Raw genomic sequence first — 72,089 nt, 5'->3', positions numbered from 1 at the left:
GTGGTCTCACCATGAAATCTCCTTCAGCAGAAAGGACCAATGGGCCACCATACCTAAACCAGGACATTTTCCCCTGGTCCTCGATCCTTGTATCAACAAGGTTCAGTTCGACAGAGTACTGATCAACGGTGGCAGCTCCATCGATATACTGTTCAAGAACAGTCTGCCCTCCCTGAAAATAGCCCAGGCGGACCTCAAGCCGTACGAGGCACAGTTCTAGGGCGTTCTCCCCGGACAGAGCTCTACACCTCTCGGGCAGATCATGTTACCTATGCAATTTGGGACTCCAGACCACTTCCGCACCGACTACGTCAACTTTGTGGTCGCTGACTTCGACGGCACCTACCATGCTATTCTTGGTCGACCGTCGCTCACCAAGTTCATGGCCATACCTCATTACAGGTATCTGGTGCTCAAGATGCCTACTGAGAAAGGAGTTCTAACCCTCAGGGGCAACGTATACGCAGTTTATACCTGCGAGGACGACAGCTTCAAAATAGCAGAGGCCCATGACCTCTCTATTCGCATGGCCGAGACCATGCTCAACGCTAAGAAGACCTCAGCCGAGCACCTGGAGATCTCAAAGCTCAAGGCTCCACGCAAGAACATCAGGTCCAAGGAGCACAAGGTGATCCAGCTGGTCGACGGCGATCCCAGCAAAACGGCCCTTATCAGGGCTAACATGGATCCTAAATAGGAAGACGCGCTCGTTAGGTTCTTGAGGAGCAACATGGATGTGTTCGCATGGAAACCTGCCGACATGCCTGGTGTACCTCGAAACTTGATCGAGCACTCCTTGAATGTCAACAGCAAGTCCAAACCTATCAAGCAGAAGCTACGATGGTTCGCTCGTGACAAAAAGGAGGCGATTAGGGTAGAAGTTAGATGGCTTTTGGCAGCCGGATTTATCAAAGAAGTGTATCATCTAGAGTGGTTAGCCAACCTGGTTCTTGTACACAAAAAGAATAATGAATGGAGAATGTGCGTTGATTACACTGATCTCAACAAACACTGCCCTAAGGACCCCTTCGGCTTACCTCGCATAGACGAGGTCGTAGATTCAACCGCCAGTTACGAGCTGCTTTCCTTTCTCGATTGCTACTCTGGTTATCACCAGATCGCTCTCAGAAAGGACGATTAGATCAAGACATCTTTCATCACGCCTTTCGGCACCTACTGCAACATGACTATGTCGTTCGGGCTCAAGAACGCCGGGGCTACCTACCAACGTGCTATACAGGCCTGCCTCACAGACGAGATAAAAAATGACCTTGTTGAGGCCTATGTGGATGATGTAGTTGTCAAAACCAAGGAAGCACATACCCTTGTTGATAACCTAGAACACACCTTCGCAGCCCTCAATACATTCCAATGGAAGTTAAACCCAAAGAAGTGCATCTTTGGTGTTCCTTCTGGTATACTGCTTGGCAACGTCGTGAGTTACAACGACATATGCCCTAATCTGGAGAAAGTCAAAGCTGTCTTAGACATGAAGCCCCCCAAAAAGGTGAAGGATGTCCAGAAGCTTACCGAATGCATGGCTGCTCTCAGCCATTTCATATCAAGATTAGGAGAAAAAGGACTACCGTTTTTCAAACTGCTCAAAGCATCCGAGAAGTTTGAGTGGTCAGAGGAAGTAGACGCTACCTTCACGTAGCTAAAACAATACCTTACATCACCTCTAGTCCTCACTGCTCCTAGAGAAGATGAAACTCTCTTACTTTACATTGCGGCAACCAATCGAGTGGTCTCCACTACCATGGTGGTCGAGCATGATGAGCCGGGCCATGCCTATAAGGTACAGCGGCCAATTTATTTCATCAGTGAGGTACTCAACAAATCCAAGACTAGGTACCCATAGATTCAGAAACTACTCTATGCCATACTGATAACATCCTGAAAGTTGAGACATTACTTCGATGGATATCGTGTGGTGGTCATGACCGAGTATCCTTTGGGGGACATCATTCGCAATAAGGATGCAAACGGGCGCATCATCAAATGGGCAATGGAGCTATGCCCTTTCTCCTTGGAATTTGCAAGCCGTACTACAATCAAGTCTCAGGCACTTATCGATTTTATCCTCGAGTGGACAGACTTAAGCACGCCTGCCTCTTAGGGGCCCAATGAGTATTGGAAGATGTACTTCGATGGCTCTCTCAACATCGACGGCGCAGGAGCAGGAGTTCTTTTTGTGTCACCATCCAAGGAGCAGCTCCGGTATGTCCTTAGGATTTATTTCCCAGCATCTAATAACACCGCCGAATATGAAGCATGCCTACATGGTTTGCGCATTGCAGTCGAGCTCGGTGTTAAACGTCTCTATGTCTACCGAGACTCGGCTCTGGTCATCAACCAACTCAACAAGGACTGGGACACGACCAGCAAAAAGATGGACGCATACTGCAAATCGATAAGAAAGCTGGAAGGTAGGTTCTATGGCATTGAGTACGCACACGTGGTCTAGGACAAAAATCAAGCAGCAGATGCACTATCAAAGTTAGGATCATCCCGAGCCAAAATCCCACATGGCATATTTGTCCAAGACCTGCTCACGCCTTCCATCAAAGAGGAAGATTCCACGGTCGACAAAGCTCCAGACCAGCAATTGGTGGCTATGGTTCCAGCGTCGAGCACCACCGAGCCACCTCCGACCACTCATGAGCCTGACTGGAGAATACCTTTCATCAAGTACTTAACAGATGGCAGCGGTTATACTGATCGGACAGAAAATGAGCGCCTGATGCATCGCAGTAAGTAGTATCTGCTCAATGATGGCAAGTTATGGCACAAAAACGCAAAGGAGGAAATCTTAATGAAGTGTATAACCCAGGAGGAAGGCAAACATCTCCTGGACCAAATCCACTCTGGCTCCTACGGCAACCACGTGGCCTCAAGAACACTGATCGGTAAGGCTTTTCGAGCAGGGTTCTATTGGCCATCAGCAGTAGCCGACGCAGAGAAGCTAGTCCACCACTGTGAGGGTTGTCAGTTCTTCACCAAGAGAATCCACGTACCAGCACATGAGATCTAGATGATACTAGCCTCTTGGCCCTTTGCATGCTGGGGACTGGATATGATCGGGCCCTTCAAACCGGCTCCTAGGAAATTTACATGCGTCTTTGTGCTGATCGACAAATTTTCTAAGTGGATAGAATATATGCCTTTGGTACAGGCATCCTCAGAAAAGGCTGTCACGTTTCTCGACCAGGTCATCCACCATTTCGGCATACCCAACAGCATCATCACTGATCTGGGTACTCAGTTCACCGGGAACACTTTTTGGGACTTCTGCGATGAAAGGAGCATAGTAGTAAAATACGTCTCGGTGGCGCACCCTAGAGCTAATGGACAAGTCGAGCGGGCAAATGGCATGATCTTGGACGCATTGAAGAAGAGGATGTACAGAGAAAATGATAAAGCTCTCAGAAGATGGCTCAAAGAGTTACCAGTCGTGGTCTGAGGCCTCAGAACTCAGCCCAGTCGTAACACCAGCGTCTCACCAAACTTTATGGTTTACGGCGCTAAGGCAGTCCTCCCACCAGATATAGCTTTCAGATCAGCATGGGTAGAGAACTTCGATGAAGGCAAGGTTAATGAAGTACAGGAGCTAAAGGTGAATAGCGTAGAAGAGAAGTGGCTCGATTCTTGTGTATGTACGGCCAAATACCTTGCTGTTTTGCACAGGTACTACAACAAGAATGTTAAAGAGCAGTTCTTTGTGGTTAGGGACCTAGTCCTAAAGTGGAAGACGAACCAGGCTGGTGTCCATAAACTCACAACCCCATGGGAGGGGCCCTTCATGATCAAGGAAGTCACACGACCAATGTCTTACAGGTTAGCTCACCTGGACGGTACGAACGTACCAAACTCGTGGCACATTGACAAGCTTAGACGTTTCTATGCTTAACTACTAAGATATGTATTCCTCTTGTACTTTTGATTTACTTCAATAAAGCTATTATGATTTCTTCGACCACTCTAATGTGTCACTTCAAATTTTATGGTTGTTCTAACTTAGCCAGTAAAAGCCAACCACCACTCCTTCTATGGTTTTCGGAGCAGGCCCTATCTCTAGTTCCTCCCAACACGTGCATGAGATCCGCTCTCTACGTTACGGGTGATCGGCAGGTCCCCCTTGGTTTGACTTGTCCGCGTCTATGTGTGCACAGGTCATGCACCTCACACTCCGACCACATGGCACACTAGGGCTGCACAAACTTTTTAGGATGAAGTGTCGAGCAAAATGGTACAACTAAACAGAACGTTAACATGTTCACACCTAGTTACACCAACATGAGTTTCAAGCTTAAATACATTTTATACAAAGCGAACAAGCTTATGATGATATGCAGTTATGTTATTACAAGCTTGCCTGAAGAGGTCCAAGTTTACAATAACACAGCTATGTCCTCCTTCTACAGCTCTAAGCCTATTACATTGGCTGGTCGGGGCGCGCAGCACCTACTGCTCGCTGCTTTTGATATCCTACTCGAGTCTCGAGGACTCTTATGCTAGTCGAGCTGAAGGGAATGGCCCCACCGATGCCTGGCTAGTCGAGACCGCAGGCTTCGTCGGTTGGCTTGCAACTGATGGCGTTTCCAGCTGACTTGTCGATGGCGTACCCTGTACAGGTGCTGTCCCACCTCCACATAGGTTAATGTCGCTAATTATCTTTGATGATAGGTCCAGCTAGGCCATCTGAAGCTCCTCCACCTTGTCTGGGTCTACCTCCTACGGGTATCCAGCCTCTAGGCACTTGAGATCGATCAGGGGGTAGTGGGCACGCACCATGCTTAGCACATGGGCACCCGTGTACTCACCCACCTCCTTCATGAACTCTTGGAACCATCCCCATGCTTGTCTGCATCTCTCGACCAGTCCGAGCTAGGGCGTCCTTGGCTCTGCCTCTGTGAGTGCTGGGTCGATAAGGTCGAGGATGGGCAAAATGCCAGTTGCCACTTCTTAGCACCAGTTCTTCCATGTGCCTCGATCCTCGGTGGCCTCGAGGCATCGTGTTTTCCAGCCGTCATGCTCTTTCATCACGGCTTCTAGATGCCTTTTGGCATTGACTTTTAAAACTGCACACCGTACAAGACATCAAATGTAATGGTATAACAAGATAAGGCGGTCAACAGAATGAGAAAGGTGGTCTGGAATACTTACCTTTCAGTTCCCCCTTCATTTTGGTGGTGTGGTCCTGGAGTTGAGCCTGGTTGCGCGCTAGTTTCTCGTTGTCCTCCTTTAGGCGACCACACTCTGTGGTCGCGCGGCTATTCTCCTCTTGGAGGCGGGTTACTTCAGCTTCTAAGCCTTCATTACAGCTGTCACTACCAGCAATGCAACAACACGTGTCATACACTTGCTGTGATAAAATAACAACTTACTTGTTTTTCCCGCTCTTTGTTATTGAGTTGGCCGACCAGGTTCTGGTTCTGTGCCTCTCGCTCTATCCTCTCCTGGTTGGTGGCTTCAAGTTGCCAGCGCAAGCATTCCACCTCGGCTGCCAGTTCTCTATTATTCGCCGTGATTCCCTCAATCTGGTCGAAGCACCTCTTTCGGTACTTTGCGGTCTTCATCAAGTCCTGCATATAAACAAGCTAAGTCAGATAGTTTGACTATATAAATGGGTCAAGTGGTCAAGCCAAACATACCTGGACTTCTGTCACCAGATGCTTTGTCGCTCGTTCAACTTTTAGGGTCTCTTCGACCTCTGGGATTTCTTCATGCATAACCCACTCATCGTTCCGCCAGCGCGATACATATACATGTTGTCGTTTGTCTTGGGGACAGCCCAAGATCTCTTCAACTTCGTCCTCTTTGGCCTCTTGTTCAGGGGGCGGCGCTGGTCTGGAGTCTATAGTCTCCACGACCACTATGGCTTTCCCACGAGCTATAGCATCGGCAAGTGTGCTCTGTGCCAACTCCGGTTGCTGCTCCTTGGCTTGGTCTAGTTCCCTTGGCGCCAAGGTATCCGCCTCCGTAGGGTTAGTGCTCGGAGAACTTGTACTTTGCTCGGCTGTCTTCTTGACTAGCTGCTCGAGGACTGTCGTTTGGCCACTCGTCTGCTGAGGTTCTGGCGGAATTTCTTCTACAAGTTCCTCCACAGTCGGCTGCTAAGCAGTTCTTTCTGCCAGTACTGGCGAAGCCGTGCCACACCCGGCTAGCTAGTCAGGATTTTCGGTGGACGATGACCTAGTATACCAGAGAAATGTTCAGAAGGCAATAGTATTCAATACAAATTATAAGCTTACATCAAAGTTATAGATACTTACAGCTTGGAAGCATGGAATGATATGGTGAAGGAGCGTCTCTTCAACCGTGCCTGCTCCACGTGCTCGGTGGGTTCCATCGGGTCTTTTTTCACGACCGGTACTAGTGCCGGGGTTTGATGCTCGACACTTCCCTCGCTTGTCCTCTGTGTTGTAGTGGTCGGTGATGCGATCACTGCTGGCACAGAGGAGCCACCCTGCTCTGTCGACCCCATTTGTCTCCTCCTCTTTCAAGGGACGAGTCGGAAGATGTCTGCATCCTCTGTTTCATCGTCTGAAAGGGGGAAGATGGCCTGGCGACGTTTGTTGGCAGCTGACCGCTTGCCAGCAGCCCTAGCCGTTGCATCCTCCCCAACCCCGAGTACCACCCAGTCAACGTCTTCAGTCCTGGCTCTGGTCTAGGTGGTTGGGCCGGCAATTTGTGACCAATCCACACCAGGGGGCGGAGACAAGAACACTGTTGCCCGGTCACGACCATTACTCTAGGAAACGTAAAGAAGACAATAGTCAATTTTTTGTTACAACATAATTCTACATGTACAAGGAAGCATCATTTACCTTTGGGGGAGGTCGGGCTAGCTTGAAGGCATGCTCGATGTCGTTTAACCTGACATAATTGGGATCGGCTAGGTTGAATAGCTCCCCAATCCTGGCCTTGATTTCTATCTTGTCGAGCGCCTCTTTTCTGGTCCTCGTTGGATCTGCGCTCCCTTAGTACTCAAAGCCAGGATGTACCCTCTTCTGGTAGGGCTGGATCCTTTGGCTGATGAAGTTCCCGACCACGCTTGGACCATCTAGCTTTCCCCATGGGATCATCCTGAGCAGTTCTACGATCTGCTCCAAGTGCTCGGGCTTCTCTAACCAGCTATTCTTCTTCTCCGGAATCAACCCCACGTCGCATAGGGTGATCGTGTTCGGCTCTTCGCGGATGTAGAACCACTTCTTGTACCATTCATCCAGTGAAGTGTTCTAGGGGCAGTGCAAGTACTAGGCCTTCATACCGTCATGCAGATTGAGGTATATGCCTCCAGCTATCTTCGAGCTATCGCTCCCTTTCTTCCGTAGACAGAACAGATGGTGAAAGAGGTCGAAATGGGGCTGGAAGCCGCCATAAGCTTCACAAAGATGGATGAAGGTGGAGACAAGAAGAATCGAGTTGGGATGCAGATTGCAAATCCCAATCTCGTAATACAAGCAGAGCCCCTAAAGGAAAGGGTGCACTGGAACCCCAAAACCCCGCTTGAAGAAATCCTCGAAAACCACAATCTCACCTAGTTGTGGATCGGGGAAGCTTTCTCCTTCCGGCACATGCCATCCCACGAGTGCCTTGTTGTGGAGCACTCCCATGGCGACGAGGTCTTCGATGGTCTGCTCATTGCTCTTTGATTTCCACCACTCCTTCGCCATGACTCCGCCTTTCTTTTGGGCGTCTCTCTTAGCCATTAATCTACCCTTGCTAAGGGGGTGGATGCGGTGGAGGGGGGATTGGTGATGATTTTCGGAGGAATAGGGTTTGGCAAGAGGAAGAAGAAGGTTGCAGCGGCGAATGACAATGGGGATCGGTAAAAAGTAACTTGCCAGTTCTATATTATAAATAACCAAGAGCTCCATCATTTCATCCGCCCAAGATTTTTGGGAGACGTGTGCACGCGCCGTAGATGGTTGTTTTCACAACCTCGAGATCTATGCCAATAAACGCGCCCCTTCGTTTCCAGTGTACGCGCCTCTTCATTGATAATGTGAGAGGGCCCACACTGATGCACCTCCATATAGGTGTTAAGCGACTGTTTGCTAGAAAGAGTAAGAAGGCAGAGTGATGTGTTATATCCGTCTGCTTTTTTGACCAGACGTGGCGGATTGGACTTGACAGAGTAAGGAGACAAATAAATACACCAAATGCTTTTTTGACAATACGTGGTGGATTGGACTTGACAGAGACTGCCCAGACCACTACCGTGCTCAGGGACTGCCCAGACCACTGCCATGCTCGGGGAGTGCCCAGACCACTACCGTGCTCGGGGACTGCTCCGGCTACTAATATGCTCGGGGACTGTCCCGACCACTGCTCGGAGATCGTTTTCCTCAGCTACATGTGATTTGTACTCATATACAGTTGAGAGACATTTATTTAGACCTTGCTACAAGGCTCATACTTCGCCTTCCAGCAAGCTCAAGGACTATATCGGTACGATGCACCTGCCGGTGCATCTCGTATCGCCTGCACGATGATTGGATTCTTAACCTCAATGGAAATTCTTTTTTAGACCCTGGCACCACGTGCCTGCGTCACCTACTACAAGGCTCGGGGACTAAGTGGGCACACTTTACCTTGCGGTGAATGTGTTTATTTAATCGACCCTTATGCTTTGACTGATCGTAAGGATTACTATCATGCTTAGGGACTATCCCGACCACTGCTCGGAGATCGTTCTTCTTGGCTACATGTGATTTGTACTCACATACAGTTGAGAGACATTTATTTAGACCTTGCTACAAGGCTCATACTTCGCCTTCTAGCAAGCTCGAGGACTACATCGGTACGATGCACCTGCCGGTGCATCTCGTATTGCTTGTACGACAATTGGGTTCTCAACTTAACTGGGAATTCTTTTTAGACCCTGGCACCACGTGCCTACATCACCTACTGCCAGGCTCAGGGACTAAGTGGGTACACTTCACCTTGCGGTGAATGTGCTTATTTTTCGACCCCTATGCCTCTGATGATCAAGGACGCTACGCTTCAAGATTCACTTCCATTTCTTTTCAGAAATACAAGTGGGCACACTTCCTAGAACGGAAATCTTTTTCTTTTTTCTTAAGAGCACCAAACATTCTTCGGACAACCTACTTCTCCGGCGACAACGGTGGTCACAAATGTCAAGGACTCAAGCCTTACTTGTCGGAGAAGGTTAAAATGGCGTGTCGCAGCATAATACATAGTGCTCGGGGACTAGCTGTGGGGGTATTAACCCCTATACCCTTACGGCTAAGCTTGGGCTGGCCCGGATCGGTGGGTCCGGTCCACCAAAATACGACATGCGGCCCGGCTAACCAGATCGGAGTCCCGTGCAAGGAGTCAAGGCGGATTTGGTGATCAAGCAAGATCCTGGTCGGTTAGAATAGGAATCCTTATCCGGCCATATATGGCAATTATAACTAGCTAGGATTAGTTTCTAGATCTATAACCCTGCCCCTCGGACTATATAAGGCAGGCAGGGGACCCCTCTAAAAACATCTCGCATTGACATACAGCAATACAAATCAGACAGAGGACGTAGGTATTACGCCTTCTTGGTGGTCGAATCTGGATAAAACCTCATGTCTGTCTTGCATCACCGTCTTGTTTGTGGCTTGCGCATCTGTCTGCTGACAATCTACTACCTTGGGTATACCCCTAGGTAGACTGCCGACCATATTTCATCGACACTTATCACCTGCTTGAAAGTAGCACAGGTGCTTATATAGAATGGTTAGTTAATGAACCAATGCGGCTATTAATACAAATCGAACATAAGGACCCATGCTTAGTAATGCTTCCTACAAATGCAATAAACCCACCAGCCAGATAGCCTTGTATATCCTTGGAGTCTTTTCTTTTCTCCTGTCGGGTAAGTCTTGCTGAGTACAATTGAGTACTCAGGGTTTTATTTCCCCCTATTGCAGGTAACAGGTGGACGCTTGAGCTGACCTTTGTGTGGGGAGTCCTCCTAGTGGGCTCAGAGAGGATTTCCTTTGTGCTGCGATCGTAGTTGTTATTTATGACTCTCACCAAATACTTTTATAAATCAAAGTTTCATAATCTGTTGCTGTAGGCTATATATTAATACTTCATCATGTCATTAATAGATGTTTATTTCCGTTGTAACTCTGTTCACATGTTTCTATTCCGCTGTTCAATTAAATTATTTATAACTCTGATAATATGATTTCATTCCACTGTTATATTAATAAATGTTATACTCTGACGTTCATGTAAAGTGATATAAGAAATGGTTAAGAATGATGTAAGCTTTATTCTCTCATTTGTGATCCTGATGGCAAAAATGTGGATTTTCAGGTTCTCCCCTGGGGTGTGCCCAACGAAACCGAGTAATTTAGTGTTCTCCCTTGAGTGCTTAGTGTCTAATGAAAGACAAGCACTCCTGTGAGACATTAAATTAGGCGGTTCTACCACAGGGACCCCTCAGCTGTGTCCCCCTCCATCCAGCCCATATCGAGAGCCATAATTTGGGCCACCGGAGGTGCGGGTCGCGCCGCTGCCTTAGGCACCACCATAGTGGTGTCCGGCCGTGGCCCGCCTATCATGGCCACCACCACTTCTACCTGCCATGGCAGGGCCTTGTCCGGCTACATTGCATCCGCAGGGGTCGGCACCATGAGCGCAATCGGAAGCTCCGACCAACCTGTCATCGGTAGCGGCACCACCTACGTCGCTAGTTCTTCAGCAACCTCCGAGGGCATCCTTCGAGCCCCCGCGCCCACTTGTCCCACTGAGTGCGATGCCTGACTGGCTGATGAGGCAGTAACACCGGCACCGCTCCCACCTGAAACGGGTGCGACATCGGCCGACGACCATCGCCTCACCTGAATGGCGATGCTCTTCTTGGGCGCCAGCGCAAAAAAAAATTGCCCCATCTTAGGACGCTGCAAGAAATAAAAGGCGTAAGTCACGCTGAAAATAGAGAAGAACAGAGAAAAATAGAGGAGTCAATGACTTACATCGATGCTGTTGGGTGAAGGAAGCATTTAGGGGATGAACCCCTAGGTCCTTGCTCCACCTCATTGGGGTGGGGCTATTTTGAGCCTGCTCCCTGCTCTCGGGCAGAGGGGCTTGCTTCCCTTGCATCCTAGGGTGCGGCGATAGAGCCACCCCCCTCCATCGGCACCTCGGGCACAGCGGCAATCCGCCCACCTCGGTTGGCTCTTGGGGCGCGGTAGTGAAGCCACCCCTCTCCATCGGCACCTCAGGAGTGGCGGAAGATCCACCCGTCCCTGCTGGCTCTTCAGGTGCGGCGATAGGGCCACCCCCCCCTACTAGAACCTCAAGCGCGGTGGCGGATCCGCCTGCCCCTGCTGGTTCTGAGGATGGGTCGATGATCTGGCCCACCTCCTCTGAACTCATGGACTCGCCTCCCCCTACATGGAACAAGAAGGATCCCTGCAAGGACGAGTGGATACCTATCAGCGTATCCTCGCTCTCCAGGTCATCCCACTTAGTGTCGGCAACTACCTCGTCGCCTTCCTCATCATCGTCATCGTCATTGTCTATGTCCTCCCCTCGCTCCTGTGCCCATAGCTTCTGCTGCTTCTTCCTTCTCTCGTCCTCCTTTGCCTTCCGCTACCGCTTGGTCGTGGTGTGGTTGGCCGCCATCACGGATGGGTCCTTTGGCAGTGGAACCGGGTGATCCATAAGGACGAGTCTCTTTGGCTGGTCCCCCTATCTCAATATCAGCATCAAGAGGTTGGGAGTTTAATTAAAAAGGAGGCACGAGGAAAGAAAACTTATGAAGATGATGTATCCCAGTTTCGGCCGCATTGGGGGGTGTTCCAGCACCTAGATACACAAACTCAAGGATAGCGCCTGCGTCATCCAGTGGAGGCTCTATCGCCTCCTTGATGCGCTACACCACTTCGGAGGGAGAGAGCGCTCCCTCGGCGAGCGCCGTCTCGTCGAGTGACGCCTCGGGTGCCATCGTGTGCAGGGGAAGCGCGCACCTCATCAGCGGTGCCACCCTCCGTTTGTGGTAGGCACCGATGATCCCCAACCCCTTCAAGTCCCTTCCTTCAGGATTCGGATGACAGTGAGATGTCCTGGATTCTCTTCTTGTCTTTCTCTAGGACTCTCCACTTCCTCCACTGAGTCTAGGACCTCTTCGATGAGGTGCCCGATAAACTCTAGCAAGGGAGCGACTGGCGTCGTTCTTGACATAGAACTAATGCGAATACCACCCCTTGTTGGAGGTCGACAGATGCATCGATGGGTACTTGCTGACCCAGTTGTTGTGGAGCTGAATGCCGATGTATCCCATCGGCACGTTCAGCTCCTGCTTCTTCTCCTGCTTCTTTAGGAGGGTGACGGCGAAGAAGTACCACCACAATTGAAGTGGGGACTAATCCCTAGGAATCCCTCACACATGGTGATGAATGCCGTAATGTGCTAGATTCCATTGGGGTTAAGGTGTTGCTGCTATACCTTATATTAGTGCATCAATCCCCAAAAAAACTTGTGGGCAGGGGTGGCAAATCCCCACTCATGGAAGTGAACAAAGGGCACGACGTAGTCGTTAGGCGGCGACGGCGTGTCCTCATCGCTAGGCAGCCGCCACTCATCGGCAGCAGTCCATGCGCAAAGAAGACCGCAACGAATGAGGCCTCCCAGGTGCTGGAGGGTGATGTCAGGGCAGCACCACATCTCCATTGAAGGATTGGGGTGGGTGGATGCGAATTCGACGACGGATGGGACGCGGATGCGGGAAGCTTAGGCGATTGGCGACAGAGGTTGTAGATGCAAACACAAGGAGGCAAAGTTTGAAACCCTAGGGGCGAACCCTTTGGTTTTATAGGGGTGATGGATGTGAGGAAAGCAACCGTCCGCCTAGATCTCCACGCCTACCATGATCTATTACCACATCACGTCGTGGGATATGCGCCCGCAATCCCTATCCTTTCCCTCCAAAGATGCGTTGGACGTGTCGCCTCTCCGAACGGACCAGGACTCTTTACCAGTAATAGGGATACGGTCATACGGGTCAAAAAGCGTTTCTTTGGCCCGCCTGGGCCTAGGAGTTCAAGGGCTAGCCCATCAACGGTTTCGACGACCGTCCCAAGGCACCCTTACGACAAAGGATGGGCCCACGAGCGACTAAAACTCAGGCGCATGAGCTTCACGGGAGTCTCGGTCCGCAATTGAGTCTTAGCCGAGCTGACCCTGGCCGGATCCCCATGAATGGGATACCAGGATCCCAATTGAGCTATTCGGCTGATAGACCATCAAGTCTCATGGCCACACCCGCAAAGGGTCCAACCTCAGCGAATGAGAACTCACCATCTTCAGGGCACGCCATGGGCAACAATAGAGGGCCAGGGCTCTCAAAATCCTCTCTTTCAAAAAAACCTCTGAATGAATATTCTACTCCTCCGTAGGCTTGCGGGCTACACCCACCGGTTGCGCTCACGCGCACCCGTTGGGAGGTCAAAAAATCCCCCAAACGATTCTACTCGAATCGCTCTGGGGCTCAGGGGCTACTGTCGGGGACCAAGACTAGGGTGCCCAAAGAGGATGAGTTAATACCTATCAATATTGATTCAACCTAGCATCAGGAGCATGACTACACCTCTTGCTGGGCATCGCCTCATCTAGCCACCAAGGCCATAGGCTCCGCCTCGTCTGGCCCCCGAGGGTCAGCTCGACCTTGGCTGGCTCCACCTCGCTCGACCCCCAAGGGCTGGCTCTGCCTCACCCGACGTCTGAGGGTCGGCTCTGCCTCGCCCGACGTCTGTGGTCTAGCTCCGCCTTGCCCGACATCTGAGGATTGGCTCTGCCTCGCTCGATGTCTAGCTCCACCTCGCCCGACGTTTAAGAGTTGTTTCTGCCTCACCTGATGTCTGGGGGCTAGGCTCCACCTCGCCCGACGTTTGCACATTGCTCCTTCATAACTACACGCGTAGATAAGGCAGGGCACTCAAGTCAACAGCAATACCGAGGACCATATCCTGCATGCCTGTAGGAAAGTACCGTCAGGATATGACAAGACGGACGCTTTAAGCCCTTCCAGGCATGTCAGAGCCCGAACAGTGTTGTAGGCGTCGACATTTGTCTTACAGTATTGTGGCCGCTGCCATTTGCCCTTGGGCACAGATCCTAACGGAAGCATACGACAACCACTACGGTCCAGGAGGAAACTCGCATCATCTACAATAACGGACTAATGGTCACTGCGCCGTCTGCTCCCCGTAGGGTTGCGGATCAGCACCCTGGTCCGTCGTGCCGCCAGCCGGGGTGGGATGGGACGTGACCACTTGCTGACAAAGCCAGAACATGGCATCATTAGCGGACAGACGCCCAGCGCGGCCCTATTAGGATCAGTGGACGTGCACCTAGCATAGAGCTATCTCTGGCACCATCTGTCGTGTCAGCGGGACTCGCTCAGAGGAAAAGGAAGACCTGGCATCTTTGAAGAAGCTCCTTGGCCTCTGGTTTTTCTTCTTTCTCTCATCTGTAATCCTTGCTTCCTCTTGGTCTATAAAAGAAAAGGCAGGGCACCCCACTAAAGGGAGGGATCGATTCAAGGCACCACGAATCACATCACACACAGTTGAGCAGCAACCAAGCTCTCAGCATCCATTCGACCTTTTCATCAGAGACTTGGGACATATCCCTCTCTAGTCCGTTTGTAATCCCTACTATAAACTTTTCAGTGCTAATAACACGAGCAACAGCCACGAACTGGACGTAGGGACATTCTGCCCGAACCAGTATAAATCTTGTGTCTTTTTTAGCACACCATCCGGGTCAAACGCGCAATAAACAAATTTACTCGTTGGTGTTTACTCGAAACACCGACAGGTGACATCCAAAGTTTATGCTCAAATCAAAGTTTTAATTAAAATTAAATTTACAAGCATCCGAAAATGTCCATACGATGATCATGCCTTATAAATACCAAAGCCATCGACGCGTATATTGAATGCTTTTAAATTTAGTTTGAAATTATAACTTAATTCTAAGCCTGCGATGCTTTATTAAGAAATTTTGAATTTCAATTGAGTAGATATATGTCGAGAAATCATATGACAAAATACTACATTGGAGCTATGAATTTAGTTTTTTTTCCAGATTTTTGGAGGCCATTTAGAGGCTATGTAGATTAACTAATAAAGATTCAAATATAGCATTAGAAAAGAATGCTAATGTCAAAACTACATAATCTATGACGAAAAATTCAAACAAAATATGTCAAGCTTGACTTTTTGCATCAAATTAAAATTCACATGAGATTCACGGTTTTGAATTGACAAGATAAAAAAACTAATGAAGCATCAAAAGTAACAACACAATATATGGCCCTGTTCGTTTGGCTGAAAAACCAGGCTGAAAAATACCGTTGACTAATTTGTTTTGAGAGAAAAACAGTGTACCATTGCTAATAAGTCAGGGCTGATATCCAGCAGTAGGAACAATAGTGCTATCGGCCTTCCGGTAGCGGATATACCTTTACCTATCAGGCCATCGTATGCCGATCGGGGTCATAATCAAGTTCAGTGGCTACAGTGTCGGCCATTCAGGTATTGATAGAGGATTCTATTTTTATACAATAACCACGTAACCAACTGAGATCTACAATGATTCACTATAATAAGTAAATAACGTTACTTTTAAAGAAAATTTTAATTTTGGAGGAAGCTGGGATTCCGCTGAGTAAGCGTCTCACATGAGTTCCGTGTTTGTGTCCGCCTGCTGCTGCTGCTGCAGAACTAAAGAAACGCAGCCCATTTCGGTTATGAGTTTATTTACTTAATTATTTTATATATGCAAACTAGGGGGAGAGGAAGAGGATCCGACGAGCTGACCAATAACTTTCATTAAAAAAAGGGACATGGCAAAAGCAAGGCCGTCGATCGAGTTACAACTTTGCATGGTATCGTCGTTATCCATCGGTGGATCGCTCGCTTATCATTTGGATTTACATAACAAACGGTGTGACGCAAGTGCTGGTTACGGGTCCGTCTTGAACTTGAAGAGAGCGTTTTGGACCCTGAAAACAATTAAGTCCATTATTACGCGCGTTCGGCGTTGAGCGACTCTGGCTGCTTACTGAAAAATCGGACAACTGATGCTGCATTCCTTTCACACACACACACACACACACACACACACACACACACACACACACACACACACACACAAAAAAAAAAAAAACTGATGCTGCATTGCAAGAACTAATTAATGGAGTTGTTAATCCTTTACTGTGTCGCTTACACATGTTCCATGCATCTCATTCATATTGTCATTTCCATTCAGCCCAGCGTCAGGGTACTAACACGCTTGTTCGATCATCTGCAGATGATCACTGACCTCGGCCAGCGGAGAACGCAGGCGAGCAGGCAGAGCAGAGCTGCATTTCACAGTTACAGTTACAGTTACAGTTACACCGTTGCAGACTTGCAGGACTTTCCTTCTTGTAGGCTGTAGCTAGTCAAGATCGAATCAGCTTTGGGCTGCGGCTCGCTCACATCACAGGGCGGCCATTGTTAACAGACATACTCACTCGCAAACGGGCTGAGGCTGCTGGGCGTAGTCCTTGAGGGAGACGAGGGGCGTCTTCCCACCGAGGAACTCCGGGAGCTGGCTCTCGTCGATCTCCTGCCGCAGCGTCTCCCGTAGGCTCTTGTCCTCCACGAACACGAACTGCAAATGCATGCAACGGGGCAGCAATTAGGCAAATGAGCTACTACATACAGATACAGCTTCTTCCTCTTCTTCTTTCAGAGAGAAGCAGCAGCTAGCTCTCCTCTAGCAGCATCGATGGATGCATGGATTGATGGCGGCATGGCAGCTCATCATCACCTTGTCCCTGGTGTTGGCATCAATGAAGGGGTAGATCATGGTCTTCCACACCTTGAGGAAGATGTAGGGCACGTTGATCATCAGCGCCTTGCCCAGCCGCTCCGGGTAGTAGTTCTGCGCGATCGAGAAGGGTGTCATCGATTCGACATATTCAGGCAGTTGAGCGATCGTCGTCGTTGTCTGATGGTGTGCAAGCAAGCATGCATGCAATTGCAGCCTATTGTTGTGTTGCGTGCGTACGCGTGTGGCTGTTGAGGGGAAAGCAGAAGCAATTAACGTACGGACCTGCATGATCTCAATGGCAGCGATGTAGGCCCGGACGTCGCAGTTTGCGTAGCCCCAGCCCTTGAGATCCATGATGGCCAGGAACTTCTCCTGGCCTCTGGGGATCCTGCATGACCGCATTTCATCAGTTAAATAATACTCTCTGAGTACTGCTTCTCTTTTTTTCTCTCTTCTCTTTTTATTACATGCTAATGACTAATGAGCAGTAGTAAATCCTCAGTGCGCTGGACACAGAGAGATACACACACTGCGTTTAATTTACCTGGCACAGATCTTGTTGAAGAAGTAGACCACAAAACCTGCATCACAAGAAGAAGAAGGACACGCGCACTCAGCAAGAAAACCTCCGCGCGCACGAATTGAATGTATGTGCAGTGCATGTTGCATGCATTTTGATGAAGAAGCAAGCCGGCCAAGTAGTGCAGTGCAGACTGCAGAGGAGATGCATGGTGACGTACTAGTATACTCTTGAACTCTGCCATGTCGCGGTTGGCGGAGTAGTGCTTGGCGAGGAAGCCGACGATGATGGGGCCGCCGGTCCTGTCGACGCCGCCCATGTAGACCTTGTCCTGCTCCAGCTCCCCGCGCACCTGCTCCTCCGGCACCGAGCCGCCGGGCGGCGCCTCCGCCCGCCACCTGACGAACTTGAGCAACATGGCGCCGGCCTTGTCCACGTTGTGGTCGCGCGCGCGCAGGAACCGACGCAGGGTCAGGTTGTCCACCTCCTGCATGCCCATCCATCCGTCCATGTTTTTTTTTATTTAGAAGAGTTATTTATGAATTCACTTCAATTTGCATTGGCGGGTCAGTTATATTACTGGTTTCATCAGAATGTTTGTGTGCTGTGTGTACACCACGAAACTAAGGAAACTAGTACACACACATTCTTTCTCGTACTGCCAGTAATAAACTAATAATACACGAACGAAGCTCAGCTAGCTTAGCTTCTACTAATAGGACTGTAAACACTAAACAGAGAAAGACTGGTGTATTGTTAGTGGCAGCACGAATTGCATGGTAGCTAAAGCAGCTGTCATGCAACATCCAACTAAATACAAATAAATGAAGATGTGCTTTAGTTACCGGTACTGGAAGCGACAGGACACCCACCCCTCGATGAGATCTCTGGTCTTTCTTTACTCGCAAAATCGCCCATTCGCCATAATATACTAGTATCTTCGTAACGAAATTGATACAATTCTAGATCGTGTTATTAAGTATAACTATCTTAAGTTTAGGAAATACATAGTACCGATATGTATGACTTGTAGTATGATAAATTTTGTATCATATATGAATGAACGAAGTCAAACTTCACATCATCAACACTATTCTGGAATCGCATCTTCTTCCATTCTTTGTAGAACTGAAGGAGTAACGAACGCACCGTGATACTGATACGAAACGATCGATTATAAATATACGCATGGCACGTACGGTACTCCTCCTGATGCCGACTCAAAATTTCCTTTCTGTATGTATATGTATGTACACGCACTGTGCCCAAGGATGAACAAGCTGATGAATGATATATGATGGATGATTCATGAGGCTTGATGGCACTAGTGCGCGGAGGACGTACGTGCGTCCCGAGCAAGAAGATAGATGAGGGGGCGACTGACCTTGGCGCGTGGGTCCTGCGCCTGGACGAGGGTCCTGAGCTGGGCGACCTTGAGCCACTCCCCTTCCCCGGCCGCCCCGCCGCCAGCGTTCGCCATCTCCGGCCCTCCTGTTCCTGTCCTCCTCGGCTCCTGGATGGATCTAGCAGCAACAGCGATAAGGCGTGGGCTGAGCCTCCCTCAAGCCTCGACTTAAGTGAAGAGGTCGCAGCAGCTTGTGGCTGTGGACGAGGAATGGCTAGCAGGCTGCTACAGCGACCGACGGCGAGGTGGCCCAACCAGTCGTCAGCTGTGGAGTGGGGCCTGGGGGATTGGGCGGACTGGCCGGCGCGAGCGAGCCTGGCAGCAGCCTCATGCTGCTACTAGTCCACCGTACGGGCGCCCTGCCTGTCCTCACGCGCCCGTTTTTTCTTGGTTTTCTCCTTGGTCCCTTGTGTGAGCACTGAGCCGAGACGACGACGTACGCGAGCGCTGAGTCGTCGTCTTGTTTCCCATCTATCGTCTCCCTCCTGTTATAAACCTTGAATCATCTAGCAGTCGGTCTAGAGGGTAGACATCAAATACAGTAAACAACAGTAACGATGTAGACCTAGAAAGCTATCTAGAGGAAGGAGAAGGTGTCGAACCTGAGATCCCAGAGGGAGTGGATCCAGAGGCCTCCATCAGCTTCGTCGATGAAGTCTGCTCACGGGCAGCGATGATTGGAGTAGAGGTTGCATGGACGTCGATGCAGAGTAGACGGGGCGTAGCAGTGACGACGACGAGGGTCAGCGGAGCTTTCCGTCGCTGGCTGCGCGCCCTCTTAGATCGGTCTAGGGTTTATCAGTGGGGTTTGCGGCTCACGGCGAACCTCGTGCTTTGAGCCGCCGGCCCCCACCTCTTTATATAGCACAGTGCGACGGGGGCCCACCAACCATGTAGGGTTGGGCGCCTCCGATCAGAGCGCGTGATCAAGGCCCAATAAGCCGTTGGGCTTATAGGTTAGGAGATCAATCTAACATTCTCCCCCTTGATCTCACTATTACTTTTATCTTTAAACTTTAAAACTTCAATCCTTTATTCCTTACTCATTTCTTCACAGATGATGCATAGAGCATGTCTCATCGTCACGGTCAATCGCCGATAGATTTAACAGCTACAATGCACGTCTCTGATCTGAAATAGTTACTTTAACTTTTGGGCCCTTTATAGTCCAGGAATCATAGGCTTTCCCTTAAACCTATGCCGGCTACATGTTTTCTGAACACGTTGGGTGGTAAACCTTTTGTAAGCGGATCCGCGAGCATCTTTTCGGTACTTATATGCTCAAGACTTATCATTTGATCCCGGACTTTATTCTTCACAACATAATACTTTATGTCAATGTGTTTGGCAGTACCACTTGACCTATTGTTGTGAGCATACTGTACTGCTGGATTATTATCGCAGTATAACTTCAGTGGTCTACTGATGTCGTCAACCATATTCAAACCGGGTATGAACTTCTTTAGCCAGTTCATCTGCCCCGTTGCCTCATAACACGCTACAAACTCGACATACATTGTGGACGATGCAGTGACGGTTTGCTTTGAGCTTTTCCATGAAATAGCTCCCCCTGCGAGAGTAAACACATATCCAGACGTGGATTTTCTATTATCTTCCGCATAATTAGAATCTGAATATCCCACTATATGGAGTGAATCAGATCTTCTATACGTCATCATGAGGCATTTCGTTCCTTGTAAATAACGTAAGACTTTTTTTACCAATTTCTAATGTTCTATTCCAGAATTGCTCTGGACCTACCAAGTAACTCGATAACAAATACCAAGTCAGGGCGCGTACACACTTGAGCATATTGCAAGCTTCCAACAGCTGAAGCATATGGAACCACTTTCATTTGATCGATCTCATATTGGTTCCTGGGGCTAAGCCTGGGCAAAATATTCGATACCCATTACCCGTACCCGAATTACCCGAACCCGGACCCGAATTACGCGAACCCGAGGTACCCGATCCCAAATTCGGATAGCGATTTTGATTACCCGAAATTAGTTTGGGTAATTCGGGTAATATCCTTCGGTACCCAAACTACCCGAACTACCCAAAGATTTGTTTTGTCTTTGTATTCATCATGTGTTGTTAGCTGAACCATTTAACTTATCACTTTATTAGAATATAATTCTCTTTATTTGAATGAGTGACTGTAATATATTATTCTCTATAAATTGCTATTGAAATTCTATACAAATTCCTGCTAAAATTATGTATAGATCGCTACTGAAATTTAGTGTAGTTTGTTGTTTTCTATAAATTTGGGTATATCGGGTAATACCCGAACCCGAACCCGAATTATCGGCTACCCGAATTTGCGGGTAGTGTTTTTTCAGGGGTAATATCGGGTAGCAATTTTTATTACCCGAATTTTGAATTACCCGAATTACCCGACCCAAAAAAATCGGGTAACCCGAACGCCTAGGCTTACCTGGGGCATTGAAAATCCCCATATCTGTCGTCCTTGACTATAGGAGCAGGTGAGGGACTACATTTGTGCATACTGAATTTCTTTAAGACTTTTTCTATGTATACCTTTTGTGACAGTCCTAATACCTCTTTACCTCTATCTCGGTGAATCTCGATCCTTAGAACGAACGAAGCTTCACCAAGATCTTTTATATCAAACTTTGAGGACAAAAACTTCTTTGTTTCCAGTAGTAGACTGACATCACTACTAGCAAGTAAGATATCATCCACATACAGGACAAGAAAGATAAACTTCCCATTCTTAAACTTTGCGTAGACACAATTGTCCTCAACATTATCTTTAAACCCAAAATTCTTTATTGTCTGATCAAACTTTAAGTACCACTGTCTTGAAGCTTATTTTAATCCATAAATAGATTTCTTTAGGCGGCATCCCAAACATTCTTTTCCTTCCATGACAAAACATTTCGGTTGTGCCATATAAATATTTTCCTCTAAGTCTCCGTTGAGAAATGCCGTCTTTACATCCATCTGATATAATTCCAAATCGTAATGTGCCACTAATGCCATTATGATTCTGAAGGAATCCTTACATGAGACTGGAGAAAAGGTCTCATTGTAATCAATCCCTTCTCTTTGTGTAAAGCCTTTTGCCATAAGTCGGGCTTTATATCTCTCTATATTCCCTTGAGAGTCAAGTTTTGTTTTGTAGACCCATTTACAGCCTACTGTTTTGGCTCTTTTAGGAATTATCTCCAAATCCCAAACTTTATTTGCATTCATTGATCTCATCTCATCTTCCATGGCCTCAAGCCACTTTGATGAATGATCACTTTTTATGGCTTCTTTAAATGAGGTGGGATCATCCTCCATTTAAAATTCTTCAGTATTGTACACTTCATAATCAGTAGAAATAGCTAATTTTCTAACTCTTTGAGACCTTCTAGGGGCCTCCTCAATTGGCATATTTTCTGTTTGAGGCTGTTGTTGCTCCCCCTCATGTGTGGCAATAGGTTCTATAGGATCCTGAGGCACAGGCTTCTCATCATCATTCATTGTTGCCACAGGCGGGATAACAACAGGTGCTGGCACCACAGTGTCTTATACTGTTGGTGCAGCAACAGCAGGTAGTGAGAAAAATGGCTCATGAATGATTGGAGTGGGTGCATACACCCGCTTCTCTTCAAGATCAATTTCTCGAGCTACCATGCTCCCCCTAATCATTTCATCCTCTAGGAAGACAGCGTGTCTCGTTTCCACAAACTTTGTATGTCTGTTAGGATAGTAGAAACGAAAACTTTTTGACTTTTCTGGGTAGCCAATGAAATGGCAACTCACTGTTTTGGGATCTAGCTTCTCAATGTTTGGGTTAAAAACTTTAGCCTCAGCAGGGCTCTCCCACACACGCAAGTGGTTAAGTGAGGGTACTCTTCCTGTCCACAACTCATACGGTATTTTGGGTACTGACTTACTTGGTACTCTATTGAGAATATGAATGGCGGTTTTTAACGCCTCCATCCATAGACTCATGGGTAAAGTGGAGTAACTTATCATACTATGCACCATATCCATCAGGGTACGGTTACGCCTTTCAGCTACTCCATTCTGCTGAGGTTCGCCCGGTGTTGAATACTGGGTGACTATATCATTCTCCTGTAAGAACCTTGCAAAAGGTCCAGGAACTTGTCCATATGGGGTATGCCGACCGTAGTACTCTCCCCCACGGTTAGACCTGACTATCTTAATTTTTAAATCATGCTGATTTTCAACTTCTGCTTTAAATATTTTGAATTTATCCAATGCTTCTGTTCTTTCTTTAATTGGATAAATGTAGCCAAACCGAGAGTAATCGTCTGTGAATGTTATGAATAAATCATAACCATCCACACTTTTCACAGGAAAAGGATCACATATGTCTGTGTGAATAATCTGTAGAATTCCTGCGCTTCGTTTGGCATCTTTCTTAATTTTCTTTACATACTTTCCTTTTATGCAATCTCTATATTGTTCTAACTCTAAGAGCTCTAATGGAGGAAAAATATCATTCTTAACTAGTCTTTCTATTCTCCCCCTCGAAATAAGGCCTAAACGACAGTGCCATAATTTTGACAACGCATCGTGAGCTCTCTTTCGTTTTCTGTTTCCATTGTTCGATGAGGATGCATTTTCATTCACATCACATACGGAATTCACATTTTCACGAAGTGATAACAAATAAAGCTCGTCTTATCGGAAGGCAAGACCAACACATTTATTATTAAACAATATCCGACATTTGCCATTTCCAAAATGGCAATCATAACCATCATGGTCCAACTTTGATACACTAATCAAGTTTCTTTGCAAAGAAGGTACATAAAGAACATCTCTAAGAAAAAGTATGAAGCCATCTGGAAGCTCTAGAGGAAGATCTCCAACGGCCTCAACATCTGCTTGTACTCCATTTGCGACTTTAATGAAACTTTCGCTTCTTTGCAAAGTTCTCATCGAACGGAATCCCTGTAATGAATTAGCAACATGAATAGTTGCACCTGAATCAATCCACCAAGTAGATTTTAAAAACTTTACATACAAGGATTCATTTACGAACGTAATAATGTTCTCACCTTTATTCTTCATAATCATTTTTAAGAAATCGGGACAATTCTTTTTATAATGTCCCGTCTTCTTGCAGTGGAGACACTGGTCTTTAGCCACTGGGAATTGCTGGTTCTGAGACTTTTGCATGGGACCTTTTCCAGATGATTTGGAGGAAGAACTGTTATTATAGTTCTTTTTCTTATCTTTTAGGTAGTTGACAGAACCACCTTGTGAAACTTTTATTCTTTCCTCCTCCTGCACACACATGGCTATGAGCTTTTCCAAATCCTATTTTTCAGGCTGTATGTTGTAATTAACAATAAAGGTGTCAAATTCTTTGGGCAAGGAAGCAAAAATCAAATGAATAAGAAACTCATCCTTGAGTGTCAAATCAATTGGTTTGAGCTTAGATGCCAGATTGCTCATTCTCAGTATGTGCTCTCTGATGCCACTGTCACCACCAGAGTACCTTTCTGTAACCAGCTGCTTGATCAGCTGGGTTGCATATGTCTTTGAAGAGCTAGTGAACTGACTCTTTATTCTATCTAGGTACTCTGTCATCGTGTCATAGTCTAGAATTGAGCCCACAATAGCAGGTTCAATGGTGTTCTTTATCACTGCCAAACACTTCTTGTTGGCAGTGATCCATTTCCTATGCTCAAGGTCATAGGACATCTTTACGGGAGCAAAATCCCGCTCTCTATTTTGCCATGCAGCATCAGTCTCATCAGTCTCCCGCACCGGTGTTATAGGTTCTCTGGGGCACGGTGTGGTAACAACCCAGTCCACCTCGGCGAGGATAAAAGCCAGGTCTATCTTTTTCTTCCACTCATTATAGTTATCACCTTTTAGAGTGGGGATCTCTTTGATACAACTCATCAAGTTGTATTCTCCTGAAAACACAATTCAAATAGTGTGAGAACAGAAATAACAACAATAATTGCATGCCTTAGTTTAACGTTGGTCAAAATTAAAACATACAATTATTTTCTACACTAATTCTACATCGCCGTTGGGCAGAAATAGAATTAATGTATGACAAAACATTATAATATTGCCATTAATCAACGTTGATCAGAATAACAACAATATTATAATCAATTTAAAACATATCTATTTTCAAAATTAAATTCTCCCGTTGGTTCGAATTTAATAATGAAAATTACATCTTTAAATACGCAGCGGAAACTTTAACATTTAATAATTATTTTCCTATTTTCCAGAAGCAACTTTACTATTTACTGAACAAAAAATATCGTTGGATAAATTTTGTACAGAAAATTATCATAAAAATTCAATTCAAAATTGATCAAACTATTTTCTGGAAAATAAGGAAAAAAAATTGTGACTGTACTATTTTTATTTGGCCATTTCGGGCCGATCAGCACACGCGCGGCCCAGCAAAATGCGGCCCATGGCCTGTTCTCGCGCGCGTGCGCCAGCGCACCTGGCCCAGCACCCCGCGGCCCAGCCGCTCGCGCTTGCTGTCCCGGCCCAGCTTCCCTCGGCCCAGCCGCGCGCGCCAGCACACCCCCGCGCCCAGGCCGCAGCGCCCAGGCCGCAACCTAGGCCTGGGCCGGGAATTCGGCCTCGCGCCCTTTCTCGCCTGGGCTACGGCGCTGGCCCACTCGCTCGTGGCCGTCCGTCTCCATCCGACGGCTGCCCGCGCGCATCGCAGGATCAAAACCCCGGCGACCGCCGCGGCGCCCTTGACCTAGCATCATTCGGCTTCGCTCTCTCTCTCTCTTCGCCCCTCACTGCTCTCTCCTCTCCACTCAGTCCCGCCACAGCAGACACCGAGCGAGGAGCTTCGACGGCGAGAGAGATCAGCAAGCCCCGGTGCCGTCTCTGGCCCCCTCGCCGGCGTGCGCGCTCCCCAGCGGGTGAGCGCGCCGCCGTCGAGCGGCCTGGCCGCGGTGCCCTAGTGGCCGTTCCGGCGAGCAGATCACCCCTGGCCGGCCCTTTCTTTTCCCCGCGCGGTGGCGTGCACGACGGTGAGGTGAGCCGAGCCGAGCCACCCTCTTCCCCTTCTTTCCCCTTTCGGTTTCTTTGATTCGGATTTGGCCCGATTTTCTGATTAGGATTAGGGTTTGCTTTTCTGATTTGAAATCGGTTCTTTTCCCTTCTCAGTCAATCACCGAGCGAGTTAGGGTATGGGTTGGGGACGGCACTGTTTTTCCCTGAGCCATGGTCGAGCCGGGCCTCTGTCCGCGCGCCAACCATGGCGGCGGTGATAGCTTTTCCGCGCGATGACGGTGTCGGGAGGACCGGGTAGGTTCCCCTCTTCATACTTTTCCTTCCCTAAAACCCGATCTAGGGTTAGGGTTTCATCAGATCCGATTCGAGATCGTGATCTCATTCTTTCTCTACCCCTATCTAGATCTACGTGCTAGTAGGCTCTGGTACCATTGTTATAAACCTTAAATCATCTAGCAGTCGGTCTAGAGGGTAGACATCAAGTGCAGTAGACAACGGTAACGATGTAGACCTAGAAAGCTATCTAGAGGAAGGAGAAGGTGTCGAACCTGAGATCCCAGAGGGAGTGGATCCAGAGGCCTCCATCAGCTTCGTCGGTAAAGTCTGCTCACGGGCAGTGATGATTGGAGTAGATGTTGCACGGACGTCGATGCAGAGTAGACGGGGCGTAGCAGTGACGACGGCGAGGGTCAGCGGAGCTTCCCGTCGCTGGCTGCGCGCCCTCTTAGATCGGTCTAGGGTTTATCGGTGGGGTTTGCGGCTCACGGCAAACCTCGTGCTTTGAGCCACCGGCCCCCACCTCTTTATATAGCACAGTGCGACGGGGGCCCACCAACCTGTAGGGTTGGGCGCCCCCGATCAGAGCGCGTGACCAAGGCCCAATAAGCCGTTGGGTTTATAGGTTAGGAGATCAATCTAACATCTCCCTCCGCGAGCACGGAGCACGGAGCACGGCTGCACGGGCCACGGACCGGGAGTCAGCCCGTTCGTTTGGCTGGCTAGTAAACAATCGTAAATTTTCAACTAAAACAATATTTTTCTCTCCCACAATTTAGCCAACAATATTTTTTCATGAACCAGTCAACCGAACGTGCTAGCAACCGAACGTGCTAACACTCCCGTGCTTCGCATGGGCACCGCAGCACGGCTCGCGCTGAGGCCGGAACAGGCCACGTCTTCTTTCTAGCACGTACAGTACTGCTTTACCAACGAGCAACCAACTCACTCGATGCCACGACGACGGATCAAGCGACGTGGCCATGTAGGCTTGAACTCATCGATGGTACAGTTTCTGTGAAATAAGGGCATGTTTAGTTTCTTAGATTGAATTTTAGTCTCTGTCTCATCGAATGTTTGACATATGTATAGAGTATTAAATATAAACTAAAAAATAACTAATTATACAGATTACGACTAATTTGCGAGACGAATTTTTTAAGTCTAATTAGTTCATGATTTGATAATGTTGTGCTACAGTAAATATGTGCTAATGATTGATTAATTAGACTTAATAAATTCGTCTCGTAAATTAGTCTTCATCTATGTAATTAATTTTATAATTAACTCATATTTAGTCTTTCTAATTAGTATCAAACGATATGACATAGACTAAAATTTAATCAGTAGAACTAAACATCCTCTAACAATATTTTTCAATCGTAGTAAATCAACATCACCATCAGCGTCGATCCCTTTTCAACCAGCCGAACATGACCATACGACAATAATTGACTGACTGATTGATGTGCGTGAATAAATGACGCGCCGCTGTATCTGTACCTCCCCTCAGTTTGCAACGCATGCATGAATTTCGCATGGATGACGTTAGAATGCCATAGAAATAAGTTTTTATATGAAATATTAGCAATATTTGTATTTTTAAATAGATTTATTGATCTATTCAATGATACCAATTATGTACCATACTTATTAATATTTTCTTATGTATATTTAATCAAATTAAAAAATTGACTTTTTAAAGCGAGAATGACAATGTGTTGCGGAACCTGGAGTATTATAATATTAATTTATATATATATTTAAATAAATTTGACTCATTATTCACAAGTGATATTTCCATTCCTTGCTTTTCCAACGAGGAACCAACTCAATGCACGCACGGACGGATGAAGCGACAACGACGACGGACTGACTCATTGATGTGCGTGAATAAATGACGCGCAGCTGTATCTGTACCTCCCCCTCAGTTTCAGGGCATGTTTGCAAACGCAGATATTTCGAAGGAATGACGTAAGAATTTCGTCGCTAGACGGGTAAGGGCATTGGTTATAACACGGAGGACGCGAGGGCACGTAGCATCCGGTCCAATTTAAAATTTGGATCGTTCATATGTATGTTATTAAAATATTGGGAGGTTATTTAGAGTGGGTCAGACCAACGTATAAGGTTTAGAGTCTATCCACTATTTTCGGGTTAATACTTTTACGCGAAGCGAGAATGAAAACGTAAGTGGGATAGTGGTAGGTGTGGTTCACTCACCTTGCCGAGCGCAATTTGTGAGATGTAAAAAAAAAAGCGGGACGAAACAAACGAAAAAAAATTGGGTGGAGATAAAATTTATCTCTTTAATATTTGGGATAGATATAGATATATGTTTCGAAATTAATTTATTAAACTTATACATATTATACTATTCCTCCCTTCACAAGTGATATTTGGTAACTTTTTTGAGTCATTCTTCACAAGTGATATTTCTTTTTGAGAGGGACAGATGATGGTGACATGGCACCTGAGTACGGCAGGCAGCGGAGCAAGCGACCCTGCCCGCCGCGGCGGATGGCGAGGCCCATCCATCACGGTTGATGGTGAGGCGACCAGAACCAATGTAGCCCCGGCCGCCAAGCCAGAAGGCCCAGTGTATTAACAGGCCAGCACCAAATGGCACGAAATTGGACCGATGGGTTGGCTCTATCGCCTGCCATGGCCCGTATTGAGAGTTGAGAGGCCCATCTAATGTACGCGGACGTTGCCAAACTATAATTAATTCCCGTGAAAAAGATGCAGTTCTCAATTCTGTCTATCTCAGTATAAAAAAAGTCATCGGGCGCATTTTGAGTTTAAAGTTTTGGACACGCACGCACGACCCTCCAAGGCGAGGTTCCATTGGTCTCGGTTTGCAGCGAGGGACGAGGGTCCACCAGGCACGTACCTTTCCTCGTCTTCTTCCCCGTCCACCAAGTTAAAGAAACGTCAGTACCTGGCACTGGCAGGCGCTCGTCTGAAATTACAAATAGCTGGGGACGGCGACGCTGCTAGCTGGCCGCCTGAACCTCATGCGTTGAACTAGACAGACTTGATAATATACAGCATATTCATGCTTATCAGTAATGATACAGTATTTTCCTTTTACGACAAAACAGCATCAGCCGTCCTCCGTCTTCCGTCTTCCCTACGTACACCCGCGCCATTGCAGTGGCAACCACGCCACGCGCCCACTCCTGCCCTCATCCGTCTTCCCTTCACACGCCACCGACAGCCTGTTGGACCGGGCCCAAATGATAAGTCAGTCAACCGAGCCGGCCCAACCATGCGGAAGCTTGCGAAGGTTACATTACATGCACAGGTTTCCGACTGTCGCGTCCTAATTTTGTCATCAGAGACCAGACAGACAAAACCAATAAGCAAAACAAAGGTAGCTGCCACTGTAGACGAAGCCAGTCCAGCCTCCAACGCCGTGCAGAAGTGATGTGAAGTGCGGCTTTTGTCTCGTGTTCCTTGTGACAACTCGGAGCAACTAACTAACAAAGGGAGACGAGATTATTAGGAGCAACTAACAAAGAAAGAGGACGTTTCCCTTCCCTACGAGCAAGGGAATCTCATCATCATGCCACTGCCATGCTGTTGACGAGCAGCGCCGGATTGGTTGCAGTTGCAGTACGATTTTCTGGACCGGACTGCTGGGGCCCGGTTTCATCCTGCTTCCGATTTCCGAATAATAATGGAACCCTAGTATAAACGTGTACCAAACCCGTGCCCCGGATAGTCGAAGCAGCAGCTCGCTAGTCCCTTTCCGCAAATCCGCTATGCCATCAACGTTCGTTCCACAAGCAACCCAATGTTCTTTTTCTTGTTATTTTTTGTAAAAAGAAAGTTGTTTTGTTTTGTTAATTAAACGAAAAGAAGGCGAGCATTAAGCGATGTGCTGCTTTGGCTGCAACTGTCATCACCGAAGAAAAAGGAAAACCCTTCATGAGTCATGCTGAGCCATGAGCCCATGACAATGCTCCATCATGCATGTATGCCCCATGTGCAAGGGAACAGTCGCAGTCAGCATGGTTCATTCACATTTCTTTCAAGAGAAGAAAAAATAGAAACATTATTGCTTGGAAGTTGGAACAGTGGTGAAAAGGAACCGAAAATGACTGCAGAAGCCAAGCAGGATTATTAAACAATGGCGACAGGGATGCAGGGAGAAGGTGAGTTTTGACAGGAACCAAAATTCAGGGGTCCGTGGCGCAATAGCAATGCAATTCTCTCTTGACGAAATGAAGAAACCAAGGTCTGTCTGACGTTTTGTTAATCTCCAACGACTAAAAAAAACAAAGCGTGGATATTTTTTATGCGATATTTGTTTTAGTTCGTCCGTCTATCTACGCATGTGATCCCACGACATCTCCTTGATTGAATATTGCCTGTCATATGATAGAGGAATCACGGCAAAACAGGAAATAGAAAATTATTGTGCTATCCATATACACATTGCATGTTTTGCATGCACCGGCATACATGGCAACGAGCAAAAGGAAAGAGAATTAACACAAAAGAAAAGATAATTAAGACAAAAGAAATATCTTTGTATTTATGAGAACATCGTCAAATCTGCCTACATTTAATTACTTCCCCTCTTTGTATTTGCAAAAGGGACAGTTTTTTTCTCCTTTCATTTGATTTCACGCTCACGTGTTCCATCGCCCTCGCTTGTTGTTTCTTGCGTGAACCATAGTTGATGTCATCTGTCTTTCATGGCTCAGCCTCCCAATCCCAAGAGAAAGTCCCTACCTCTCCCTGACTGGAGATCCGGCCTGCCAGAGGATCTCATCGAGTCCATCGGGCAGCGTCTCGCGTTAGGCCACGACGCGGCATCCTTCCGATCCGCTTGCTCCCCATGGTGCGCTGCCGTTCCATTCGCGACCTTCGGGCTGCTCCTGCTGCTCTCGTTCGACCCCGACTCGGACCGCGTCGGCTTCTACTGCGTTCCGAAGACGAATGTCTTGTTCAAGACGTTGCCCGACGTGCGCGGCAAGGTGGTGTGCGGCTCCTCGTGTGGGTGGTTGGCGCTCATGGACGAGGCGGCGTCCGTGACGCTGCTGAATCCATTCGCCGGTGCCCGTGCCCCCCCCCCCCCCCCGCCCGCGTTGAGCTCCCACCAGTAGACGAACACGTTGCGGCGACGTCCTCGTCGAAACGCGTGTCTAGGGTCCACGACCGGTGGGTCCTCCATCCCACCAACGGCTACGGGGACGTGGATGCCGCAGGCAGAGCCATCAAGCTAGAAGACATGAGGGACGTGTTCTTCCGTGAGATCGTGCTCTCGGCGTCGTCGACCGCGAGTGCGTGGCCATGGCCATGCTTGGGTGCTCCACAAAGGTCGCATTCTGCTGGGTTGGAGTCGACAGCGGAGAGACGCTGCTCGACACCAAACTGGAGTTCTCTATGGGGTCCATAGTCCACTGTCAATATAAGTTCTTAGCGATTGACTGCACTGGAGAAATTTTCATCTGCAGCAGCAACGCCGCCGGCGCTACTCCAACCAGGACGCTATTGCCATCGCTGTCGCCACCTACAGGGCTCTGCCACTGCAGCTACCTAGAATCAAACGATAAGCTGCACATTGTGGGTGCCATGGTGAGCACGTTCCACGAGACACAGAGCTTCACCTACACCAGCGCGATCTACAAGTGCAACCTCCATGACCGTACGCCGGAGTGGTCTAGGGTGAGGGACATCGGTGATCAGACACTGTTTGTGTCTAAACATTTCAATGAAAGCTTTAGTGGAACAAGTGTATCTAAATACAAGAAGAACAAAATCTACATATCTGAGCCATTGTATGGGGATTCATACGACTTGGTCCATCGACTAGAGATCGTTGATATTGCTACCGATACATCCGAAGTGAAGCCCGTCCGAGAAAAGATGCAGGGTTCCGAGGCTCTAGGTTGGATTCGACCCAATCTCTGAAAGCTCTAGAGTTTTTAAGCCTGCGACACCGCGCACTCCGTGACTGTGTTAAATTTATAAACTTTACTTTTTGAATTAAATGTCACTTTAACGTTGGTATTTAATTTAACAGTATTGTTATCTTATCGTGTGATCCGTGTGTTTTTAGTATAAATTGTTAGTTATCCCGTAGCAACACGCGGGCACGCTACCTAGTTAAGGCATAAGACAAGTCCAAGTTTGGTGAAATCAGAACGGTAGGGAGAGGGAGGAAAAGGAAAGAAACCTAACATCTGATGCGGAGGCAAACCCTTCACCAAACCTCCATTCACGGGAGCACAATAACATTAGTTATTATTAGCCTATTAGGGGAGAACTCCAGCTCATCATTGGTGTGTGGAAAAAGATTAGGAAAGTAGGAGGAAAAGGGGAGGTCCATATATGATGGCGACGAGTCCGACGACGACAAACCTATAACCTACCTCGACGCCGTTCGTCGCCCGACAAAGCTGGTAGATGCGTCCCCGTCACGTGCCCAGACTCGTCCGATCATGACCCGAGGCCATGGCGTGGTGGACGCAGGACGATAGGGACCTGGGCGAAGACAGAGGAGACGTAGCTGGCCACGCCCCCAGCTGGTGCACGCCCTGCCTGCTCGGCCATTGGATGGCCGTATCCCTACCTGCTAACTCCTTGGTCACCGCGGAAGGATCTCCGCCCCCAACGTCGATGGGTGGCGGGAGATCCTCCCACGGTAGGAGACGTAACCTGTGACTGCCTCGGTTGAGCATCACCACAAGCAGCTCCCAAAGGCACGGAGGATCCCTACAGAGCTTTGCGACATATGCTTTAACTGTCTCTCCTACTCGCACCACGTCGCAACTTGCCGGTTGCCACAACGTTGCCTATGCTACCATGGCTACCGCCACCTCGCCAGGGACTGCAAGCGGCATAGGTCTGCGAAGTTGGCGACGACGGGTGCCAACCTACCATGGCACTCTGCTCGTGGTGACCCTCCGACCTCCCAGACACCACATGGTGGTCCACCGAGCTTGGATGGGGCCGCGCATGGGGCCATGGGGGGCGCCAACAGCACCTGCCGACGCCGTCGACGCCGACGCCATCAGAGTAAGCCGGCGAGGGACATCAGCAGGGGCGCGCTTGCCGACAACGTCGCTTCTTCTACTACTTCACTTTGCTTTCTTGAGCCAGATCCGCTGGCATTGGCGTTGTGTGCGAGCACAGGACCTCCCGCATGGGTCATCTCGTTCGACCTGATGTTGGAGGAGCTTACCGCCTCACTCGTCGTGAGTCGGCCAATGAGAGCAGCAACCAGCCTATTCGCTTGGTCATATTTGGCTTATAAGCCATGGCTTATCAAGCAATGAACATTATTTTTCTCTCATACCAAACCCGCCAATAGTACTTTTAGTCATGGCTTATAAGCCAAACCAGTCCAAACGAACAGGACAAACACCTGAGTGTCTGCCTGCTACGACAGCCTCTCAAGAGGTTGAAGCACTAGTGGTGGACACTTGTTCCCCGACGACGGCTGCTCAGTGGATGATAGACTTGTCTCTGATGTTGCCAGTGTAGGGGCCGCCACAGCTCACGCCACCACGAGCGGGAGCACCCGGCGTCGCAGATGGTTGCACCACCCCTAGCGACACGACGCCCACACCACGCGAAGCTACCCGTCGTCTCACACGGTTCACTGAGTAGGTGCAGCTCAAGCGAATGTCGCCATTAATCACCAGCCCACCAAGAGAGAAGGTGACGACCACAAGACAACCCTTGCCTAAACGAAGCAGACGGATTGCCGCTCAGCCGCTGGCGCACATTCCGACCTCCAAGCGGGGCGAGGTGCTCCTCATGCAGAGAATGGGCTTTGCACCGCCGGCAGCTCTAATCTCATCCGCGTCCAAGCGAGCATACGATGACTTATTCGCATGGAACTTACGTCGAGCGAAGTCAAAGCACTGGACGTGCTGTTTTCGGTGACCAATGCTAGGGCTGGAAGAAGACTCTTCTCGGATGATGGAGCAGAATCGCGCAGTCAGTAGCGGAGATGCCCAGCTCCATAGGTTACTGCGCTGATTTTAGTTCGGTTGTTTACTTTTTCGTAATATCGAAGTTCGAAATAGTCTGATAGAAAGATCCAGTCACAACTGTAAAACCTTCTAGAACGCTCATTAGAAACGTGTCGTGTGTATGATTAAACTCTTCTTCTTAATTACAATGCGTGTTCTAAAAAAAATATATAGCAATATCATACTACAGCAAAAGAAGAATCAGCCGCTGACAGCCTTCCTAACCCTCCTTTCTCGCTCATCCCTTTCTTCGTTCCAAGTGGTATTAGAACATGACCCCTATTTCTCCGTCCTCCTGAAGCTCTGCTGGGCTGTGACTGCGTGTGTGCGCGTTGGAGGAAGGAGGAAGGAAGCCTAGGAAAGCCCCCGCTCACCTTCTCGCTCCCCACCAAACGCCGCTTGGTAGGAGGAGAAGAATTGGCCGAAAAGCTTCCCGTTGGCCGGGATCTCTTCTTCTTTAATTACCCCCTGGGGATTGCCTGGCTCATTTGCCCAGTCCAGACAGGGAGACAGAGAGAGGGTTGGGGGAGGAGAGGAGAGTAGAGACACGGACAACGGGTGCTCGCTGGGAAGAGGAAGACGAAGAGGCTCGTGGGGAGGGGAGGGATCCAGGAGAAGATGAGGCGGTGGGTCTTGGCCATCGCCATTCTTGCCGCTGCTTCGGCGGCGGTGCTCTTCCCTGGGGCTGAAGCCCAGGCGGTCCAGCAGGGCCACCAGACAGAGAGGATCTCAGGTGAGAGATGATGGACCTCTCTTTTCCTTGCGATTGTTTCCATCTTGCTTCTGATCTTGATAGGCACATCCTTGTCAGTTTGTACTTTGTAGAACCCAAGCTGCTTAGTCTGTCTAGTTGGTGTTTGTTGTGCATTTGCTAGTAATTTGGTGAAGCAAGAATTTTTTTTGCGGCGATTACGATTAGTGTGGCAGTTGACCTGTCAGGCCTCTGAATCCTAAATTCATAGAAGTTCAATCCTTATTTCGTATGCTAATAAGTTACAGATAAACTGAATGCAGTTGCATCCTTTGCTGTTCTTTTCATACTTCCATAGCTATTTGATCCGGCTCTCGCGAAATTTAGCACCAAAAAGACACTTTTTTACATGCTGTTCCTGCTCACAGACAGGCTTTTTATTTTTGTGGCTGACTGACTGATGCACTATTTTGGTCTGTCGTGGAAAATGTAGAATGCAATATGATGCTTATTTCCTACGTTCTATCATCCACACCTACAATTTCTATACCTCTTCTGTTGGTAGTTCGTCAGGCTTGGACAAATAGAATCGTACTCAATCACTGAGCAATATCTGACTCACGATGACAGTTATGATTTATTCAGCTTAGCGTAGGTGCAAAAATTCACTTTTGAGTTTAGACCTATATATGGCTTACTAGTACCTAGCGTACTTTCCTTCGATCATTTCATTGTACTTTTATGATCCTGTGATCCCTAGCATGGTTCTACGACCAAGTATATTCTTTTCCCTACCTTTGTGCAAAGCTGTAATGCTGTGGGCAATAAAAATGCAGGGAGTGCTGGTGACGTGTTAGAAGATAACCCTGTTGGGAGGCTCAAGGTTTACGTCTATGATCTCCCCAGTAAATACAACAAGAAGCTGCTGAAGAAGGACCCTAGGTGCCTCAACCACATGTTTGCTGCGGAGATCTTCATGCACCGGTTCCTGTTGTCGAGCGCTGTCCGAACTTTTAATCCGGAAGAAGCGGATTGGTTCTACACGCCCGTGTACACCACATGTGATCTGACTCCTTCGGGTCTTCCCCTTCCCTTCAAATCTCCTCGCATGATGCGCAGCGCGATTGAGCTGATTGCCACAAACTGGCCTTACTGGAACAGATCAGAGGGTGCAGATCATTTCTTTGTCACACCACATGACTTTGGTGCTTGCTTCCATTATCAGGTACAAACACCACCAGTACATGAAGTAGCTGTAGCGTGCATTTATTTATGCTTCCACTAATAAAGGTTAGATGTTAAGCAATAATAGATAAGTACTGAATATCAGCATTTGAAACAAGTGGGACATATCTAATTGTATCACAGAACATGGGGCATTGTGGGCATCAAGATTCTTGTTTCACTATGAATGAACTACTCTGACTAAACTAATTCAGGCTCCACATGTTCTTCGTCCCTTGTAGAAGAAACATGCCTCAGGTTGGAAATTTTGTTAGTTGTAATACTGATATCCAGATTCATGGTTAACTAACTGCCTAATAGAAATGACAACTTGTTAAACTTCCAGTTGGCACCTTTAGCTACAGGCTGTTCCAACATCTCTATATTTCTGTAACACAAGCGTTCGATTTTTTCAGGAAGAGAAAGCAATCGGACGGGGAATCCTTCCCTTGCTTCAGCGTGCTACACTGGTTCAGACCTTTGGACAGAAGAACCATGTCTGCCTGAAGGACGGGTCCATCACAATTCCACCATTTGCACCTCCCCAGAAAATGCAGGCTCACCTTATTCCTGCAGACACCCCTCGGTCCATCTTCGTGTACTTCCGTGGTCTGTTCTATGACACCAGCAACGATCCTGAGGGTGGTTACTATGCGAGGTAAATCATCTATCTGTCTGCAAGTGATGCAGCTTCCCTCAATGTCTGCCTCTTTCTTCCCCAGTCAGTCATTGCAATACTGCATCCTGGGTCTGATCTCTGATCATTCTGCATGTTTTACTACAGAGGTGCTCGTGCATCAGTCTGGGAGAACTTCAAGAACAACCCGCTCTTTGACATCTCGACCGATCACCCACCGACTTACTATGAAGACATGCAGCGTTCAGTGTTCTGCTTGTGCCCATTGGGCTGGGCTCCATGGAGTCCCAGGCTGGTGGAAGCCGTGGTTTTTGGCTGCATCCCGGTGATCATCGCCGATGACATTGTCCTTCCCTTCGCGGACGCCATTCCGTGGGAGGAGATAGGTGTGTTTGTCGCTGAGGAGGATGTCCCCAAGCTGGACAGCATCCTGACGTCCATTCCAACAGATGTTATACTAAGGAAGCAGCGTCTCCTCGCGAACCCGTCGATGAAGCAGGCCATGCTGTTCCCCCAGCCTGCTCAGGCGGGAGATGCATTCCACCAGATCCTAAACGGGCTCGCGCGCAAGCTCCCGCACAGTGACAACGTCTTCTTGAAGCCCGGGGAGAGGGTCCTGAACTGGACCGCTGGACCGCCAGGCGACCTGAAGCCTTGGTAGCATCTGCAATATTACTAGAACTTTTTGGGAAAAAATTGAGGACATGGTGATATACATACGTGCGCCTTTAAGTTACCATGGCTGCATAGTGCTGACCACAAGCCAAATGTACATTTTTGTATGTTCTTTCTTCTTTCCCTATAGCTGCTATACCTCCATACCATATATCTTCATTTCTCTCTCTCTCTCTCTCTCTCTCTCTCTCTGCCCCTTTCACTAGGTGATGAGAATGTCAGCCTTGTGAATCATGTGGATACCATAGTCGAAATCTACAGCATTTTACTCACTCTGAATGTCTGAACTCATTCTCATTATCCCCCTGATCGAGCTGACAATTGCCATATATACTGCACATGGACCAACAACGTGTTTGTGCTGCAAGATTTCGTTTCCTTCGCTTCCCTTTCATCATCTAATGCAAAGGTGAAACTACTTTTTGAAGCAAGACCATTGGGAAGCCTGTCTGATTTGCTGATGGCTGATGACTTATCAGGGCAGCATGTCGCTGCAGTCATTGTCTGAATGTTGCTGAGTTCTCAAGGAAGTTGCGACGTGAGCACAATAACCTAAAGAAAGATTGTTGGTTGTTAGTATAATATAAGTAGCGGGTGCTAGAAGGGTTAGAAATGGAGTCAACATCAGCACGTTTCCTTTTTTTTTCCGCGGATGAGGTGTATGAGCTAGTCCTTTTCTGAACTTGTATAAGTTGTACTACGATTTCGGAAGGTTCCTGACATGGTACCTTGACCAAATGACCAATAATTTATCCTACAGTTAAGTATATCAGTTGGTTTGTAGAAACTCTAATAATGTACTAGTTTGATGCATATAAATTTTGACTACCTGTTACTGTTAGTTGGTCAATACTTACAAAACTTGACCCTAATACTAGTTGTTGTGAAAAGAAAAGGAGTAGCTTGAGCCATTAGCCATTGCTTGTACCCTCCACCTGCATGCGGTTGAGATGTCTGCGAACGAAACAGAAAGAAAGATTTATCATGGTGGAAAAATGGCAGACACGCATGGCATGGTTTGTCTATTCGGTTTAATTAGAGCATAATGGCAGCAATTTGTAACCGCAACGCATAAAGTTCAGTCTTGACTCGGCCTGCAGGATCCTAGGCAGAAAATGCTTTTCAGGCGCAATGGCACTAGGCGGCGGCGACAAAAGCAATTCGGTAAGGCGTGATGAGTGATTAGCAAGGTCAACGATCAGCAATTTGAGAAGAAGAAGAGTGGATCGGGGGACCTCACACTGGGCTGACGAGGCGGCGAAATGGCGGAGGTCAAGCAGGCCAGATTAGGCCACAGGGGAGAAGGAGAAGGAGAACATGAAGATGAGCGCGTGTTTAGGCGGGTGAATTTGGAAATTTGGGTTAACGTAGCATTTTTGTTTTTATTTGGTAATTAGTGTTTAATTATGGACTAATTAGGTTCAAAACGTTCGTTTCGTAATTTCCAACCAAACTATGCAATTAGTTTTTTTTTCGTCTACATTTAATGCTCCATACACATATCGCAAAATTTGATGTGATGGACACTATAACACTTTTTGAGAATTTGGGGTTAGAACTAAACACGCGCTCAATAGATGATGAATGAGCCCTTGTTTAGTTGGACCCCAAATTCCAAAAAGTTGCTACAGTACCTGCCACATCGAATGTTTGCGGCCCGTGCATGGAGCATTAAATGTAGACAAAAAGAAAAACTAATTGCACAGTTTGGTGGGAAATTGCGAGACGAACGTTTTGAGCCTAATTAGTCCATGTTTGAATACTATTTGCCAAATAAAAACGAACATGCTACAGTAGCCCCAAAATCCAAATTCCTACGACTAAACACAGCTGAAGTGATGATGATGCATGAATTGTAGTATTGTGCAGAAGCAAACACGCAAAGAAAAGAAGGTGCCAGGCGGCAGCATGCATGCATACATCATGCTAGTAGGTCACAGCTGCAGTGCTGCACCGACAGTGTCTTAACAGTGGCACGAGGCAGGTACTGCGAGTAGTTATTGGTACTGGTACCAAAGAAAAGGACAGGAAACGAAAGGAAGAAAGGGATATGGGTGGGTTGGATATTTGGATTACCATAAGCATAGAAAAGTAGCAGCAGCTAGCTAGTGATATGATAATAACCCCCGTTCCGGCCTGGCCTGATCGATGACGACGAACGCTCCGTTTCATCAGCTCGTTAACCTCATTCACCCGCCGCCAAAATAATTGCTTGGACGCCATCTTATTCATACGGGTGCCGCGAGCTTTTTACTAGAAATCCACCCAGTATGTACGTAGTTCATCAAGATCCAGCCATAATCTTAGCAGTTCGATAACGATGAAGCCATTTTTTTCCGAAATGATAGTAATGACGCTGATCAGACAGCTCTGACAAAACACAAAAGAAAAACACCCTAAAAATTTCCATAAACTCCATGGATTATTTTGGGCTAAGTGCCTTTCAAGATTCCCCGTCACATCGAATCTTTAGACGCATGCATGAAGCATTAAATATAAATAAAAAATAAAACTAATTACACAGTTTAGATAAAATTCACGAGACGAATCTTTTAAGCCTAACTAGATTATAATTAGATACTAATTATCAAATAACAACGAAAGTACTAAGGTACCATTTTCAAAAAAATAAAATTCGGCAAACAAGCCTAAAGATACTTCCTCCGTTCGAAAAAAAAATATAAGCTAGGACGCACGCGCCATGTTCATATTCGAAGGCAGGATTGCTTTTTTTTTAAAGGAAGGAGGGATACTCATCACAGCTGGACACTGACAGGCAGTAGTGACATGTCCAAATGGCGCGTAGTACTAACGTGTACTCTCTTGACTCGATGAGGGCAACCTAGCACCCACCACCTCGTCGTCCTCTGCTGCCTGCTGTCCTCTCCTCACTCCACTCCACCGACAGCTCGTCACTGACGGCGACGGCCCGCAAGCCACCGCCATCATCGCCACTCACCCACTCTGCCGCTCGCTCCCACTGTCCCACACCTGTGCGTGTGCCATCCCATCATCCCTTTTGACGACTCCTCAGCTCGGCCTCCCTCTCGTCACTCGTCACCACCTCACTGTCCGGGTGTCCCTGTCCCTGCCTTCACAGCAGCATCAATCCCACGAGCATCCTGCTGCTTCCCCGGTCGGTTGCCCCCATCCTCCGAAGCCAGCCTCGCCTCGATCTCCCCGTTCCTCGTGTACCGACGGAGGGTGGCGGGCGACTAATGGGGACGGGGGCGGGGAGCGGGCGGGCGATGGCCGCCGCGCTCGCCGTCTTGCTTCTCGCCTGCTCTGGCGCCGTCGCTGTCGCCAGGGCGCAGGACACCGAGCGGATCGAAGGTACGCCGCCCGGGCCTCGCTCGCTCTCCTTTCCTCATCTTGCTTGCGCCACGCCCAGATTACGCATTGCCTCGCTCCCTTCCTGCCTCTCGACGCGCGCCGGTGGTTGCAAATGGTGAAATGGGTCTGCCGCCGCCGCCGCCGCGATTGGAACTGGAACCCTATGAAGCAGCAGCTTTAGCCACACGAGCGTGCGGGCAAAAATCTTCCGTTGGATCAGCTCCTCGCTCAGGCGGTTCTACGCTGTCCTTCGCCTTGTCCACGATTCCAAGGAACTAGCGGTCGCACTCAGTTGTCACTTGTCAGTTCTGCTCACTGTGCGCGATGAAATCCCATCCCCCGGCTGGGTTGTTCGCTTGCTCGTAAATTTTGAGCCGGGAACAGTGTTTTTCTCTGCATACTGCATTGTGTTGCGTGCTCTCAAATCATGTGCATCTGAGCAATGGGTAATATAAATCCTGCCTTGCCTTGCCTATGCTGCCTCAGCGGCTGAGCTTCACTGCACAAGTGTATTTTGATTATTTCCCAAGTATATATGGCAAGGCCATGTCAAGTAGCAAGTTTTTTACTAAATAAGCAAGAGCACCTCAGGCAGTAGACACTAGTACAGATTAGCAAACTTAACTCAATGTTTAATAGCTACTCCCTCCGGTCAGCAAAAGATGACAGTTTCAGACAGCGGAACTGATGATATACAAGCAAGTCAAAAATCATGTCTGGAACCTCAACTTTAGTTGACCGGTGGTACTACAATATGAATTATCTATCCTTTTGGGTTGGAGTTCACTAATTAAAAATACTGACCTTCTTGACCCAATATAGCTACATCGGACTAAAATTAATTCTGCTTACCAGTAGTAAACTTTGGATTGTAAGGCTCATCGAAATTCATAGTAAATTGTATGCTGTGGCTACTGGTTAGTATAGCTTCAACTATGCATTGCAGTGAAAGTGTAATGGCTTTGAAATTAGGATTGTGGTGTTACAGTTCAGATTTATCACATTTTCTTTGCGGTCGTGATTAAATTTCAGGAAGTGCTGGTGATGTGCTCGAAGATGATCCCGTTGGGAGGCTCAAGGTGTATGTCTACGAGTTGCCGACCAAGTACAACAAGAAGATGGTGGCTAAAGATTCTCGGTGTCTCAGCCACATGTTTGCTGCAGAGATCTTCATGCACCGCTTCCTGTTGTCTAGTGCGATCAGGACTTTAAATCCAGAAGAAGCTGATTGGTTCTATACCCCAGTATACACCACATGTGATCTCACACCATGGGGTCATCCCTTGCCCTTCAAGTCTCCACGAATAATGAGAAGCGCGATTCAGTTCATTTCCAATCGTTGGCCATACTGGAACAGGACAGAGGGAGCAGATCACTTCTTTGTTGTGCCACATGACTTTGGTGCATGCTTCCATTACCAGGTAGATGTAGAGCCATAATAAACCATGAGTTCTCGGATGTATTGCCAATGCAGTGTGAAATGAACCTAGCCTGGAAACTCATAAAATGGAATTTGAGACCACTCATTTCGCGATGCACAGTCTTTCTGTCCTTCTATTCATATTTGCTCATAGGATCATCATTCATCTAATGTCGCTCATAATACCAATTGTTCAGGAAGAGAAGGCTATCGAGCGAGGAGTCCTTCCATTGCTTCGCCGTGCTACACTAGTCCAGACTTTTGGGCAGAAGGATCATGTCTGCTTAAAGGAAGGCTCCGTCACCATCCCGCCATATGCTCCTCCTCAGAAGATGAAAACCCACCTTGTTCCCCCAGGGACCCCTAGGTCGATCTTTGTCTATTTCCGCGGTTTATTCTATGACAGTGCAAATGATCCTGAGGGTGGTTACTATGCAAGGTACGCACCTTAATTACACGCCCTAACAAGAAGACTTAATGAACCATTGAATCAAGAGTCCTGATGTACGTACCGTGTACAATGCAGGGGCGCCCGTGCATCAGTATGGGAGAACTTCAAGAACAACCCACTCTTCGACATCTCAACAGACCACCCACCAACCTACTATGAGGACATGCAGCGTGCCGTCTTCTGCCTGTGCCCACTGGGCTGGGCCCCATGGAGCCCCCGTTTGGTGGAGGCGGTGGTGTTCGGCTGCATCCCAGTGATCATCGCCGACGACATCGTCCTTCCCTTTGCGGATGCGATCCCATGGGAGGAGATTGGTGTCTTTGTGGCTGAGGACGACGTCCCGAAGCTGGACACCATCCTGACATCCATACCGATGGAGGTGATCCTCCGGAAGCAGAGGCTCCTCGCGAATCCATCCATGAAGCAGGCCATGCTGTTCCCGCAGCCTGCCCAGCCCGGGGACGCCTTCCACCAGATCCTGAATGGGCTGGCGCGGAAGCTGCCACACGGCGAGGGCGTGTTCCTGAAGCCAGGGCAGAAGGTGCTGAACTGGACCGAGGGCCCCCGTGGCGACCGGAAGCCGTGGTAGGTGTAATGGCATGGCACCGTCAGCATGGCTGCTGTTCTTGTGTACATGGCACAGGCGCACAGCACAACCAGATGAGATGCTGATCGACGACGACGACGATGAGTGCTCCCATGCCACTATAAAATGTAAATGTAAAGCATCTTCCTGCCTAGTGCCCACCAGGACCTTTGCTTCTTTTTGAGGCGATGTGTCTGCTTTGCCTGTATGGCAGTTTCTGTTTTGACCTTTATTTTAGCGTTAGCCTATTATAGATTGCAGATCATGAAATGTATGGCTGTTGTATTATATTAAGTTATACAGTTAATGGGGGTTAACTTAACCCCAATCCATGTAACTGCTAATGGTGACGTGTTTCAGTCCTGAATGTTCAATGAAAATTGTACCATGTCTGTTCTTGGTGTGGTAGCAAGCAAAGGATTTCGCCGAGATGTTTGGGATTGGTAAGAGAAATGAGCATAAATCAAGCCCCCTGCCAATCCTCCGTAGATCTAAATCCAATAGATAGATGTTTGGGCAAAAGTGGCATGAACATGCACGATTGTCCCGAGGATTGTAGTGAGAGAGAAGGATTCATGCAACAGGGCCGTCGTCCAAGGTTTTCATATTAACGAATTTTGGCTTATAACCACTTTGGCCAAATTTGAAAATCTAATGCCTCCGAGATCCTGAACTTTTCCTCAGCCATCCATAGAGTTAACATCTTAGTTCTTCACTAGGTAGCGTGCCCGTACGTTGTTACGGGATATCTAACATTTTGTACTAAAAACACATGAATCGCACGATAAGATAGCAATACTGTAAACATTAAATACCAACGTTAAAGTGACATTTAATCTAAAAGACAAAGTTTATGAATTTAACACAGTCACGGAGAGCACGACGTCGTAGGCTCACAGGCTCTACTGTATAGATATTTTCATGATGCGGCTAAGATAATGTTTTATATCGGCAGGAAGAAATCTTCGATATTCATTTCTTTCATGCGCCAATAAATCCACGAATAAGTTCCGCCGCATCTCCATACCATCATGTACATAGGTTCGAGTATATATGTAAATATAGGTAAATGCTCGTGCATTGCAACGAGAAAAAACAATGTTACGATAACATATGTATGAACATGTGTTGTACTATTACCTATAAGTATAATGTATGGAACACCAATATTACATAAGTCTTCATGTTGTATAGACCATTATAAAATTCAAGAAATCATTAGTATTTTACCTTCTAACTTACTATAAACCATCAGTTTAAGGGCCCATGCATAAAAAAAAGACAAAGGTAATATCTTTCAGAATAAGATAATTAGATTTGGACAGGTAACTATAAACGTATCAGATAATCATCTGGACCAATTCCCAACCTACAGAAGTATTTATCACGTGTTAACAATCAATAGTGCAAGGGAGGTGTCATGCATAGTCCCTATTCTAGGTTGTTTGTTTGCTCATCATGCAATTGTAAGCATTTTATAATTTAAGCACATATAGAGTTCTTAAGCTGTATGCCTGATCCAAAGCTTAAGTCGCCAGCTAGAATCGGTAGAACTCTTGAGTCCACAATTGGGCCAGATATAGTATCCGTTGGTATCTCATTCTCTGATTCACGAAGGATGACATTAAACATAGCAATATCTAAATGAGCTACGCAATGCTCCATCACCTGATAGAATCATAAAAAAAAAATTATGACTTCACATAAAAGATACCATTATCAAAGAAACAAAAATCAGCATCTGAAAGCATACCAATTTTGCCAACACTGGTAAACATCCATACTCATGTCCACCAGCACGAAGAGGACAACTTCTGCTGAATGCATCATCAAATGCAGTTTCCCAGAGATCAATAGAAAAACTCCTATGTTGCTTATCACCCAGAAAGCCCTAACAACCTTCCAATCTTTGGAGTTGACAAATCTTCTACAGGGGTTTGCATGTGGGGTGTCATTGCATGTGAAATAAAAATCCTTCAGAAAACGAAAAAATGAATTAGTTTGCAGTAGGTTTTACTCATCACTGTTTTACAGGAGCCATACTCAGATTTTTGAAAGTGCCAAGACAGTAATAGGGTTAACCTTTATATGCCACCACATCTTTTCCAATGCATCTACAATGTGCTAGTTTCGCGTCAATCATCTAGCAGCTTCATGATATTGGGTATACTTGCCATTGTAGTTACTTTTCCATCGTGTTGTAGCAAAACTCCTCTCAGGCTTCTTTGCACTATTTGTGCTGAAAACCTTAAATGGACTTAAGTGCCGTGAAATACCAAATGTTTGTGCAACAATCTCTCAGGACAAATGTGTTCGATAGCCAAAATATCAGCCTACATCAAAATTAGGTTCTTACTTCTTAAATTTTGATCTGAAAGAATTGATGCTAACAACAATAAGGGAAACAAGCGGTAGAGCGTAGTCATAATTTACCTTGAAACATCATTGCCACGAGATTTTAAAACAAGCAGAAGCCCAGAAACTGAATTTTTTGCAACTGAAGCTTTCCTATCTGAGGACCAAAATTTTGATGCATGAATGTAAATCCTAGATAAATGGAGAGCTAGCGCATGAAACTTATGTGATGAACAACCATGCTCTAGCACCACAGAGTAGAGAGAAACCTCAAGAGCAGCCTTATTATTTTCATACGAAACTTAGTTGTCATTATCAGCTAGGTTTTCTTCAGTATTAGCAATTCCATAGTCAGTGCCCCAAATTTGATCATATTTTGAAGTTTCATCCAAATATCGATCTCCTTTGCCTCTTCAGTGGCTTTACCTTCAATCTCTTTGTCCTCGATGGCATTGCCATTAGTTACTTTGCTCTAAATAGGTTTATCATTAGTGACTTGACATTCAATGGTCTTATCATCCTTTATTCCGTCCTCAATGTCCTCATCATTCTTTGATCTGTCTCAATAGCTTTGTCATCATTGGCTCTGTCTTCAACAGTGCTATCATCCTTGATTCTGCCCTCAACTGCTTTATCATCTACGGGTTATTAGTAAAAAAAAAAGAAAAAATCCATCTCAAAGAAAAAAGGAACAAAACTTACACCATTTAAACATGAAAAGATCAGACAAATATTAAAGCAATGGATATTAGTATGATTGTTATTTTACATCTACAGGCAACAAATCACGAATGAATCATTGATGTCTAATAGAATGCATAAATAACCAGCGCTATAGTCATAAATTAAGTCTGTTGAGCTAAAGAAAACAGGGAGACAAAAACAACAATTTCCCTTACATATCTGAACAATCCAACGGTTGTTGCTGCTTTCACTTCACCAACAGAAGATAAATATTAAGTCACTGCTAGTTTCTTCCAAACTGTCATGCCTGCTTGTTCACAGAGGTAGAAACATCATCACAAGATTATGTAAATTCAATTAGCATTCTATCTCTTTCTAGCAAGAAGCCAATTATGGCTACCAGCTCAAGATTATGATTTAGTAGTACATACTACCACCTTATTAATTCTAGAGCTTAGAGAAATGATGTGGTAAGATATTTCACTACCTTAAACAATCCCTGTTTGTATTATTACCAGCAATAATCTTAGTATTTTTTATGAAACTATCCGAAGGTACAAAATTACACGTGACAATCGAGTCATGCAAAGATTAGATAGAAAATATCAACGGTGTATGAACCCCATCATCTTCTTCCTCATCATCGTCCCCAGCATCATCTTGCTCAATGGCTCGCCATGGTACAACAGCAGATTAAGCACCATACAAAAATAGGAAAAAAAGATTATCAAGGTTGACTGAATTTTGACACTGGTCTGTACACTCACAATCATCGATTTCAACGAGCGCCATCAGCCTGTCGGCAACGTTGAGCTCCTTGGTGTCCTACAGGGGGCACGAGAAGGCCTCGAGATCATGTACTCGCCACCGGCAGCATCATGTATGTCCGTTCCTACAAAAAGTATGAGGAATCAGCAGCGATCAGCGAAATGCCCGGCCTGGGCGCAATCGACCACGCGAGATTGGCCTCTTGCTAGCTCGTAGATGACGCAGGCGAGGGCGAGATTGTCCTCTTGCTAGCTAAGGCCAGTGAACGGCCACCTCCCGTCAGCCGGCGGCGCGACCACCACCGCAAGGATCGACCGCCACCGCAACATGGTAGATAATCATATTCGGTTGTTTTGCATGAAGAAAAATCATAACCTCTTGATGAGAATAATTTCTTATTTGATTTGATTTGATTGATTGATAGTAGTTTCCTTTTGCATGCAAGAAAGTTATATCACAACAGGCGTGATAGTCGCGCGAGGGAGCACTTCCTTTTGCATGGAAGGAAACTGCCATGATTGCCACCACATGTGGGTCTCATGCAAGGAAAATCAACAACTGCATGCAAGGAAAATCAACAACTAACGTGATTGTCGCACGGAGGTGGGATCGATCGCATGGGGTGGCAGACGGACGAACCAAGGCAATGGTCATACCAAAATGATGTCCACACTTTGCTCTTTTTAGTTGTAGGAGATAAGGGGCTTTTCGTCCATGGGTTTTGCTCTCCCTTGTTTTCAAAGTAGGCCTTTGTCTATAACTATAACCACTACTATGGGGACTCAATTCTCCTAGTTCAAAGTTCTAGAATGGCCATGGTATGAAGGCCGACGGGCGGACCTAGGTTATGTCGAGTGATGGCACATGCCGCCACTCAAAATTTACTAGTAGTGATCTATTCCAATTCTTTTACACAAATGAATCATGAGGTCCTCGCATATCATCAAACACAAACCTAACTTGATAATTATATATTCAATGTGGTTCTAATCATTTTCTTCTCTAGATCCGCCCCTGGTACTTCCATTTTCTCGGTACAGGAGCGAGGAAGCGAAAAGCCCTCCCGCCATCTAGATTTTTTTTAATTTTAACACTTTTTGAAAACTAATTTTAAATCTAACACGGTCGTTTTTTTTAAATAACACTTTTGGCCGCACCTATTGCCCTGGCGTGGCCAAATGCCTGTGCCGCGCCATGCATGGTGGCGTGGTAGAGGGCTGACGTGGCGGCGACCGGAATTGCTGACCGCTGACGGGGTAGGGCCTATCGCGTCACCAATCTTGGTGTGCCACTACCGCACCCTGATCTGTGGCACGGCAGAGCTGAATAAATATCGCGAGCGAGCCCCCTACCCACACGCACCCCTGCCCGCCCGCCCGCGCCCGGCCACTCCTGCCGTGCAGCGCCCGCGCCGGTCGCGCCACGAATGCCGGCGCGTCAAGCCCGCCCGCTACTAAGGTACCTCCCTCTCGATTTTATGTTATTTTGATTATTATTATTTTAGGATAATTAGTGATTTAGGATAATTAGTAATATAGGATAGTTAGGGTTTTATGATTGTTATTGATTTATGATAGTTAGTGATTTAGGATAGTTATGTTAGTGAATTTGTTTGTGATTTACGTAGGTAGTTTTTAGGTTTGAGGTTAGGATTTTGGGGTTAGGGATTGATTAGGTACTTATTATTTAGTTTATAGTTAGTTATTTAGTTAGGGATTTTGGGTATAGATACTAGTTTACAAATGTCGGTACTTACTAGTGCGTGATACGTCAATTTTGATGACTTCATGAAGTTTTGTCAAATGCTTATATTCCTAGTGAAGTTGTTTATGTTACTAGTGCATGATATGTCTGTTAATTTTACTTTGAATATATACATGTGCTTTCATATTGCATAATAAGTAGTTCAAATTTTGCAATGCTACATAATGTTAATTTGAATTTTGTTAATTTGAATACTCTAACGCTTTATTTATCAATTTGTAACAGGATGGCCCCTATGGGGGTATTAATCCCTATACTCTTACGGCTAGGCTTGGGCCGGGCCGGATCAGTGGGTCCGGTCCACCAAAAGACGACGCGCGGCCCGGCCAACCTGTTCGGAGTCCCGCACAAGGAGTCAAGGCAGATTTGGCGATCGAGCAAGATCCTGGTCGGTTAGAATAGGAATCCTTATCTGGCCACATATGGCAATTGTAACTGGCTAGGATTAGTTTCCAGATCTGTAACCTTGCCCCCTGGACTATATAAGACGGGCAGGGGACCCCTCTAAAAAACATCTCTCATTGACATACAGCAATATAATCAGACGCGGGACGTAGGTATTATGCCTTCTTGGCGGCCGAACCTGGATAAAACCCCATGCCTGTCTTGTGTCACCGTCTTGTTTGTGGCTTGCGCATCTGTCTGTCGACAATCAACTACCTTGGGCATACCCCTAGGTAGACTGCCGACCATATTTCATCGATAGTGGCGCGCTAGGTAGGGGGTGTGCATACTGCTCTCCAAGCAAATAAGATGGTCATCATCTCCGGCTCCATGGCTATGCCAAACGGCCTCACGTTCATCGTTGGCCAGATCACCTGGACCACCAGCTCCGATGACTTCATCGCCATGACCACAGAGGAGGCGCAGATTCAGTCTATGCCGACCACTGCTTCACCTGCATCGGCTATGGCTCTAACCATGATGGATACAGCTCTGACCACGGTGGATACGGCTCCAACCACGATGGATACGGCTCCGACCATGATGGATCTAGCTCCGACCACGGTACATCTGGCTTCGACCATGCCCACATCACCTTTAGCCACGCCGACAACTTGTTATCCGCTTCCTTGCTACAAAGGAAAGCAGATCGACAACATCGACCTGCTCGACTCCATCGATCGGGTCAACACCAAACTTGCTGAAACCCTAGCTCTGGTAAGTACGATTCAAAGTCAACCTAATGAACAAGTAACCGCACCCCACAACAGATCTACCCAACCAGCTCGGGCCAGTTATCCTACACGACTTGGTACAGATCTCGTGGTCATATCTACTCCTGAAGGGTGCTCCGCTCATCGCTGACCAGCCTCCGCGATGAGTCTCCGGCTCTCCAAGTACGAAGCCTCGATGGAGAACTACCAGGCCTAGCCCTATGGCCTGCGAAACGCTGCCTCCAACTACGCGTATAGCATACGACGCTGCTCAGATCTAGGTTTTGTACATCAGCTTCGGCCGAGGCCAAGCAACTTCGTCAACATGATCCGGATTGAGGATTATCAAGAAGGATCTGTTCACATGGTCCAAGAGGGTGACTCCAGCTCCTCGTTTGGCATCGCATCTAATGCCTCCATCCACACCAAGCTCCAGCATCACAACGATGAAGGCGTCGAATACGATCTGGATATCCCAGACCACGCCCCAAGTTTCCCGCAATTCCCATCTTTCCCACCAAGGAGAGGGGGTTTGATCAACGTTGTCAGCAATGATGAACCGCCGGCGGTTGGTGAAACAGAGCAAGAAAGGATTGCACGCAAGGCACGCAATATTGACCGGTTTAATCATCGGCAAATCGAAGCTAAAGCAGAAGAGCAGGCACGACGCATAAGGGTCCAACCACGTGACCTCAATAATGCTTTCGACAGGGTGGGGGAAAAACAGGTCTTCAGGACTCCAAGTGCCAACATAGCCATCACCATGATGACAATGCAACGGCTACCCAACACCCTAGAAACCCAGGCAGTTCGTGATGATATACAAGCTTATCTAACGGCTGCTATGGCTCAGACCGTAGAGATGGTGAATCAAGCCCGGGCTCCATTCGTTTCAGTCGAATCAAGCCACAGCCGTCAATACTCAAGTCACTCACAGCCACTCAACCAACGTGGCTCGCGCAACAACGACCCATCAGACAACCGTCAAGGCAAAAATGGCGGTCATGATGGTGGTCGGGACGACAACCGCCGTCAGGAGGACAACCGCGATAATCGCCGCGGTCGCAGGGTTAATCCGGATGGCAACCGGGATCACCGTGACGGTAATAACGATCTCCGCTGCTACCTCGAGGAACGTGATTTGCGCGATCATATCAACCAGAGAGCCAACGATCGAGCATCCTATGAAAGTTATCGCCGTATGGAATATGACACTGCCCACGGCCCGCTGGGGCTGAAGCAGTTTACTCCGCACCTTCGCCAAGTCATATGGCCCAAGAACTTCAAGCTCGAGAAACTTTAGAAGTACAACGGTAAGGAGAACCCCAAATTATGGGTCATGCTCTACGAAACTGCATGTAGATCAGCCATGGCTGACAAGCACATCATGTCTAACTACTTCCCAGTCGCTGTTGGCCATGTAGGTCACTAATGGCTGGTCAGCTTGCCGGCGAACTACTTTGATTCTTGGCAAGAGCTCAAGCAGGCTTTCATTGACAATTTCATTGCAACTTGCGAGCAATCGGGAAACAAATATGATCTGCAACGGATTCGAAATCAGAAAGATGAGCCACTGCACGAGTACGTCCGGCGTTTCTTAGAGATGCGCATCAAGGTCCCGTCGATCTCCGACAATGAGGCAATTGAGGCTTTCATCACTGGCCTCCACTTCCACGACGCCCTAAGGGACAAGCTCCTGCGCAAAAGGCCCGAATCGGTTACAGCACTCCTGGCCACCGCTAAGAAATATGTAGATGCCGATGACGCTAAAAAGATAATTATTGAAGAATCAGCAAGGGTTCCACGCTTCGACCACCCCCACACCACGACGACTACCGCAGCAACCGTGGTTAGAACAATAATTTTGACTGCCGTAACCAGCGCAATGACTCCCACGACCACCACGACCAACGTAATCAGTGGCATAATCGCCATGACGATTATAGGGCCAAGCGTGCTCAGGAAGACGACGGTGAGGTCAACGCCGTTAAAAAAGGGGGCGGACGTCATAACTACGAAGACGACTACACCAAAGCATTGAAAGGGCCCTGCCAGCTCTATCCCAAGTCAAACCATACTATGGAGAATTGCCGCATCCTCAAGTCTATCTACACGCGTCAACAGGCTCCGAACACATCCGACAAGCCTAACGACGCAGGGGAACACCGCAATGAGGACAACGATGATAAAGACGTAGATCCCCGTCACAAGTACATCAAGCCAACCGATCGCGTGCACACCATCATCGGAGGTAGAGTGTCCATCGAGACCAAACGAGAATGCAAGCTGCTCGCTCGCGCTTGCTTGAACGTGGCCAACACCGACAACCTCCTTGCCGATCCATGGCTCCTTCCATGGTCTCACCACGAGATCTCCTTCAGTTGAAAGGACCAATGGGCCACAATACCTAAGCCAGGACATTTTCCCCTGGTCCTCGATCCTTGCATCAACAAGGTTTAGTTTGACAGAGTGCTGATCGACGGCGGCAGCTCCATTGATATACTATTTAGGAATAGTCTGCCCGCCCTAAAGGTAACCCAAGCAGATCTCAAGCCATACGAGGCATAGTTCTGGGGTGTTCTCCCCGGACAGAGCTCTACACCTCTCGGGCAGATCACGCTACCTATGCAATTTGGGACCCCGGACCACTTCTGCACTAACTATATCAACTTCATGGTCGCTGACTTCGACGGCATCTACCATGCTATTCTTGGTTGACCATCGCTCACCAAGTTCATGGCCATACCTCATTACAGGTATCTGGTGCTCAAGATGCCTACCGAGAAAGGAGTTCTAACCCTTAGGGGCAACATATACGTAGCTTATACTTGTGAGGACGATAGCTTCAAAATAGCAGAGGCTCACGACCTCTCTATTCGCATGGCCGAGACCATGCTCGATGCTAAGAAGACCTCCGCTGACCACCTGGAGATTCCAGAGCTTGAGGCTCCATGTAAGAACATCAAGTCCAAGGAGCATAAGGTGATCCAGCTGGTCGACGGCGATCCCAGCAAAACGGCCCTCATCGGGGCCAACCTGGATCCCAAATAGGAAGACGCGCTCGTCAGGTTCTTGAGAAGCAACGTGGATGTGTTCACATGGAAACCTGCAGACATGCCCGATGTACCTTAGAACTTGATCGAGCACTCCTTGAATGTCAATGGCAAGGCCAAACCTATCAAGCAGAAGCTACGATGGTTCGCTCGCGACAAAAAGGAGGCAATTAGGGTAGAAGTTACATGGCTTTTGGTAGCCAGATTTATCAAAGAAGTGTATCACCTGGAGTGGTTAGCCAACCCGGTTCTTATACACAAAAAGAATAATGAATGGAGAATGTGCATTGATTACACTGATCTCAACAAACACTGCCCTAAGGACCACTTCGGTTTACCTCACATAGATGAGGTCGTAGATTCAACCACCGGTTGCGAGCTGCTTTCCTTTCTCGATTGCTACTCTGGTTATCACCAGATCGCTCTAAAAAAGGACGACTAGATCAAGACATGTTTTATTATGCCTTTCGGTGCCTACTGCTACACGACCATGTCGTTCGGGCTCAAGAACGCCGGGGCTACCTACCAATGCGCTATACAGTCCTGCCTCAAAGAAGAGATAAAAGATGACCTCATCGAAGCTTATGTTGATGATATAGTTGTCAAAACCAAGGAAGCACATACCCTTGTTGACAACCTAGAACGCACCTTTGCAGCCCTTAACACATCCCAATGGAAGTTAAACCCAAAAAAGTGCATCTTCGGTGTTCCCTCTAGCATACTACTTGGCAACGTCGTCAGTCACGACGGCATATGCCCTAACCCAGAGAAAGTCAAAGCTGTCTTGGACATGAAGCCACCCAAAAAGGTAAAGGATGTTCAGAAGCTTACCGGATGCATGGCCGCCCTCAGCCATTTCATATCAAGATTAGGCGAAAAAGGATTACCATTCTTTAAACTGCTCAAAGCATCCGAAAAGTTTGAGTAGTCGAAGGAAGCAGACACTGCCTTCACACAGCTAAAACAATACCTTACATCACCTTCGGTCCTCACTGCTCCTAGAGAAGATGAAACACTCCTGCTTTACATTGCGGCCACCAATCAAGTAGTCTCCATGGCCATGGTGGTCGAGCGCGACGAGCCCGGCCACATCTACAAGGTATAGCGACCAATTTATTTCATCGGTGAGGTACTCAATGAGTCCAAGACCAGATACCCATAGATTTAGAAGTTGATCTACGCCATACTGATAACATCCCGAAAGTTGAAACATTACTTCGACGGATATCATGTGGTGGTCATGACTGAGTACCCTCTACGAGATATCATTAGCAACAAGGATGTGAACGGGTGCATCATCAAATGGGCAATGGAGCTATGCCCCTTCTCCTTGGAATTTGCCAGCCGTACTACAATCAAATCTCAGGCACTCGTCGATTTCATCGTCGAGTGGACAGACTTAAGCACGCCTGCCTCTCTGGGGTCTAACGAGTATTGGACGATGTACTTTGATAGTTCTCTCAACATTGACGGTGCGGGGGTAGGAGTCCTTTTCGTGTCACCATCCAAGGAGCAGCTGCAGTATGTCCTCAGGATTTATTTTCCAGCATCTAATAATGCCGCCGAGTACGAAGCATGCCTACATGGTTTGCACATTGCGGTTGAGCTTGGCATTAAGCATCTCTATGTCTATGGAGACTTGGCTCTGGTCATCAACCAACTCAACAAGGACTGGGACACGACCAGCGAAAAGATGGATGCATACTGCAAATCTATCAGAAAGCTGGAAGGCAGGTTCTATGGCATCGAGTACATACACGTGGTCTGGGACAAGAATCAAGCAGCAGATGCACTATCAAAGTTAGGATCATCCCAAGCCAAAATCCCACATGGCGTATTCGTCTGGGACCTGCTCATGCCTTCCATTGAAGAGGAAGATTCCACGGCAAACAAGCCTTCAGACCAGCAATTGGTGGCTACGGTTCTGGCGTCGAGCACCACCGAAACACCTTCGACCACTCATGAGCCCGATTGGAGAATACCTTTCATCAAGTACCTAATAGATGGCAGTGGCTACACTGATCGGACCGAAAACGAGCGCCTGATGCATCGCAGTAAGCAGTACCTGCTCGTCGATGGCAAGCTATGGCGCAAAAAGGCAAAGGAAGAAATCTTGATGAAGTGTATAACCTAGGAGGATGGCGAACATCTCCTAGACAAAATCCACTCTGGCTCCTGTGGCAACCACGTGGCCTCAAGAATGCTGGTCGGTAAGGCTTTCCGAGCAGGGTTCTATTGACCGTCAGCAGTAGCCGACGCAGAGAAGCTAGTTCACCACTATGAGGGTTGCCAGTTCTTCGCCAAGAGAATCCATGTACCAGCACATGAGATCCAGACAATACCAGCCTCTTGGCCCTTCGCATGTTGGGGACTAGATATGATCGAGCCCTTCAAACCGGCTCCTGGGAAATTTACATGCATCTTCGTACTGATCGACAAATTTTCTAAATGGATAGAATATATGCCTCTAGTATAGGCATCCTCAGAAAAGGTTGACACGTTCCTCGACCAGGTCATCCACCATTTCGGCATACCCAACAGCATCATCACTGATCTGGGTACTCAGTTCACCAGGAACGCTTTTTGGGACTTCTACGATGAAAGGAGAATAGTAGTAAAATACGTCTTGATGGCGCACCCTAGAGCTAATGGACAAGTCGAGCGGGCAAATGGCATGATCTTGGATGCATTGAAGAAGAGGATGTACAGAGAAAATGGCAAAGCTCCTGGAAGATGGTTCAAAGAGTTGCCAGCCATGGTCTGGGGCCTTAGAACTCAGCCCAGTCGTAACACCGGTGTCTCACCATACTTTATGGTTTACGGCACTGAGGTAGTCCTTCCAGTAGATATAGCTTTCAGATTAGCATAGGTAGAGAACTTTGACGAAGGCAGGGTCAATGAAGTATGGGAGCTAGAAGTGAATAGTGTAGAAGAGAAGCGGCTTGATTCTTGTGTACGTACAGCCAAATACCTTGTTGTTTTGCGTAGGTACTACAACAAGAATGTTAAAGAGCAGTTCTTCATGGTCGAGGACCTGGTCCTGAAGTGGAAGACGAACTAGGCTGGTGTCCATAAACTCACAACCCCATGGGAGGGGCCCTTCATGATCAAGGAAGTCACACGACCAATGTCTTACAGGTTAGCTCACTTGGATGGTATGGACGTACCAAACTCATGGCACATCAACAAGCTTAGGCGTTTCTATGCTTAACCACTGAGATATGTACTCCTTTTGTACTTTCGATTTACTTCAATAAAGCTATTATAATTTCTCCGACCACTCTAATGTGTCACTTCGAATTTTATGGTTATTCTAACTTAGCCAGTAAAGGCCGACCACCATTCCTTCTACGGTTTTTGGAGCAGGCCCTGTCTCTGATTCCTCCCAATGCGTGCATGGGATCCGCTCTCTACGTTATAGATGATCGGCAGGTCCCCCCTGGTTTGACTTGTCCGCGTCTACGTGTGCATAGGTCATGCACCTCATACTCCGACCACATGGCAAACTAGGGCCACACAAACTTTTTGGGATGACGTGTCGAGCAAAATGGTACAACTAAACAGAACATTAACATGTTCTCACTTAGTTACACCAAAATGATTTTCAAGCTTAAATACGTTTTATACAAAGCAAACAAGCTTATGATGATATATAGTTACGTTATTACAAGCTTGCCTGAAGAGGCCCAAGTTTACAATAACACAACTATGTCCTTCATCTATAGCTCTAAGCCTATTACATTGGCTGGTCAGGGCGCGCGGCACCTACTGCTCACCGCTAACGAAAGCCTACTCAAGTCTTGTAGACTCTTGTGCTGGTCGAGCTGAAGAGGATGGCCCCGCTGATGCCTGGCTGGTTGAGACCATAGGCTTCGTTGGTTGGCTTGCAACTGATGGCGTTTCCAGCTAACTTATCGATGGCATACCATGTACAGGTGGTGTCCCACCTCCACACAGGTTAATGTCGCCAATTATCTTTGACAACAGGTCCAACTGGGCCATCCGAAGCTCCTTAGCCTTGTCTGGGTCTACCTCCTTTGGGTACCCAGCCTCCAAGTGATTGAGATCGATCAGGGGGTAGTGGGCACGCACCATGCTTAGCACATGTGCACCTGTGTACTCACCCGCCTCCTTCACGAACTCTTGGAACCATTCCCATGCCTTTCGGCATCTCTCGACCAGTCCAGGCTATGGCGTCCTTGGCACTTCCTCTGTGAGCGTCGGGTCGATAAGGTCGAGGACAGGTAAAATGCCAGTTGCCACCTCCTGGCACCGGTTCTTCCATGTATCCTGATCCTCAGTGGTCTCTAGGCATCGTGCCTTCTAGCTGTCATGATCTTTCATCATGGCCTCCAGGTGTTTCTTGGCATTTACTTTTAAAACTACAAAACGTACAAGACATCGAAATGTAATGGCACGACAAGATAAGGTGGGCAACAGAATGAGTAAGGTGGTTTGGAACACTTACTTTTCAGTTCCTCCTTCATCTTAGTTGTGCGGTCCCAGAGTTGAGACTGGTCGCACGCCAGTTTCTCGTTGTCCTCCTTCAGGCGACCACACTCTGCGGTCACACGGCTATTCTCCTCTTGGAGGCGGGTTACTTTGGCTTCTAAGCCTGCACTACAACTGTCACTACCAACAATGAAACAACACGTGTCATGCACTTGCTGTGATAAAATGACAACTTACTTGTTTTTTCCTGCTCTTTGTTACTGAGTTGGACGACCAGGTTCTAGTTTTTTTGCATCTTGTTCCATCCTCTCCTGGTCAGCGGCTTCAAGTTGGCGGCACAGGCGTTCCACCTCGGCCGCCAATTCTCTATTGTTTGTCGTGATTCCTTCAATCTGGTCAAAGCACCTCTTTCAGTACTTTGCAGTCTTCATCAAGTCCTGCACATAAACAAGCTAAGTCAGACAGTTCAACTAAATTGTAGGATCAAGTGGTCAAGCCAAACATACCTGGACTTCTATCACCAGACGTTTTGCTGCTCATTCAACTTTTAGGGTCTCTTCGACCTCTGGGATTTCTTCATGCATAACCCACTCGTCGTTCCGTCAGCACGACACATATACATGTTGTCATTTGTCTTGGGGATGGCCTAGGACCTCTTCTACTTCATCCTCTTCGGCCTCTTGTTTAGGAGGTGGCGCTGGTCTAGAGTTTGTAGTCTCTGCGACCACTATGGCTTTCCCACGAGCCGCGGCATCGGCAAGTGTGCTCTATGCCACCTCCGGCTGCTGCTCCTTAGCTTGGTCTGGTCCCCTTGGCGTCGTAGTATCCCCCTCAGCAGGGCTAGTGCTTGGAGCACTTGTACTTGGCTCGGCTCTCTTCTTGACCAGCTACTCAGGGACTGTCGTCTAGCCGCTCGTCTACTGAGGTTCCGATGGAATTTCTTCTATGGGTTCCTCCACAGCCGGCTGCTGGGCAGTTCTTTCCACCATTGCTGGCGATGCCATGCCACACCCGGCTAGCTAGTCAGGATTTTTAGTGGACGCTGACCTAATATATCAGAGATAAGTTTAGAAAACAATAGTATTCAATACAAATTGTAAGCTTACATCAAGGGTACAAATACTTATAGCTTGGAAGCACGAAATGATGTGGCGAAGGAGCGTCTCTTCGACCGTGCTTGCTCCACATGCTCGGTGGGTTCCACCAGGTCTTTTTCCACAACTAGTACCAGCGTCGGGGTTTGGTGCTCGACCCCTTCTCTGCTTGTCCTCTATGTTGTAGTGGTCGGTGATGCGATCCCTGCTGGCACAGAGGAGCCACCCTACTCCATCGACTCCATTTGTCTCCTCCTCTTTCGAGGGACGAGTCAGAAGATGTTCGCATCCTCTGTTTCATCATCTGAAAGAGGGAAGATGGCCTGACGACGTTTGTTGGCCACCGGCCGCTTGCCAGTAGCCCTGGTCATTGCCTCCTCTCCAACCCCGAGTACAAACCAGTCGACATCTTCGGCCCTAGCACTAGTCTGGGTGGTTGGGCCGACAACTTGCGGCCAATCCATGCCAGGGGGTAGTGACATGAACACTGCTGCCCTATCACGACCATTACTCTAGGAAACATAAAGACGATAGCATAGTCAATTTCTATTCCAACGTAATTCTACAGCTACAAGGACGCATAATTTACCTTTGGGGGAGGTCGGGCCAGCTTGAAGGCGTGCTCGATGTCGCTTAACTTGACATAATTAGGATTGGCTAGGTTGAATAGCTCCCCAATCCTGGCCTTGACTTTGATCTTGTTAAGTGCCTCTTTTCTGGTCCTCGTTGGATCTGCGCTCCCTTGGTATTCATAGCCAGGATGTACCCTCTTCTGGCAGGGCTGGATCCTTTGGCTGATGAAGTTCCCGACCACACTTGGACCATCCAGCTTCCCCCACAGGATCATCCCGAGCAGTTCTACGATCTGTTCCAAGTGCTCGGGTTTCTCCGACCAGCTGTTCTTCTTCTCTAGAATCAACCCCACGTCGCACAGGGTGATCGTGTTTGGCTCTTCATGGATGTAGAACCACTTCTTGTACCATTCGTCTAGTGATGTGTTCCAAGGGCAGTGCAAGTATTGGGCCTTCATCCCATCACGCAGATTGAGGTATACGCCTCTGGCTATCTTCGAGCCACCGCTCCCTTTCTTCTAAAGACAAAACAGATGGCGAAAGAGGTCGAAATGGGGCTAGAAGCCACCGTAGGCTTCGCAAAGATGGATGAAGGTAGAGACAAGAAGAATCGAGTTGGGATGCAGATTGCAAATCCTAATCTCGTAGTACAAACAGAGCCCTTGAAGGAAAGGGTGCACTGGAACCCCAAAACCCCACTTGAAGAAATCCTCGAAAACCACAATCTCACCTGGTTGTGGATCGGGGTAGCTTTCTCCTTCCGGCGCTCGCCATCCCACGAGTGCTTTGTTGTGGAGCACTCCCATGGCGATGAGGTCTTCGATGGTCTGCTCGTTGCTCCTTGACTTCCACCACTCCTTCGCCATGACTCCGGATTTCTTCTGGGCGTCTCTCTTTGCCATTAATCTGTCCTTGCTAAAGGGGTGGATGCGGTGGAGGGGGGATTGGTGATGATTTTGGAGGTGTAGGGTTCGGTAAGAGGAAGAAGAAGGCTACGACAGCGAATGATAATGGGGATTGGTAAAAAGTAACTTACCAGTTCTATTTTATAAATAACCAAGAGTTCCATCATTTCGTCTGCCTGAGATTATTGGGAGACGTGGGCACTCGCCGTAGATGGTTGTTTTCACAACCTCAAGATCTACGCCAATAAAAGTGCCCCTTCGTTACCAGTGTATGCGCCTCTTTGTTGATAGTGTGAGAGGGCCCACACTGACGCACCTCTTTACAAGTGCCAAGCGACTGTTTGCCAGAAAGAGTAAGAAGACAGTGTGACATGCTATACTTGTCTGCTTTTTTGACCAGACATGTCAGATTGGACTTAACAGAGTAAGGAGATAAATATATACACCAAATAATAATACAAGAGGCGTTCGTTTTTTCGCTACATATCTTGTGCTCAAGGATGGACTAGACCACGGCCGTGCTCGGGGACTGCCCAGACCACTACCATGCTCAGGGACTGCTCCGACCACTGCCATGCTCTGGGACTGCTCTGACCAATGCCGTGCTCGAGGACTGCTCTGACCACTGCTTGGAGATCTCTCTCCTCGGCTACATGTGATTTGTACGCACATACAATTTAGCGACATTTATTTAGACCTTGCTACACGGCTCATACTTCGCCTTCCAGCAAGTTGGGGGCTACATCGGTACGATGCACCTGCCGGTGCATTTCATATTGCCTGCACAACGATTGGATTCTTAACTTCAGTGGAAATTCTTTTTTAGACCCTAGCACCATGTGCCTGCATCACCTAATACCAGGCTAGAGGACTAAGTGGGCACACTTCACCTTACGGCGAATGTGTTTATTTAATCGACCCCTATGCTTTGATTGATTGTAAAGATTTCTGCCATGCTCGGGAACTGTCCCGACCACTAATCGGAGATCGTTCTCCTCGGCTACATGTGATTTGTACTCACATATAGTTGAGAGACATTTATTCAGACCTTGCTACAAGGCTCATACTTCGCCTTCCAGCAAGCCTAGGGACTACATCGGTACGATGCACCTACCGGTGTATCTCGTATTGCATGTACGACAATTGGGTTCTCAACTTAACTGGGAATTCTTTTTAGACCCTGGCACCACGTGCCTACATCACCTACTACCAGGCTCGGGGACTAAGTGGGCACACTTCACCTTGCGGTGAATGTGTTTGTTTTTTGACCCCTATGCCTCTGATGATCAAGGATGCTACGCTTCAATATTCACTTACATTTCTTTTCAGAAATACAAGTGGGCACACTTCACAGGATGGAAATCTTTTTCTTTTTTCTTAAGAGCACAATATATTCTTTAGACAATCTACTTCTCCAGTGACGACGGTGGTCAAAGATGTCAAGGACTCAAGCCTTACTTGTTGGAGAAGGTTCAAATGGCGTGTCGCAGCATAATACATGGTGCTCGGGGACTAGCTGTGGGGGTATTAACCCCTATACCCTTACGGCTAGGCTTGGGCCGGCCTGGATCAGTGGGTTCGGTCCACCAAAAGATGACGTGTGGCCTGGCCAACCTGTTCGGAGTCCCGCACAAGGAGTCAAGGCAGATTTGGCGATCAAGCAAGATCCTGGTCGGTTAGAATAGGAATCCTTATCCGGCCACATATGGCAATTGTAACTGGCTAGGATTAGTTTCCAGATCTGTAACCCTACCTCTTAGACTATATAAGGCAAGTAGGAGACCCCTCTAAAAAACATCTCTCATTGACATACATCAATATAATCAGACACAGGACGTAGGTATTACGCCTTCTTAGCGACCGAACCTGGATAAAACCTCGTGCCTATCTTGCGTCACCGTCTTGTTTGTGGCTTGCGCATCTATCTGCCGACAATCTACTACCTTGGGCATACCCCTAGGTAGACTGCTAACCATATTTCGTTGACAGCCCCCATGCAGCACCTGTTGTACTCCATTCTTGAGGTGAAGTACGATGACCAGCACCGAGCACACATCTTGAGTGACAATGACACAGAGGTTGCCTTGCCTCCTTTGAGGCCCTGCACGCACACCAGGGTGCACTAGTGGGATGAGCGTTACGCGCCATACATACGGCGTGCTGACTTCCTTGAGCTTGTCCATGTTGTCAACCATGGGCTTTCGCCCCTTGACCCAGCACTACTTACTGCAGTTGTAGACAGGTGCAAGTGCATTCTTTGTACGTAAACTTTCTTGTAATAAATTTGAGACAACTAACAGTCGTTCTATTCTTATAACAGGTGGAGGCCTGAGACCCACACGTTCCACCTACCTTGTGGCGAGATGAACTTGACCATGAAGGACATGAAGGCTATTTTAGGCCTTCGGTTGGGGGGACTTCTAGTGACAGGAATAGTTGACAACGATCACTAGAGGGAGCTGGTGGCTCAGTTTACTAGCTTTCTTCCACTGAACAACGAGGCTTCCAAGAAAAATAAGTGAGTAATTCAAGCCTATTTAATACTTGCATTGCTTTCCTACAGCCATCGGGTCTCATTTTCTTTGGTCAATTTCAGGAACTGTTCTAGTGTTTTATCGTCCTGGATCACAGAGCGCTTTGATTACTTAGACCCACAGGCTGAGGAGGCTCTGATCGATAGGTTCACTCGAGTGTGGCTCTGGTGCTTTCTTGGTGCTTTCCTCTTCCTAAACGCCTCGGGCAACACCATCAGCTGGATCTTCCTTGACATACTACACCAGCCGTGGGAGAACATAGCGACGTATAGCTGGGGCAGTGCAATCCTGGCATGGACGTATCGACAGCTATGCGTTGCCTGCCGTCGCACCTCAGGATATGCAAACCTTGGGGTTGCTCCTACCTACTCTAGGTTTGGTGTTGGGAATGATGGCCCGTTGGGAGGCCCCTTAATAATGGTTTACCGGTAAGTACTTCGGTTCACTAGATTCTTTGAGATAGTTACATATGATGAGATTATTAATGGCTAATTCATTATTGTGTTCAATACAGCGATGGAATGGACAGGATACACTCTCTACAGCTCTGTATATCTGGATGGAAGCAAAGTTAGTTAGAGGGAATGCGAGGCGCAAGTACAGGGAGTATATGGATGGTCTCGATGTCCTAACATAGCACCAGGTTACACTCTCTTGACTATCATACCTGTGTCTTGTTCGATGTACACTATATCACAATTTAACTCAATTATGAAATTTTAGGTGCATTGGTGTCCTTGGGATGCTCCAGGGCTCTAGTACTATCTCAGTCCTATCACTAGGGACAAGTCAGACGAGTATCGCTATGACATCCCTCTTATTTTCTTCCATGTGGTCGAGATTCACTTGCCCATCAGGGTCTGTAGAAACTTTGGAAGAATGACAGGCTACCCACCACTGCTTTACTCCACCAACCAAGCATTACATAGGTGTGTTATCGATTAATAACAAAGCTACAATTTAGAGGTGTGTGTGGTATAATTAACATCGTTTTATTGTAGGTATGACTGTAGGAAGAGGTACAAGACCATGGATTGGCGTGTGACAGACAGCGCGCACATCCATTTGTGGTAGAACAGGGTATGACATCTGGTCCATGCGGTCCTCCACATGACCAGCACACCTTCGATGAGTACCTACGGTGGCTTCACAGGTCTACGAGGACACAAGCCTCCGTACACTAAGGAGGCGATTGACGAGGACTCGGAGGAAGATGTCATCGAAGATGTGTACGACGTTACCACTAGGGAGGACACACAGCTATAGAGAGCCCCACTTCAAAGATACGTGGTAAGATACTTGAGTGGTACAATTTGTTATCTTTTTGGTATTAAGTATGTGTACTAAAACTGTCCAACCGCATTTCTATACCCAAGCGACACAATTGTCAAGGTTGTCCAATGAAGTAGTGTTTCAGCTTCACAAGTCTAGAGGGCAGGGGCCAGGTGTTCTAGCGGCTTTTGTGGAGGTAAACATAAACTTATCCATTCCAAAAATGTTTGTTCAGTGTATATGTGTTTGGGAAATGCACTAACTTTAACGTCTATTTATGCAGAAGATAAAGAAGAGCTTGCAGGAAGCTAGCTCAGAAGCTGAGCTGCATGGACACTCCTTATGAGGAACCACCACTCCCGGCGTGGTCGGGTGACACTGTCTTTAGCCTCTTTAAGGATACCAGTTGGCTCTTCTCAGCAGATGACAGGTGCCACTTCTGTGGTGCGTACATCATAGCACTGGGAAGGACCCTACAACCGAGGACGACGAGGACGACGATGACGACGACGATGACCCCCCAGGCTTTCCGCAGACAACACGACCTAGTGGGACGATTGGGCATAGGATGAGATCGACGTGTCTCAGCTAGGTGGTGCCCCGCTTGGTACCCAAGGAGCCTCACAGGTACTAACAAAGGTAGTTTCTTTAAATACATATGCTCCATAAACTAATGATCATAAAAATTTATAAGTAATCATACGTATCATATACTTGTAGGGTACGAGCCATACACACTGTCGATGCAACCATACCGACGTTGACTACACTCTCAATATGTTGCCAACAAATCTAAAGAGATAGAGGTGTTCGATGGATCCTTATACTCCTGGGTCTTAGTTTGTTAGGTCAAACTATTATTGGCGTCCGAAACTTGCAGGCTAAGTTGGTTATGCTATGTCGAACTTATGTTAAACCAATGAAAATGTTATGTGGCAGCTTGTGAACTTGCGCACAGACTTCATTTATTTGCTTCATATTCATTTCTATGCGTCGGCAGCACTATCGTCATGATTAGCTCTCGTGGCGTCCCAAGATACTACACAACAGATGAGCACCGAATAACAATTGACGAACAAATTATATATCCCCACAACCTGAAGATCCACCACCAGGAATCTAGGATCGCAGCTTTATAGTTGCATTTCTATCTATTCTATGGAGCTAAAAAGATAGACAGGGAGGAGGAGGCCAGAAGTTGAAAGCATCTGATGAACTTCCACGATGAGTGCATACGTATATATCCTATGAGTTGTTAAGGAGCAACACCACGTGTCGGGTTTATAAACCTAGGGTCCCTCGGGACCGGCTTCCACGCTAAGGCTTGACCTAAGAGTCTAAAAACAAATAGGGCAAGGGGACGACCCAGCAGCCAATCAGAAGGCCTAGCCCAAGAAGAGCAACACCCACTCATCAAGTTCTTTGGCCCACCAATCCGACCGAAGCACTCGCTCCAGGCTCCAGCCACCTCTGAACGGCCTCCGATCGGAAGGCCTGCCCAGGCCCTACTTCTGATTCCAACCCATGTCTCTCTGACCCGAGGTACGTAAGAACCCTGCTCGCCGCTCTTCTCCGACTGGCGCAACCGAAGCCGACTGGAGCCATCCGACCGGGGACGCTCGCTCGGAAGGGACCAGGGGCGAATGGAGAAAGCAGCACACAAGTCAAACCACGGCACAGGGACCATACCTTGAACACCTGTAGGAGCAGTACTCCACCACTGCCCTAACACATACAGTATTATAGGTGCCGACATTTATCCCTATAGTATTGTAGGCGCCGTCAAGCTCCCGTATGGCAAAAAGCCCCTCACATGCCTCTGGGCACCAATAGTGTTGTAGGCGCTAGAATTCACCATACCTGGTAAACGTGGTAAGACTCCTCACATGCCTCTGGGCAAGCAATGTTTTTGTAGGTACCAACATCAACTCTTCCTGAGGAAGACAATGTAACCTTCCACGTGCATTCTGACATTCTACAGTGACATCAACAGTGTTGTAGGCGCCTACCATTATCCCATCCTCTTTGGCGTGGGCAACAAGGTTCAGAAGCATTTGTACCCTCTCACTCTCACTTGTAAAGCCATCCCCTTCATCTATAAAAGGGGATACGCACCCACCGATTTGAGGGAGGCTCAATTCCTTAGATTCAGTAGTCCAATAAGCTTACAACCACAGAACCGCCAGGTTCACACCTCAGGCTCACACTTGAACACTTAGCTCATAACTTAGTTTCAGTCGCTCTCAACCATTCCAGTCAGAGCCGACCGGACCTCTTGCACACCCCATCTTTCTACTTCTCATTTGTAACCCCACTACAGACTTTGAGCACCTAGGCTTGGGAATAAAGTCACCGACCGACCCCGACTAGACGTAGGGCATGTTGCCTGAACTAGTATAAATCCCGTGTCATTGAGTGCTAGGCCACCTCTGATCACGGCGTATAGCAAAACTACAAATATTTACTAGTTGATCACTTTCTGTACCGATAGTTGGCGCCAGTCCGTAGGGAAGACGCTGTACGTTCAACACTTTTTTGGTAATCAGGATGGCCCATCTTTCCGCCACCCCTGCCATTGTGGGCTCGGACAATACGATTCGCTTCGGCTCGATGGAATTCCCCGCACTCTCGCCTAGTCGAGATGCGGGTTCCACCCATCTTCAAGCCATCCTAGGCCTTCCGCTTTGGAAGCCTAGACTTCACCGCCTGACCTAGATCAGTGTACTCCACCTCCACGAGGAGACTCGTGACCTAGCACCCATTGGAGGGACGTCCTCCATCGACTCCGGGATGCATGACCCCAATGGCGCGGCATCCGTGCCTCATTCTGAGCAAACTCTCTGCTCAAACGCCACTCCACCATATGGCCGATTCCCCTATGGCCTCGTATCTTCCATGGACGCATACGCCCAGGGGCTCTAAAGGATTATGGCACCGCCCCCCTCCCACGTCTGAGCTTGTGGGGATGGCGAGCTATGCTCCCACCTGTTTCCTCGACATCATGGATGACGACGTCAAGAGTGATGGCTCTAGCATCGGTGACGTGGCACCAAGCCACCGTCCATCCTGTGAGTGCGCTATGACGGACGCTCTAGAACAGCCGCTAGGGGTAATGGAGTCCGCATGGACTCACGCCCCTCTAGGCCCTCTTGCGGAGACCCCTGAGCTCACGTGTGAGCACTAGGAGGATCTACGACAACAGTGGTCGCATCAGCCACCAACTGCGCCAGCACGCTCGGCGCACCATGCTACGCCCTGTGTGCATAGACCAGCGAACGACGCCTAGGGTCGCGCCCATCAGGTCCAGCGCAACACCCTATTTAGGGGAACTGATCCCTCATGGTTTGCTCGGGCCAGCCAGAACATTGCAGCCGTGGCTATGCTCCTGCACAGCTTGTTCAAGCCGAACGACCCCTACGAATAGGAGATCCAACAGAACCTCTGGGCACTGGTGGAGACCACCGACGTTCAACAAGCGAAGAGCTCCATATCATGACACTAACTCACAACCTTGCTCCCCATCCGGGGAATAGGAACGCAGCAGATGGGGCACTATGCCCTATCACCGCCACAACCACCAAGTGCGGCATAGGAAGCTGCAATGGCACCTCATCTTGACTTGACGACCGCTCTATGCCGAATGCCCATCTACACACGCCTCGGACCAAACCGAGTCACACGCGGCGTCGACCGAAGTCCCAGACTGGATAGCCCGGGACCACCAACCTTCGCCCAACACCTCTAGTAAGCACTGTTCCCACCATGCTTCAACAAAGGCCATGGCAAAGGAAAGGCCAAGCGCCAGGATCAGGACGAGGGCCCCTCCACTCAGAGGGAAAAAGAATAGAATGAATTGCCGCTGATTGGCCAACTCCATGTTGGTCACCACGGCTGATCATGTGGGCACGTAGCCCCTAGCAGGGCTTCTCTAGCTACTTCCATGAGCTCATGGAGAGTCCATGCACCAACCATGACTACCCCATGAACCACCTCTACAAGGACTGCCTACTCCTCAAGCACCTACTAAGGTAGGCTGGCAGGCCAAGGAAAAGGAGAGGAGGCAGCGGCCGAAGAAGGGGGCGCAGCGGACAAGGATCTAGACGACTGAAGGACGAAGTGATCCAACCAGATGCCCACCGACTAAAGGACAACAACGACGATGCTCTCGCCAAGCACCTTGGAACAGCTATGTCGTTTTCTTTTCCCCTAAGTTTCAATCTTACCATTATTTACTTAACTTGCGCTCCTGCAAGAGCACCCCGACCCAAACGCTTTTTGGATCGGGGCGCTCAGGGGCTCTACTAGGGGGCACTACTACCTCTCTGTTTTGCTTATTGTTGTATGGAGAAATTCCTTCCTACCCTAACGAGGGGTAGTTCTGTCGGGGACCTAATACCAAGGTACCCCAGAAGGTAGAACCGATAACCACCGAACGTAAAAAACTTCTGGACGCATAAGGGCGCCGTTTCATCCCTTGTTCGAATAACAGGAGTTTGGTTCCACCCCGCCCAAACGCCTTTGGGACCGGCTCGATCTCTCCCGAGGGCCGAGGGATAAGCTCCGTCTCGCCCGACGCCTTTAGGGCGGGCTCGGTCTCGCCCGAGGGCTGCGGGATAGTTTCTGCCTCGCCCGACCCTAGAGGGGCAGGGTCGGTCTCTCCCAGGAGATAGGGATTGGTCTCCGCTTCGCTCGATGGCAAGGAACGAGCCTCACCCTGCTCCGTATCTAAAGTTTGGATTCACCTTACCTGACCACTTCTCCCTATTCCCTCAGGATGATAGAAACAGGGCAAGACAAGACGTTCGGGTCAACCATGGCTCCAAGAACCATACCCTACGCCCTGACAGGAAAAGTACTACCAGGGGAGGACAGGACGGGTGCTTTAGACCCTTCCGGGCGCCATAGGGCCTGAAAGGTTGTATCGGTGCGTGCTCCTCGCCCTATAGAATTGTAGGCACCGCCTTCAATCCTGGGACATGGAACTCGATGAAGATATACGACAACCGCTACACTCCAGAAGAAGATTTGCTATTTCCATGAACGATGGGAATTCTGTCACCACGCTGTAGACCCGAGGGAGCGGCGCTCGCTTCCCGACCCCTCAGGTCCAAAGCTAGAAGGCCTTGACCTCGATGTTACTCCGGACCCCAATCCCATGACACTCCGACAAAGACTCATAAGAACCGGAAGACGTGTGGAGCAAGGCTGGGAAAGGCTAATGAGTCAAAACCACTGTACTACAGCCCATACCCTGAGCAGGGCAACATTCTGTAATCAACCTGATACTCTATAGGGATATCAGCAGTGTTGTAGGCACTTATCCTCCTTAGCACTCATCAGAATAAAGGACCGAACCGGGTAGACGTGAACCACAAGACTAGCTAAAGCCCTTATCCTTGTAAAGCCAGCCCCTTGATCTATAAAAGGGGATGTGCTTCTCCCATAGAGGGGGGGGGGAGAAAACAGCGAGACCACAGACAGATACACACAGTCAAGCCGCTATGAAGCTCTTGACCTCCTTTCAACCCTTTCATCAGAGACTTGGGACCAGTCCCTCTCTCGATCATTTGTACCCTTTACTACAGATCGTTCATGGTGCTAATAACCCAAGCAGCAGCAAACTGGACGTAGGGACATTCGGCCCGAACCAGTATAAATCTTGTGTCCTTTAGCGCTCCATCCGGGCCTAATGCGCATTACTATAAATTTATTTGCCAGTGCTTATACGAAACACCGACAGTTGGCACGCCAGGTAGGGGCTTTGCGTGTTCCAAATCAGGCCTCGGATGGCCACCCATGCAATCACCTAGGCCCCGGGCGCACACGTGCGTTTTGGTGACCTAGACTTCATCATGACACTAGGAGGAGAGCTGGCGCTGACTCACTCAGCCACCCCATCTCCCCCTTCTATCAACCTCAGCCGTCTTAGGCTCGATGGTCCACCGGGCAACTCCCTAGGAGTCCCATCATCAAGGGAGGCTTCTCACAATGCCGCCTTATGTCCGGGAGGGTCCGTACGGAGCGCCCCGACAGCATTTCCGATCGGTCTCCGCAATGCTGCGGCGACCACTGGCCGCCTTCTGGCGCTATGTATGGTTCAAACACCCACGGACATTGAGTTCGTGGGGGCGATTGAGCAGGATACGGAGACTCTCTACGAGCTCCTCAACGAGGAACCAGGATCGTTCTCCAGCTCAGATTCCAGTAGGGGGAGCCACCACCCTTCTCGGGAATGCTTCATGACGCAGACCCCCAAGGGTCACGTCGAAAGTGTCCTCGGGGAAGAGGTGACCCCCACAAATAACCCTGACTGTGGATCCAGGGATGAGACGGTAGCCCCATCTCGCCTAGGGATGGAGCAGCTGAGGGCCCGTCAGCAAGAGATCGATGAGGCCGGGCAAGGGCTCATCTGGGAGTACGCGGACATCAATCGCGAGATTGAACGCCGCAAAGACGGGGGGCGTGCGCGTGCCACGGCCCGCACCGTGCACCAAAGGATCCTCACCGACGATGGGGCCCTTCCTCACTTTGCCCGAGCTAGTCAGAACATCGCCGCAGCAACCGCCTTGCTGCAGGGCCTTCTGGAGGCCGCGACGTCCGAGGATCGCCGTGCCCACCAAGAAATTCACACGTTGCTCGAGCGGGCGGCAGCGCAGCAGGCGGAAAGTTCATTGTCTCGACGACGCGAACCCGACACCAGCCGGCGCGCGCCCTCGGTGCATCCCACCAAAGACGCATCCGTCCACCAAACACCGCTAGGCAGCAGGCAGCTCTCCGTCGTCCTAGTGCATCAACGCCTCGCCCGTGACCGCGACGTACGCAACACCATCGATGCTCGGAGATGCGCCCACGGCGATAATGGTGAAGCAGCATGCCGCGGCTACCATCCCCGACGTGGCGGACGCTATGACAGCAACGAGGACCGGAGCCCGAGCCCTGGCCTACCAGGCCCTCAGGCCTTCGGTCGACACATCCTCAACGCTGTGTTCCCCCTAAGGTATCGACCGCCTACCAACATTCCGAAATATTCTGGCAAAACAAATCCTAGGCTTTGGCTCGAAGACTATCGGCTTGCATGTCAGGCCGGTGGTGCGAGTGACGACAACTTCATTATTCGCAATCTCCCACTGTTTTTGGCCGATTCGGCGCGAGCATGGCTCGAGCACCTACCGTCCAATGCTATTTAGTGTTGGGCCGATCTGATGGAGATCTTCGTGGGCAACTTCTAGGGCATGTACAAACGCCCTAGAAACCCATGGGACCTCAAGAACTGCCGCCAGAAGGTCGATGAAACCCTCCGTGGGTACATCCGGTGCTTCTCTTGACAATGCAACGAGCTCCCGAACGTCGCTGACGCCGACGTGATAGGAGCCTTTCTATCCGGGATGACCTATGAATCCCTGGTCCACAAGCTAGGATGAAGGGGCCTACGGACTACCAAGGAACTCCTGGACATCGCTACCAGTCACGCCTCTAGAGAGGAGGCGGTCGGAGCCATCTTTGATCGCTCCGACGGAAAGACAAGGCGGGATGAGGATGCTGGCGAAGGCGCCTCCAACCGTCCCGCCAAAGGGAAAATAAGAAGCAATGGCGCGACAACTCGCTCATGGCCGCTGTCGACCGCAATGGTGGCTGGAAGCCCACGGAGGGCACTCTAAACCATTTTGAGAAAATGCTCGAGGGGAAATGCCCGAACCACGCCCGAACCACGCCTTCCCGGCCAAGCACCTATACAAGGAATGCAGCCTCATGTGCAAATACCTGGTCGGGGGCCTTAACAAGGGGGAGCAGGGGAAGGAGCATGTCCCCACCACCGACGACACGGAGGAGAAGGACGACGCCTTCCCAACGCCGACTGGTGCCCTCATGATCTTCGGAGGATCAATGGCCTATGACTCCAGGCGTCGCCAGAAGGTCGCACATCGTGAGGTTTATACCGCTGGACCGGCCACGCTAGCCTTTCTCCGGTGGTCGGAATCTACCATAACCTTCGACCAGACCGACCACCCGGATGCCATCCCACACTCGGGAAGGTACCCGCTTGTCGTCGATCTGATCGTCGGTCCAAAGTGGCTCACCAAGGTACTGATGGATGGGGGCAGCAGCCTTAACATCATGTACGCCAAGACGCTCGACGAGATGGGCGTCGACCGTACGAACCTCCATCCCATCCGAGCACCTTTCCATGGTGTCATACCTGGGAGGCAAGCTGTGCCACTAGGGCAGATCGACCTGCCTGTCACTTTTGGGGATCGGTCCAATTACCGGACTGAGACCCTCACCTTCGATGTAGTGGGGTTCCTGGGGACTTTCCACGCCATATTGGGGCAACCATGCTATGCGAAGTTCATGGCCATGCCCAATTATATGTACCTAAAGCTAAAGATGCCGGGCCCTCGCAGAGTCATCACCATCGGCACCTCCTTCCA

The 72,089-nt window shown here is 48.3% G+C and overlaps 3 protein-coding genes and 1 pseudogene across 3 annotated transcripts; 2 read left to right on the top strand and 2 right to left on the bottom strand.

Moving 5' to 3' along the window:
- Positions 1–16,261: 16,261 nt before the first annotated feature.
- Positions 16,262–19,150, bottom strand: LOC136453959 (uncharacterized). The gene is made up of 6 exons (XM_066454507.1): positions 18,747–19,150; positions 17,591–17,849; positions 17,387–17,423; positions 17,125–17,230; positions 16,840–16,953; positions 16,262–16,680 (listed from the first exon to the last, which is right to left on the bottom strand). The coding sequence occupies exons 1-6, from the start codon at positions 18,840–18,842 to the stop codon at positions 16,537–16,539; spliced, it is 756 nt and encodes a 251-aa protein (XP_066310604.1). The 5' UTR covers positions 18,843–19,150; the 3' UTR covers positions 16,262–16,536.
- Positions 19,151–34,279: 15,129 nt separating this feature from the next.
- Positions 34,280–37,566, top strand: LOC136451052 (probable glucuronosyltransferase Os01g0926700). The gene is made up of 4 exons (XM_066451789.1): positions 34,280–34,766; positions 35,561–35,949; positions 36,365–36,606; positions 36,733–37,566. Exons 1-4 carry the CDS (start codon positions 34,652–34,654, stop codon positions 37,244–37,246), a joined length of 1,260 nt encoding a protein of 419 aa, XP_066307886.1. The 5' UTR covers positions 34,280–34,651; the 3' UTR covers positions 37,247–37,566.
- Positions 37,567–40,286: 2,720 nt separating this feature from the next.
- On the top strand, positions 40,287–43,442 carry LOC136451051 (probable glucuronosyltransferase Os01g0926600). Its single transcript, XM_066451788.1, has 4 exons — positions 40,287–40,593; positions 41,626–42,014; positions 42,211–42,452; positions 42,540–43,442. Exons 1-4 carry the CDS (start codon positions 40,479–40,481, stop codon positions 43,051–43,053), a joined length of 1,260 nt encoding a protein of 419 aa, XP_066307885.1. The 5' UTR covers positions 40,287–40,478; the 3' UTR covers positions 43,054–43,442.
- A 948-nt stretch (positions 43,443–44,390) lies between these two features.
- LOC136455543 (uncharacterized) lies at positions 44,391–46,881 on the bottom strand (annotated as a pseudogene).
- Between the last annotated feature and the right edge of the window lie 25,208 nt (positions 46,882–72,089).

This window comes from Miscanthus floridulus, chromosome 5 (genome assembly GCF_019320115.1).
Source record: "Miscanthus floridulus cultivar M001 chromosome 5, ASM1932011v1, whole genome shotgun sequence".
Taxonomy (NCBI): Eukaryota; Viridiplantae; Streptophyta; class Magnoliopsida; order Poales; family Poaceae; genus Miscanthus; species Miscanthus floridulus.
Note: the sequence above shows the minus strand (reverse complement) of the source record. Positions and strands in the feature narration are given on the sequence as shown.

Bases quoted from the DNA above. Each gene is read 5' to 3' on its own strand.
- LOC136453959 (XM_066454507.1), bottom strand. From the start codon at position 18,842: ATGGCGAACGCTGGCGGCGGGGCGGCCGGGGAAGGGGAGTGGCTCAAG. The intron at 17,424-17,590 runs GTATACTAGTAC...CTTGTGATGCAG, and splicing joins CGACATGGCAGAGTTCAAGA to GTTTTGTGGTCTACTTCTTC. The intron at 16,954-17,124 runs GTCCGTACGTTA...TCGATCGCGCAG, and splicing joins CTGCCATTGAGATCATGCAG to AACTACTACCCGGAGCGGCT.
- LOC136451052 (XM_066451789.1), top strand. From the start codon at position 34,652: ATGAGGCGGTGGGTCTTGGCCATCGCCATTCTTGCCGCTGCTTCGGCG. The intron at 35,950-36,364 runs GTACAAACACCA...CGATTTTTTCAG, and splicing joins GTGCTTGCTTCCATTATCAG to GAAGAGAAAGCAATCGGACG. The intron at 36,607-36,732 runs GTAAATCATCTA...GTTTTACTACAG, and splicing joins GAGGGTGGTTACTATGCGAG to AGGTGCTCGTGCATCAGTCT.
- LOC136451051 (XM_066451788.1), top strand. From the start codon at position 40,479: ATGGGGACGGGGGCGGGGAGCGGGCGGGCGATGGCCGCCGCGCTCGCC. The intron at 42,015-42,210 runs GTAGATGTAGAG...CCAATTGTTCAG, and splicing joins GTGCATGCTTCCATTACCAG to GAAGAGAAGGCTATCGAGCG. The intron at 42,453-42,539 runs GTACGCACCTTA...TGTACAATGCAG, and splicing joins GAGGGTGGTTACTATGCAAG to GGGCGCCCGTGCATCAGTAT.